The following is a 69439-nucleotide window of genomic DNA, read 5'->3' as shown; positions in this document are numbered from 1 at the left end:
GTTTTCGTTCATTCATTCACGTCACAAAACACGATGAATGTTCAACAGTGTGGCCACACCCACTTAGGACATGGGAAACCCAAGCTGAATCCTTGGTCTGCTTGGATCAGTGTCCAACACCATGTGTGACCTCGTGGACTATAGGTGTTGTGATCCATGGTGATGGGTTTCAGGATCCCTGTCTCACTCAGAATTGGGATTTATGCCCCTTGTAGCCACGCCATAGACATAAAATGCTTTCAAAGACTGAACCAGCAGCATCGGTACCATTTTACACATGGCCAACTCTATCCCTAGAGAGGCAAGAGGCTGGTGCAAGCTCTACAGCTCACTAATAGCAGAATTTAGAGAAAACACCTTTCCCTTGGCTCTGACTGGGCCAGAGGAAGCAGTGGGGACGCCTGGGTGATAAAGCACGTTAATTCCTTGACGTGCCGCAAACCAGCATTTACACCATCAAGTGCCCCTTGAGGTACCTTAAAGACAACCTACAGAGAATGATGGAATGTACCTAACCTCTTTGTGGGAAGTTTGGATTTCTGCTGGGAAACTGCTGCTAAGTTTGGCCTCCTGAAGCACTCACCAGGAACTGGTATATGTGGAAGTTGTAAGGCTTGCGGAAATACTTCTCGTCGTCTCCGTAGTACAGGCGCTCGCAGGCGACGTCGTACTGCAGCTCCCGCCACTCCCCGTTGTACACGTACTCACAGAGCCCTCCAAAAAATCCAGGGTCATATATGTTCTGCCTCCCCTCCTGTGTTAGGATGTTGTATCTTGGAAAGAAGTAGCGTTCAGGAAGTTATCCATAGCTCCGGGTTTGTTTCCTCAGTCTCTGTCACAGGTTCTGCTGACACTACAGGTTATCTATCCTCAGGCCTCCTGAGGATCTGGAATAGAACTTAGAGTTGGGTGGGCTTTGTTATCTTGTTGTTATCTCCTTCCCAAAGATACCAGGAGACAAACACCCATTTTATTTCCAAGACATTAGTTTGGACTCAGATGTGAGAAATGGAAGAAATCAGTGAAGTTGCCCAGCCCCTCCCTGCAAGCACAGCTATGAAAGTCCCAAAGTCCTGGAATTCCTCCAGGTTCCTCTTGAACCTAATGCATCTCATTGTCACAAAGTGCTTCCTGGCATTCTCTGCAATTATTTTCTCTCTTAATTTCATCTCTTTCTTTTTAATAATGGTCCCGTTTCTCAGGGTAGTTAACACCCTCCCTAGACATGAAGCCTGTGCTTTGCCAAGTCTGTCACTTATTATTTCCTTATTCCTCCTTCTTCCTGCTCTCCAGCCCTCACAGCTGCTGCCCTCTGAAATCCCTCCTATTACTTAGTATTCCATGTAATTCCGTGGCCCAAAGTGAAAGCATTATTCAAACTAGGCAGCAGCACTGCTCTACTCAACAGGGAACCATCTTTAGGATTAAGATAGCAAATGCCATTGCTTTTGTGTGTTCTGCAGGAGAAACACCTCAGAGAGAAGAATTAAGCAGGGTTCTCAGTGAAAATTAATGCATGCCTTGTAAAACTTTGGAGGGACCATCGCAGGCCCTGGGCCAGAGAGACATTTATCTCATGGACTCCAGAGAGTGTCCCATCGAGCTGATGGGAAAGTTATCCAACAGCTGGCTCCATTCTCATCCTGTAGCCCATGTTCATAAAATAATAGAATGGTTTGGGCTGGGAGGGACCTTAAAGATCATCTTGTTCCACCCCCTGTCACAGGCAGGGCCATGTTCTCCAAGTGAAGCAGTAGCTTGGTTAAAACACAAGATTTACAACAAGAATGTCACAGTGCACTATTTGCCTTTCAAGTTCTTCTGGATTTCTCTTTTGCCTGCATTACCTGATCAAAATTTGAAACTGAACAGGGGAACACTTTTTGTGAATAGGAGTATTTACATATACTCGTGTGGAGCTCAGGCTCTCTGCCTTGAATCTGTGCTCTGAAGTCCTAAATCCTGGAGGTAAATCTCCTTAAGGATGAATGCCAGCAGGGTGCTGCATCTCCAAAGTCTGCTGTTTGCTTTAGTCTACTAGTTTTAACAACTGAAGAAAGCTGTGAGGTAACTGGGATATATTTTTACAGGAGTATGAAGAGGGCATCGCAGGTACAGTGTGGCTGGGAGAGGCCAAGGTCAGGTAACAGATCTGAGACAGAATTTGAAATAAAAGCTGGAATGAACCCTTGTTGCTACCCATGGTCACATGGGACAGCACCTCCCCTTTGGGTTCTGTACAGCCCCCTATCAATTCATGGATCACAGTTATTACTAAGGAAGAGCAATATAAGAAACATAATCCTGGTTTGATTGCGAGAGGAGCAGCTATTGATTAATTACTCACCCTTGGACTGCTTTTTCCGCCCCTGGGATTGGGAACAGATGTTCACAAGGGCTTTCAATATCTTCATCCTCACAGTTATCCTCATCAGACCCATCTCTGCAGTCTCTGTCCCCGTTGCACACAAGATGTCGTTTGATGCAGCGCCCTAAAGTGCACAGATGCAGGCGGTGGCTTATCCGCCCTCCAGAAATCCTGGCTGGCAGCTTGCACTGATTGTGCTGCTTTTCACCCACATCTCAGGGCCACAAGGAATCATGCTGGGTGTTAAACACAGAGCTATTCCACCGGGAATTTGCTTTTCCAAGCTCCTGGGGGAAGGTCTTTGTGACCTAAACACAGCACGGAGTCCAAGCTGGCCACTCCCATGGGCTTCCTCCAGGTGGGAATCAAGGTGAGGTCACCTCGCTGTTCTGACTTAATTTTCTAAAATTATGGTCTTGGAAAGCTGCTATAGGAATAGCTTCTCCACTTGGCTTAAGGAAGTCAACTCCATCTTATTAAAGTGCAATTTTTCCTCTTCCCATTGCAGGAAGCATTTGGGGAGTTTATTGCAATAATTAGAGTGCAAGAATGGATATTTGCAGGAGAGGCAACGTGAAAGGGCTTTTGCTTCTGGGAGTGTGGAGAAAGCCTTGAGGATGGAGCTGGCACTGCTTAATTTACCCCAGTGGAATGATGATAACCTGCTCCAGCTGGTGAGCTGGTCACAGAGCCGACCTTTGGTTCCAAATTTCAACAGAATTTTCGTTAAACGCTCAGGATGGAAGTTGGAGACATTTGTATAGGAACAAAAATCTGTCAAGGCTAGTCAAAGTTTCAGAGAACAGCCGTTTTATATCCTAATCCTCAGAGCTGGAGATGGCTAAAAATAACTAAATCACCCCAACAGATTGCTGGTTGGATTGATGATTGAACTCTGTCTCTAGCAGGGGAGAAAGCGACGCGTTGCGGGAGCGTTGTGCCCGCGGAGGGGTGCGTGAGCGCGCAGCACGGTAGTTGGAGCAGAATATTCCTTCTCTCTTTGTTCCACTGAAAAATTCACATTTTCCATGTCACACAGCTTCCTTTTCTACCCAAATCCGAGTGCGACATGGATGGATTTCTGTATAACTGGGGGGGAAAACACTAAAGGGGGGAAAAACACTAAAGAGGGGAACTTTCCTGCTTTCTCTTGTACTGGTTCACCCTCCTACTGCCCAGGGCAGGGGACTGATACCCCCAGGACCAAAACCTCTCTGGCAGGGGTTTGTGCTGGGTTCACTCACCTGTTTCCTCGCACTGGAAGTCCTGCCCACACCGTGGTGGCCCTGTGCACGTTGTCTCAGCTCGACAGGCTTGCTCATCCCAGAGGTGCCCTGCGCAGCGTCGCCCTCCAAACTCTGCTGCCTGCACCAGCCGCCGGTACCGGTGCTGCACAGAGACACAGCCACTTGTATCCCCCAGAGGCATCACCTCCCCAAGCCATAAAGCAATCAAAACTATCATTTTTATCTATATTCTTGGGGTTTTTTGTGTGTGTGTTGCTTAAAGACTTTGTGCACGATAAATGGAGGAGAGTCAGCAGAGAGTTTGGAGCTCAGGTTGGCTGGAGTTCATACACATGAACATAGAGGGGAGTTTAATGGAATGGCAGTTTAAAAAATATCTCTGCTTTATACCTTGGAAAAATATGGCATTTTTCCAGCTGCATATGCTTTGTCCTGCAATGGACACAGACACTAATTACAACACTGATCCTGCAACATTTCTGATGGATTATTAATGAGAATTGCTGCTCTTTAAACTAGGAAGGGAAAAGAAAGTAGGGAAAGGGAGAAGAGCCATAGAGCCATATTATTTACTGATAATATACTGCCTATAAGCACAGGAACAAAAAATGCAGGGATAACATAAACTCAGTAGAAAGCAGAATTATGTCAGGTATTTGAAAATAAATTCTCGAGCTATGAAGACATATGTGAAATGATATAAAAATATGAGAACAGGAGCTGATGCATGAAGGCTGCTCCTAATCTCTTCTCACTGGACTATTTGCATTAAGAATCAGGGGATACTTAATTAAATCTGAGATAGAAAAGGAAGAAAGTCTTGGGCAAATATTCTGGCCTGATTCTTCCACCATTTGGCTTGATTTTGCTTTTCCTGTTCAGCTGCCTCGAATGAATTTATTCCCCAGTTTACACCAGGGTAAGTAAGAGCCTCTCTAGCAGAGGAGCATTTCCATCATATTTGGATGAGTTTACTGGATGCTTCAGAATGATGAATATGTATAATATATATAATTAATGTGTGTACATCCTCATCACAGACACATCTGAAGATAAATGAATACATTACAGTGGATCCTTACTTTTTTCTCTTGGCAAGGGAAGCAATCAGTCCATCCTGACCACTGGCTCAGCTGACAGTCGACAGGAGCTGGAGAATTAACATCTCTGCTGCTTCTTCTAGGGAGGGGAAGAGAGAGTGGTCTAAGGTCTTTGAAGCAGTGTTTTGAGAGGGGATGGAGGCTGGAAGAGGGAAAATTATGTGTGTGTGTGTGTGTTTTTCCACCAGGAAGCTGTTTTGTAGGAAATGGGAAGCATCCCAAGGTGCCCCATCCAAGTATTCACCATCAGAATTGATCTGCTGCCGCAGGTGCAGTACCTGGGGATTTTGTCTTGGGTTTCATGCTCTGCCAAGAGATCCTCACCCATTCCAATAGGTAGATTGCAATTAAAAATATGTATACAAAATATATACATAACACCAAACATCCTGAGTAAAGAGAAGGAATGTTGTGTAGAGACAGGTTTTAAAGAAAAGCTAATTTTTTGCCTTTCTTTTCAGAAGCACATCACAATCTCCAGGAGCAGGGATGCTTATCACTACTGAGCCTGTTTTGACATCACTTTCTTTACACCAATGTGAGCTCATGATTGGGATTTTTCCTGGCAAGTATGAAAGGAGATCCTGGTTTCTGTGGGCTTTGTGGAATTCTGGGAATGGCTACACCAACAGTGCTGGGAGAGTGAGGTACAAAGGATGCTGACTAAGAATTTGTTGGTTGAGTACTTCTGAAGCAAAATACATAAACTCTGAGAGGAAGAAAATAATTAAAGGGATATTATAAAAGGAGAAAATGGAAAATACTTCTCCTGTCTCCCAGCCCAGTCATTACAATCTCTAGTTCTGTCCCTACTCCTAAACCATTTGTATGAGCCATTTCTTTGTCTTGAGGAGCAATCTGTGGCATGCAAATACAACCCTGCATTTGCCACAGCCTTCAAGGCATTTTGAGGGTTTGTTCGGAGTCAGAACATTATTATTTTTATTATTATTTTGGTGATTAACTAATGAGCAGTCTGTTTTACTTACAAGACTGCAGTCCAAAGAGAAATATTGATAATTAGCGGAGGTACGGAGCTCATGGGGGATTCATCAGAGGCTGGGGAAGAGAGATTTACTAAAGGAAAGCCACAGCATCTCAGTAAGGGAGCCTGTGGGTGCAGATCCACGTGTGAGATGGAAACCCAGGAGCCTGCAGAGGAGCCCAGAGCTGGAGGACACACAGGTATTGATGCCTTTTTGCTCTGACAGGAGGATTTGTGGGCTGCCTCCTTCAGCACTTCGCAAAGTACTTAATTGGCTCACCTTCGATTGGATTTTACATTTACCTCTTCATTATTCTGCCTTGTTTGATAAGTTCATCAAACATCAAAAATCTCGTCTTTGTTCATTTTCAAAAGGGATTATCAGAATAAGCCTTCATAATTAAGTGTATCACTGCCACAGTTTTTTTTCCCTTTCTGCCTTCTCCTTGTCTCCATGTTCCAATTATCACTGATACCTTTTTTTGATCCTTCTAAATCATATTTGCCTTTACAACAAGCCTGAAATTAATAGCTGTGGAAAAAAAAAATCTACCCATTTCCCTATCATGACACTGTAGCTTTAGAAAAAATGTAACTTGTTTATTCCTTTCCTTCAAAGCCCAAGTGACACTCGGATAGGTTAATAATACTGTTCATGGAAAAAAACTGAGGTATGAGGATCTGGCTTGGACTGAAACTGGGTTGCTCACATGCACTTGTTAGCTTCATGTTGTCAAATGTAAAATACTTATAATGCAAAAGAATATGAAAAATATTAACTCATAAATCATCCTGTATAGAGAATTCATTTCAAGGGCCCAAACCCAGCATGGTAATTTTGGTAAGGAAGTTTAAGAAGGCTTAATAGTCATCTGTAAAAGAAAAACCATTGTGCAAACAGTTCCTTTAAGAAGGAATTATGATGCCTGGCTTGGGCTTTGGACAACTGCCAATTTTTTGTTTTTTTTCCCTGGTAGCTTTGTGCACATGCCTCAAGTTGGGACAAAAGTGATGGGCTGACTGACGTGCTGGTAATTCCTGTATGGAAATCTGGGAAGGGGAGCAGACTTACCTTTGGGAAGGCAGTGCCTGAAGCTCCCTGCACGCCGTGGCCTGGCCTGGTGATAAAACCAGTGAGCACATAGACAGGATCAAGGGACAGAGCTGACCCAGGCTCCTCCACATTGCTTTGCCATATGTAAATGTTTGCTATAGATCAGCTGCAAACCAAAGCTTTTAAGTTTTCAGGACTGCTGGAAGGAGCACAGAGCCCACCGGGCTCCGAAATGCTGCAGTAAATCATTGACAGCAGCACAGATCGAATCACAAAGAATCAGGACACATCCCAGAGGCCTTTGCCCTTTTGGAAACAAATTCCCTGTTTTCTGGCAAGGAAATATATTAAACTGTGCAACTGTTTCCACATTAAAGTCAATCAAGTCCTATTGCAGCAGTGTGTTTCTTGTCCAGCCTGCACCCTCCTTTTAATTTGAAGGAGGAGGAAACTCGTGTTATTTCCCGCAGTGACTTCCCTGTAATTTTGATATGTCTGCTTGCTGACCAGGGAAAAGCTTCCCAGTACAGCAAATTGAAGATTAACACAAAATTGTGTTATGAGGAACATGTACCTTCCAGATACGTGAAGGAAATGTCAGTTCAGCTTCCTCCCCTTGCCAGCCCCATGAGGCAGTTTCCCACCTCTAAAGCTGATGTGAGTTATCACCTGGCTTTTGGATGGCCCTACACAGCCACTGCAACGTGAAAATCGAATTCCTTGTTCTCGAAAGTGATTTGGGGGGAGAAGGATGTCCCCTACATCTGAAATTGTTGTAGCCATACCCCGTGCAAACCCAACCTGCTTGTGGTGGCTCTAATGCTTTTAGCTGGGTGGCATCTTAGTGGATGTGCACAAGTGTAGGAAAGCAATACCACAGCAATCAAGAACACCACAGGTTATTTATTTTTAAATGATAGCCACAAGATGACAATATTTAGTTCTGTTGTGTTAGAAGAAAATAAAAATGGCCATGGGAAGGGTACTTGGCCACAGCCCAAGTTGCCTCATAGCTATTTCCTCAAGCTTTCACAGCCTCCAAAATGCCCCTAAGGGCCCTGGGCAGGCACAAAAAAGCACAAGGAAACTGTACCTTCATTAGGTATCAGTTAAAAAAAAAGAGTAAGAGATCTATGGAGACTTGTGTGTTCCAACAAGTGCCTGTTTCTCCCCGCTTTTTCTTCTGCATAAGTGGGCTGAGATGCTTCATGCATAAATGAAGTGTTCCCAGCAGACAACTGGAAGTTTGAACCTCAATAAATTAAAGAGAAAGTGTAATTATTGTAGGAAAGTCTGGTCTTTGGCTATTAGAGCTGTTAAGCAGACAGTGAATTGTCCTGTGTCCACAAAAGGCTGGGCTGGAAGCGTCATTTCGTGTATTTCCCAAATCAATTGCAAAGCTCTTTTCAATAGCTGGTATTGTAAATTACCAAAATGAAAGGACCTCTTAGCAGGTTATTTTCATGTAATTAAAATTCAGAGTGACCCTGGGGCTTGTCTTTGCTAAACACTGGGAAGTGTAGCACGGGGGTAAACTCAGTATTGAAATGAAATGAGAAGTGCCCTTCTGTGACCTTCGGGAGTACGTTAATGCAATCCTTTACCTGCTAATGCACTGCAGATGGGCTCAGAAAGCCCTTCTCCTCTCTTTGCCTGTGCAGGAAGAACTCCAATAAGGGGTTTAATATTTTTTTAATATACTATTAAACCTAAATTGCTTTTGCCTGGGAGAAAAAGTAGGGAAATGTGACCGGCCTGAGGCGATCCCCCTCATCACCTCCCCATTACGCATCACAGCCTCTCTGCAGGTGGCTGTTAAGACAGAACGACATAAAAAGGTTCTAGCTGTGCTTATAAAGGTCTGGTAGGGATGCACCCCACTGCCTTCCATCCCAACCTGGCCTGTCCTGTGATACAAATGGCTGCTTTGAACAGCCAAGTGCCTCCTCAGCATTCTAAGCGAGGCTGTCGAAGCATTATATCTTCTCTTTTCTGATAGCAGCATCAGAAACACCCCCTATATATAATGGAAGTTATTTGTGGTGCATCTCGCAGGTAAAAGGCTGGGCTGGTTTGTGCAATCAGGCACAACACCAATTTCTCACTGATAGTTGAGGCTGTCTGGGGGGGAGGTGTGCAGGACAGATTTAAGCAGCCAGCAAGGCACTCCACGTTAGAGGTGAAATTAAAGAACCTTTCTCAGATGTGTTATGTTCCAAAAGTGGTGTGTATATAAATATATATAAAAGCTATGGTTCCATTTAGAACGTTGTGAGTTGAATGTGTCTAAAATGTTTGTGTTGGATCCTTGACTCCAAACCTGAATTAAGTCTCTGGACCTCTGGCTTGCAGTGCTGGCCATGCTGGCCATGGTGATGCAGTCACCTTCAGGAGGATGAGCCATGAAGTCTTCAGGAGCATGGAAAAAGGGCTGTGAACTAGCAGTGGTGGGCAGTGAGCTCGCATCATCACTTTGTGGCTATTGCCACCACAGAGCTCTTTCCCTGACACTGAAGAACTCTTTAATTAAAAGACACACAACTCCTCTCTCACAACCCTTACATACCTAAAATCAGGGGCAGATTATCTCAGTGTAAACAAACTCTGTGATAGCAACACAGGATTTTGTTCCTCTTCAAAAAAGTCTCCACTTCAAATGTGTTTGGCCCAACAAAGGGAATTAATTTCTGCCTGAAGAATGTATTGATCTTTTATCACCTGAGCAGCCTGTGGGTAACGTGGCTGGCTGCACAAGCCTAGCCCCAGGGTGAAGTTGAAATGTATAGAACATAATGTTATTGTCATCCAGCAATTTGCATTTGTTCCTTCCCCATATCTGGATTTTTATTTTTAGTATATTCATGTAGCTTTTGCTGCAAGGGATACAGTTATATAAAAAAATTTATCCTTTTTTTATGCCAATATTCCATTTATATTCTTTGTAGTACATTATTCATGCAATACTGTAAATCTGAATTTTGTTCCTGGCTTGAAGACCATGAACATCTAAAGGCAGCTCTTTTTTGTTCTATTCCATCCATCCTACCCACAAAGTTGTGACGTGACTGACACCTGCCACGTGCTGTTTGCTCTCTCGTGGCTCACCAGGGAAAAGGGCAGAGCAGACAGCCTTTCCTTCAGGGGTGGTGGGGATTTTTTAAACAATGTAGAGGTTGTTGCAATGTGCAGAGGTTATAGAGAGCTGTGCACAGCGCTATGGCGAGATCAAGAAGCCGTGCCTCGCAGTTGGAGCTCTGCCTTTGGAATGTTTGCTGTTCCACACGTGCTTTTGCAGCCCACATGGGCTTTTCTCAGCTCATCCTCCCTTTCTCTACACAGCAGCTTGGTAAAAGCACTTCTGTTTTGCCAAGGAAGCCAAGCTGACTACCAAGGTCTTCATCTCTGAACTTCAAAAATCAGAATCCCAGTGCAGATGTCATCAGGAGAAGGATTTAGATTCAGAGATGGCTTTATATTGTAGATCAAGTAGGACACCTGAGCAGAAGCATGAAGAAGGGCAAGGTGTTTGCTATAGCTCACCCTGCAGAGCAGATGCTGAGTGCTGGATGATGTTTCTGCAGTCTGGAGGGCCCTGTGTCCACGTGTGCTGCATTACAGCAAGGAAAGGCTGCTGCAGGCTGTGCCTGACCCTGCTCGTCACTGGCATCAGAGAGGGGACAGCAAACACTGCTCATCAGCCTCTGAGCACCATCCTTTTCCTCTGTGCACCACTTCTGCATCTCATTTCCTCAGGTACATCTGGTTTTCATCCCCACCTTAAATTCTCCATGCAGTATTGTACTTGTCTCTCATTTACTGAGACTGGCTGTGGAAAGAGGTGGAAAAGGTCCACCTGAGGACCAGAAGACGACCACAACCCTAGTGCTGGACCTGCCAGTCCCCATTTGGTGCCACTGAACCCAGAACAGCTCTGATAATGCATCTTCCACCAGAGTAAAGACTTAGCTTTAAACACACAAGGGGTTATGTTGGCCATATTGTTGAAAAAAAGTGTGCACTTAATTGTGGGATCAGGGCCATAGTGCAGAGGCAGCCGCGTGGCTTGGACAGATAAAATACCTGACACTTTGCAAGGCTTCTAAATTAATTTTCTTGAGTCCTACAGTGCTTTGATGGGGCTGATCTTAAAACTTCTGATGGAGCTATGTGGGTACCTACACGGGCTCCTAAACAATGCTTGTCCTGGCCAGTCACAGCAAGTGTTGGCTTTTGGAATGCAGGGATCAATAATACTGCATTTTCCTAAATCCCTCGTTCCTGCCAGTAATGCAAGACAGAGCACGCGGCTCGGTGGTGGAACAAGTGATCCTATTTCCCCCTCTGCTGGAAAGCCACGATATGACCGCCTGGCAGGAAAAGGATGAGATTCCAGCCTTGCTCGTCCCTGCCCATGGCGAGGGGTTGGAATTCGAGGATCTTTAGCGTCCCTTCCAACCCAAACCATTCAAGAATTCTACGAGATGTGCAAGGTTGGGGAGAGCGTCTTGGCCTTCCTGGAAACAGGATAAGGCGTTAAAACAGAGCCAAAACCTTCCCTAGCACAAGGCTTTCCATTTCCCCCATTTTTGGAGGGTTTTCAGGTTGTTTTTTTTTTTGAGATATGTGCCCTATTGCCTTTTCCCAGTGTTGTCCCACATGTGGGGCCAGTAGCTGTGACAAAGAAAAACAACTTGTCAGACTATCCCCAAACTAAAATATCTTGACACTGCGCTAATGTTATCACCAATTATGTCTAAATCTTGTTATGGTCCAAAAAAGGCTGGATTGCCCCAAAATTCCCTTGTGCAGTGCTTGATGTTCACAACACCGTGGCTGCCCTGTGCTCCCCATGCAGTTGTTGTAGCCCAGTGTGATTTATGGCAGCCCTGGCGAGGCTAGTGGGGTCCCACAGGGCTGGCACTCACAAAATGCATGTTTTAAAGACATTTTGGCATTTTACTTTAATTTTTAGAGTGCACATAGAGGAATCTGCCCTGTCCTTTTCCTCAGGACTGCGGCTCTGAAGTCAGAACTTCCTGATCCTCCAACAGTGCTGTAATTCACGGTCTGTGTTCATACCACTGGGCGGGTCATAAATCCTCCCCAGCTACCTGTACACAAAGCTGGCATTGATTCCCATCACACTTCGACTCCAGCACTGGCTTGGGAGACTTCCCTGCCAGCTCCCAGCTCGGCAGGACCCCCCTTTCTTCTCCAAGACCTCCAGGCAGCAGCAGGGCTTTTCATGTGGTGAGGAGCCAGACTCATGCTTTGAGCCAGGTCTCTGACAAATAAGCCTTTTTCTTTTCCTCCGTTTCTCTTCCTGTTATTTTTCAGCTCCCCTCAACTTTGGCTCTGGAAAGCAGGGGGAGTTTAGGCTGTGAGAGCATCAGTCCCACTCCTGAAGGTATTAAGGATGCTTGGGGCAAGATTTTGCTTGATGCCTGTGTGCAGAGGGGGTTAGGACAGAGGGGAATGGCTTCAAACTGAAAGAAAACAGGGTTAGGTGGGATATTAGGAAAAAAAATCTTCCCTGTGAGGGTGGTGAGGCCCTGTCATAGGTTGCCCAGAGAAGCCGTGGCTGCCCCATCCCTGGAAGTGTCCAAGGCCAGGTTGGATGGGGCTTGGAGCAATCTGGGATAGTGGAAGGTGTCCCTGCCCACAGCAGGGGGTGGAATTGGATGACTTTTAAGGTCTCTTTGTGGTTTCTTTTCCAGGCATCTTATTGGGAATGACCTATAGGAGAGGGGCTGAGTCTGGTTGTATGGGATTAGGGTCAGCTCATGGGTATTGCTCAGGCTGCCCGTGGCTTCCTGCCTGCCCAAGCCCCATCAGCAGCCACCTCTGAGTGCCACCAGCACCCCAGCTCTGTGCAGCAGCTGCCTCTGCTCCAAGGAAAACACCAAGCCCTCCTGAAGAGAGAGATGAAATAATATTTGATCAGTTATGGAGGGAAAAAGGAAGTCCTGGGGCTCTCATCTCTCTTCTTGCCAAGCTAACCAGCCTTGCTTTTCCTGGGAGACATGCTCTGTAAAAACATGGGCTCAGTGTTTGGACAGATCCTTTCAGTCTGTTCTCCAGGGCAGAAATACCCAGTGATAGAGAAGTCTTGTTTGCCCTAATTTCACTGGCCTGTCCTTAGGACCCTGAGGCACAGCTCACCATGGAAAGGAGCTGCTTCAGCAGGGAGTATGTGTGAGCTGCAGCAAGGATGCGATGGTTTTGCTGGGCTCTGCTGTCCAGAGATGAAGGAAACACTTTGTTCCTCTGGGGAAATATCTGGTTTAAGCACTCTGAGGTCTCTGGCTTCCCTGTGGGGAAGAGCCTGGTGCAGGCTGGGCTGCTGCAGAAGGGTGGGTGTCACCTATGGGGAGACCTAAAAACTGGGGCAAGAATTACTGCTGGACACGGTGGGGCTCCTCATCTCTCCTCGGTTTTGCTGGCCCCAGCTGTGAGCAGGGACCTGAGAACACAGTGGGGGGGTTGGAGCTGGATGATCTTTACAGTCTCTTCTTACCCAAACCACTCAAAGGTTCTATAAACTTCCATGGATATGGACATCATATGGACACATGGGTGCTGTGGGGGCACCCGTGCTGAGGGCAAGTGCCATTCTTTCGCTCACAAAGCAATCTAATCCTGATCTCTCCCTTTCCCACCCCAAGCCTGCCGTGGTGCTGACATTTGTGGTTCAGGGAACCGTGGGTCAGGTCAAGGGCTGCTGGGCAGGCTCAGCCCTGCCCAGGTGAGGCTCTCCCCGCCCCGGGGGCAGACCCAGCCTCAGCCCAGGTGTGTTCAGGGCTCGCTCCGCCTCGCCTGGCGTGGCTGCAGGACGGGCACCGGAGCGAGAGCGGCTGTGGGGGACAGGGCAAGGAACATGCTGGGCTGAACTGCTGGAACCGGCCTGGAGCAGCGAGGGATGGAGCTGGTAACTACTGGGGCTCTGTCTCCTCTGCACCTGGCCTGGGGGAAGGATTTCTGCTTGGTTTTCTGCTGCAGATTCATAGCTTGGGGCTGTTCTCTCCGTGGAGTGCCAGGAGCAGTTCATCCTGGGAGTGAGGTGCACACTCTCATCACCGCTCCTGCTCTGTGTGGAGACCACACAGATGCTGCTTTGCTGCCCCAAAGCAGGGGCTCCCAGTGCCTGCTTTCTTCTCCTCTCACTCTGACATGAGCTGCAGTTGTGCCTCTTAGTGTAACAAAAAGGAGAGTTGGGGTTTATTTATTTATTTTGGTTCTGGGAGAAGCCGGCGGGTTAATGAGTCGATGATATCTGCAGTGCACTCTCGTCAGCCTGCCCGGGGTGCCTGGGCTTGGCTCCAGCAGTCCCACGCCAGGGCAGAGGGCAGCACAGGTTAAATATTTACCCACCAGAGCTCCCTTGGGAATCGAGATAAAGAATGGAGTAAGCCAGAAAAATTCCAGGAGGGGAACAGGCAGTGCTTCCTCTCAGCTGTCCGGCCTGCCACATCTTGAATGGGGTTTATCTTCTTGTGTTGATTCATTTTAGAGAAGCGACTTCAGGAAACTAAAGAGAATTAGTTCAATTTAGTTAGTTAATGGAAAAGAGAAGCTCTGGGATGACCTTATTGCAGCATTTCAGTACCTGAAGGGGCTACACAGGAGCTGGAAAGAGGCGTTTGACAAAGCCATGGAAGGACAGGATAAGACTTCAGACTGAAAGGGGGCAGGGTTAGATCAGATATTAGGGAGAAATTCTTCACTTAGAGGGTGGGGAGTCCCTGGTTGCCCAGAGAAGCTGTGGCTGCCCCATCCCAGGAGGTGTCCAAGGCCAGGTTCATGGGACTCTGAGCAACCTGGTCAGGGGTTGGAATGAGCTGATCTCTAAGGTGCCTTGCAATCCAAGCCATTCTGAGATTCTATGATTCAGATTCCTTTTCCTTAGTCCAAGGTATCAACACAAACCTCCTGCTGATGCTCCTTCTGAAAGGCACCTTTATCATAGGCTTAAGCTGAGCTTTATTCTGCTTCCTACACTGATCTTGATGTTGAAGAGCATTTTATTTATAGGGAGAAAATATGGAAAGTTTTGCTGCCCCCTGACTCTGTAATGCTTCTGTCCCCTGACTCCTTAATGCTCACAGCTTTCCGGCCAGTGGAAGTTTGTTTCCTTTTTGCTCTCTTCCCCTCTCATCCTTGCGTGGGCTTTTGCCAAGTGTTTTATTATTCACAGTCAATTATTTGGCCAGATGTAGCTGTAATACACATTGTGAGCTTTTGGCAGCCCTTTAAATTTATTAGTGTATTCTCCCTGTGTGTCAGCTGATCTGATTTTCAGGGGACCTGAGCCCTCGCTGGGCTCCTGGGACACCGGGACTCCACGTGTGTCCTGCCTGTGACCTGCCCAGCACTCTGTTTAGGCTGAGCATCTCCCTGAGCCAGCTGAAGGTGTGTGAGTTGAACAGGAGAGCTGCTTGGATGGGTTTGTGGTTTTGAAACAGTCCCAGCTCTGATGGAAAATTATCCCTGCAGAGACGGGGAGAACTCATTGCACATTGGAGGGTCTGGCTAAGCTCGGCTGTGTGCAAGGAAACAGCATTTGCAGGAGCTTTCTGGGGAGGGATGGATTGCCCAGCTGGGCGTGGGTGTGCAGGAGGTGGCCATGGGGTGCGATTTAACCCCATCCACCCCAGCAGTTCCTTGCAGCTGGCTGGGGGCCAGACTTGTCCCTCCTTCCCATGAGCATCCCATCAGGCTGCACTCTGGGGGAACGCTATCCTAGTGAGGGGCACTGAGAGTGCATCGAGCAAGATAATCTCCCACTTAATTAGGCAAATCAGTTGAAGCTGGCATTTCAAGGCAAGAGGAATAGCCATTTGAGGGAGAGAAAGGGAAGCTTGTATCCATCCCTCTGTCATTAACCTTAGTGCCCAGCTCGAGACTGTCGAAGCCCATTTCTCCCACGTGCCAGGGAGAGGCCTGGCCAAAAACCCCCTTGTCTGCCTCGCCTGGGGCACACTGAGACGAGCAGGTGCTTTTTCCTTTCTCTTTTCTTTGTCTCTGAGGGCGCTGATGAGGAACTCTTTGCTACAATAAGGAAAATCAGCAAGGGGAGGGAAACAGCGCTGAACTCTTCAACTGCTGCTGCGGCATGTGCAGCAGCTCCCTGCAATTGCATTAGGGCACCTCACTGCTTTGTTTCCTGTCTGGCATCGCTGGAGGGATCGGGTGCATGTGGCTTTTTTTTTCTGATTCATCCTCCGTGTGCCTCTGGAAGCTCCCATTCCCGTGGCTCGCCGCTAGATTAGCCTGTCTGGGCAGCTCACACGGCATCAGGCTGCTGACCACTAATATGAAATATAATTGGAGCAATTCAAACCTCTCCCCCAAGGGCTGGTTCTTTACATCATGTACTACCCTGTGAAAGTAATAAAGTCAGTGAAAGGGGTTATTCAAGAGAAATTGTCAGTGTTTAATAAATCGTGCAATTAAATGCAATAAAACCTCAGTATGCTATTCATCTGTTCTGTCTTAACACTTAAGGCTGGGGCTTTTTTCAGAATAACGAAGTTCTGTCCTAGATAATTTTTTCCAATTTCCTCATTAGACAGGTTCTCGTGAAGCCTTGCACTGAACTAAGCTGCCAGAGCAGAGCACCTAATGTAATCATGGCATATAAAAAGTTATAGAGCAGTTCAAGGACTTAAGTAGCTCATAAATTTTTCTTCATGCTTTCTCCCTAGTTCAGTTCAGGGCTGAATTTAAGCCACGGCACTGCAGGCAAAAATTGTGGTCCCTTCTCTCCAGCATGGGATGGTGGGACTCAGGGGAGTGAGGGACTGAAACAAAATGTTCTTTAAGTGCCCTTTTAAGCTGCACTGTCACTGATTAGCTCCCTTTCTTCAAGAACCTGGAGTGTGCTAACTGTGTGGGGAATTGAGTGTCATAGCCAGTATCCATCACCTGCATTGGGAGGTGCTCTTGTTGTCTCTGTGTGCTACGTTTGGGTTGCGTGTCCTCTGCTTCCTGGGGTGGGATTAAAGGCATGGGGAGAAGCATCCAAAGAGCCCTGGGGTCCCTGAGCTGAACCAGCACCATGGAGGAAGAGCATTTGGTCCCCGGGGTCCTTAGGAATGCACCATTGAGGAGGATATTTAGTGCATCTCTTCCCATGGTGGAGTTTTCTCAAGGAGGGTGGAGATGGACTGGACATCTCTGGAGCAGCACTGGCCTCTCCCCTGTTTGGTGCTTTTGTACTGAAAATAAAGTGCAGCTTTCATAGCCAGCAGGTGCATCAACAGCATTGCAGCACCTCTGCCAGGAAGCTCTAACACTGAATTCAGTGTTTGCCAGATCCTCCTGAGGGAAATTCTCCATCACTGGGTGACAGTGGGGAGAAGGAGGCATTTCGCCTGGCCACACTGGTTCTGCTTGGTTTCCATGCTTTGCTCCTGCATTTCCCCTGTTTTCAGCGCTTTTGTCTTCACCAGAAGTGATTTGTGAGCCTTTGGAGGATCCTTTGAAAGAGCAAATTCTCCTCCACTGCTTTTAAATTTTCACCAGGATCGGCACATCCTTGGTGACCAGGGTTGAGTGTGCAGCCCCTTTCTCTCTGAAAACAGTGTGATTGTTTAAATTGCCCCTTGCCACCCCTGTAAGCAGCTGTTCTGTGCTCTGCTCTCTCCCCTCACCCAGGAAGAAGCGACTGATTTCAAAGCCCTCCGAGCGAAATTTCAGAATGGCTCCAACTTGGCCCACAAGCTGGGGCAGCCCCACCAGAAACCTCCCACGGAGATCGCCCCCAAGCCCGGCTCTGCAGGGAGCACCCCGTCCAGCCCTCTGCCCCTGACTAAGAGAGAGCTGAAAGTATCAAAACCTGCCCACCCCACCTCCCAACCCTCTGTGCCCACCCAGCACAACCCCTTGGCACGGCCTCAAGCCGGGCTGGGTTACAGGCAGCGGATGGGGCACAGCAAAGAGCACAAGGGCAGCCCCTCGGAGAAAGGGCTGAGTTCTCCCAAGAGCAGCTCAGAAAAGCCTCTGCTGTTCTGTGGTGCTGACCAGCAAGGATCAAGCCAAACAACTCCAGAGGACCCTTGGCTCCCAGATTCTTTCCAGCACGTCTTACAGATCTGGGAAGAGACTTTATCCCGCAATGAGAAAACAAGTCCAAAGCTCCCAACCCAGCGGGCAGCAAACTCAGCTCCTGCTGCATCAGGCAGTGACAGGATGCAATCCTCTGGAAGGTCCCCTGTGCTGGACCGGTGTGCCCAGAGGAAGGATGCTCTGCATGGCAGTGGGATAGCTCTTCCTCAGGGTCCTGGGGGACACAGGAGCACTGATGGAGCAGGTGCTGAGGGTGTGGTGGCATCTGCATTCTGCCAGTCGGGTTATTGTGCACCAAGAGAGCCACCTCGGCACCAGACAGGTATGGTAAGGTGTATTCTTAACACTGAATATATAAATATATGAGTATATAGGTGCTCTGGAAGTGCAGGAGAGAAAAGCTCCTAAGAGTTGGGACCCTCATACAAGAGGCCAAACTGGCCCATTGGAATGCTCTGTTCTTTCTCTGAGGGTCCTGGAGATAAGAAATGGGTCTCAAACTGCTGCTCAGCTTGGGTAAGGGGAGGATTCCCCATATCCAACAACTTTTTAAAACTCACTCTAAGTAATTGTCTACATTTTGAGAGTAGGATGAAGACAGGACAGGAGACTATCTTAGTTTTGGTGTGCTTTGGTTGTTTGCAATCTCAAGGTAAATGTGACTGCACACAGATGTGAAAGGCTTGACTGGTCTGCAAAGACAGTTTAATTCTAATTAAAATAGCTTAAACCTGAATCCCCCCACTCTGCACCCTCCCAGCTTTGCAAAAGGTCATATTTAAGATCTGAGAATATATTTCTTAGAGAAACTGGTGCTAGGAAACTCAAAGGCTGTGAAGGTCCCCTTGCTGACGTCACACTGGGTGATGGGGCCCTGAAAGCCTTAAGTCTGTGTTTACCCTGGAAAGCCACCTCGCCTGGGCTGAGCACTGCAAACAGCCATGGCCCTAAATCCTGGCGGATTAAACTGTTATCAGCACAGAAAATTGGGCTGGTATTTTATAATCCAGAGGAAGGGAGCTGTCGAGAGCTGAGAGCCCAACATGGTTCACGTGCTACAAATCTGTAAAAATGGACATTTCCATTTGTTCTGCCATTCTGGTAATGTGGTGAAAGACCCCCTGTGTGATGGGGATGCTGAAACTGGGAGGAGGCAGAGCTGGTTAGAAATGTCAGTGTAACAACTAATGATCCTGCATGGATTTTTGCTTAAATCAGGGCTAATTGCTGCCTGTCCTTGTGCTTCTCTGGAGCAGAACTGGAGCCTCCCTTCTGCCAGCCTGGAGCAGGAAAATGGTCTTACAGCCCTGGGAGCAAGTGGCCAAGAATTAAACCTCTCCCTTCAGCTGAATCCCTGGGTCCTGCCCCTGGGAAGCCTCCAAGACCCCCAAAGTTTGATCTCAGTGCTTTCCAAAGCACCATGCCTTTGGTCCACAGAGGAAATGAAACAAGTAAGAGATACTCAGTCTTTTTTCCCCAGATCTGTTCTGTAGAAAATGAATTAAAATGTGCACTTTATTGACATCTGTGAGGCTGCGATTTCAAGTGCACAGAAAAAAGATGTTGTTACTTGTTTATAGCTTCTTCCTCAAACATTAATAAGAGCCCAGCAGTTCCAGTGGGGCTGATTTTCGCTCTTAATCTGGAAAAGGGGTCTGGTTTTCCAGGCTGGACGCCATCCCATGCTCAGAAACCCGCTTCCCTCCCAACTGCAGCGTGTTGAGAGCAGTTTACAGCTGGCTGTAAAGCAGCAGCAGCTGGCTATGAGCTGAGCTGGTCTTTATCACTCCTCTTCAATGGGAAATGCCTTGACTCTGGAGCACACAACTGTGGGAAGGCACAATAAAATTGTTAGAAAATAGTCTGCTAATCCCCCCCACTTCTGTTTTAAATACAACAGAGGACAATGTCATTAAGTGTTCCGGCATCAAGAAATGCAAAAGTTCAGTTTCCCATAATAAAACTCTATTGATGTTGCATAATAGAATATTCTGGACCACTTATTAAGCTGCTAAGTGGTGTTTCTTTATAGATACAGGCTTAATTATAGCCAGATCTTTAGGCACAACTTTTGATGAATTCAAAGGGAGCTGCTTTTCTAAGAAGGGCTCTGCTAAAGTCTCTTTGGCTTTACACTGCCAGTGCTTATTGGTGTGCCCTGGCTTTGATAAGAACGAGAGGGAAGAAGGGTTTTTCACTGAAACTCTTCTAGCCTAGTTGCCTTTTCTAAATATGTTAATTGAAGGAGGGAACTAGTTATATTTATATGCCGTCATCTCCATGCCCTCCCAATATTGCTGGGTTATCTGTCTCTAGAAACCTGGGGTTGTTGCCTGGAAACATGAAATAATGACATATCGACAGAGCCACGTCCCCAGTTTCTGCTGGCAGTCCTGTGTCACACCTGCCTTTGTGTGCCACGAGGAAGGGCTGTCCCTGTCACACCTCCCACGTGCTCTGTGGGAGCCTGGGCTTGCCTTCCAACACTAACCCTCTGTGTGTTTGTGTGCAGCTGCTGGAGAAGAGGATTACCTGACCCCTGAAAGGTGAGCCTGGGGAGAGGCAAGGTGTGGCTCACAGGTGGCAGGAACATCTCCATCCCAGTTCCCATTCAGCCTCGAGGGAACATCCCGCTCCTGGAGGCAGCAACTTGGCTCTGGGGGTTGTTCAAGGAAGTGGAAGTGTGCAAGGCCAGGTTGGATGGGGCCCTGAGCAACCTGGTCAAGTGAAAAGTGTCCCTGCTTGTGGGAGAGGGAGGGTTTGGAACTGGATCATCTTTAAGGTTCCTTCCAGCCCAACCCATGCTGGGATTCTGTGACTGTGTGGACCTAGATGGGAAGCTCAAAGCTGGTTGGGATGGCCCTCTCCTAATGGAGAAAGCTTCATCCCTGTTTTCTCCTGTGAGCTCTTAAAGCCTCATGGAGAGCCATATCCATGTGTCTTTAGGTCTGGTTTAGCTGGTGGGAAGGAGAACACTGGCAGTGCTTTAATTGCACAGTCATCACCCCCCGTGTGGTTTTTGCTTCCTGTTTGCTGTGTACTCAAGGTTTGTGTTTTTAGAAAAGAGATGCTTTTGAGAACTGTTGTTGAAACAAAGCTGTGGCATAACCAGCAGGTGTTGGGGGTTTCTTTGCCAGCAGCAAAGGAATTTGTACTCCAGCATGATTCTGTGATCCTGTGTTTGTGCAGCCAACACAACCAGGGCACAGGAGTCACTGCCCTCACCATCCCAGCCCTTCAGCTGTCTCCACATGCTGAAGTGAGGTTTTTATTGAGTGGTGGTCCAAAATCACTCGAGTTTGTCTGAAAGAGCTCAAAAATCTTGCAGACACAATTCTTTGGTATCCTGACTTTTTCTGGTCTCTGACTTGGCATGAGTGGTTGTGCAGCAGCCCGGGTTTTGTACAACAAGAACAGCAAAAGTGGAGGAAAATACTCATATGCATGTTTTGTTCTACTTGTGTAAAGGGGAAATGGAACAGCTGAACCAAAGCAAAGAGAGGGGAATTCTTAAAATACTTTCTGTGCCCAAACAACTCCTCCAGCTATCGACAGCAAGTTGTTCTTGACATCATGAGGTGCTCCTGACAGTGTGGGCTGGTGTTAACTTTTAACCTGTACTTGTCAGAAGAGAACGGGTCAAAAAATAACCTCCTCCAAGCTGTTCTGCACTGCAAGAAGCTGTTCTAGCAATGCAATGCAGCAGGATTAGCTGTCTTGCTCCAACCCTTGTGATATGGTCTTTACAATAAGTCACTTGTTAAATATTAACCCTGTGATAACGGGGAAAATGAATTAATTAACTCTGGCATAAAAGCAGAATAACAGCAGTTTGGGGATGGAAATTCCCCTCCTCGAAGCCTCACCTGGAATGAGGTCTGGTCTCTTAGAGACCTTGACATAGTTTCATGTGCTGAGTAATCTTGAGCTCTGATTGCTTGTTTGGGGATAAACACTCTGTGGGACCAGCCAGGCAGTGTCCCCAGTGCTGGGGGGCTGCAGGGGGCTGGGACAGCCTCTGGTATCAGCACAGCCTCCTGCTTGACTTCAGGGTTGTTTCTTTCTCTGATTTCACTGCTGTCAAAGTGCACCTTGAGCTTCTTGTTCCTTGTGTGCTCGTTTGCCCTTAGTCCTTGCTCCATTGAGGCCAAGTTGTGACAGTGAGGTGATTCCAGGAAAAACAGACCCTCCCTGGGGTTTTTTACAGACTTCCAGTTAGAAGAAGGAAGTTCCCGCTAGAATTCCTCCTGGTGCTCTTTCCCCACCTTACCCCGTCCCCCCATGTGTGTTACAAGCTGTGTTTTGCACCTTTGCTGCTTCCTGGTACATTCCAAAAATGCCCAAAACTGCTGCTGTGGGTGGAGGGGAACACTCAGGGATTCGCCTGGGTAATTCAGGAATGCTGGGTTTTCCCCCTGCATCTCCTCCCAGATGACACTAACGGGAATTTCTGGAGGAGGAAAGGAAGAAGGAGAATGAGGAGATGGGAACTGGCCTGGGGAGCCCAACACTCGAGGCTGCGTGGTGCTGGAGCTGTGGCACTTTCCCTCCTCCTGTGGCTGGCATGTGCCACTCACAGGGTTGGCATGGAGTGGGTGGCTTGATAAGCCCAGGAGCAGGACCTTTAAACATCCCCTCTTCTATCTCTGCTTTCCCTTTTGTTCCCTTCCACGAGAAGCCACGTGCCAAACAGCGCAGCTGGGAATTGTTATCAAAGTACCTGAGTAGGCCTGAAAAACGCCGCACTCCGATTTCCTTGGATTTCTTTTTTTTTGTTCTGTACCTCCTTGAGGGATTGCTGTGGGCAGGAGACTCTGACCCTGATGTGCTTTGAGCCCTCTAAATGCAGCCTGGCCTCCCAAAGGACCAGCAGTGGGAGGGTGGAGTGGGGGGAAGGTTCAGCTGAGCCCTGCATCTGCCACAGGTCTCCTCTCCCTCTGAGGAATTCCTGATTTCACTTTGCTTTATTTGTAGCCTCACTATCAAAGTGCTTGATTTCCTTGTCCTTAAGATGATTTTTTTTTTTTCATACTACTAAAAGGGACAGGAAAAAGAAAATCTTTTCTCTCTTTTTCATCTTCTCAGTGCTCAACTTGAAGAGTGGAATAATTACAAAGAAACCCCGATGTACCTGAATCAGTCTGGGGACACCACAACCTTGTGTGTCATTGAAGGTACTTTGAAAGTCAGGACTATGAGGTGAATTACATGCTAGCTGGGAAAAAACTTTAAAACAGGAAATAATACAGCTTCTTCAAGTTGAGAAAAGCAGCTGCACAGTGGTCTGGGATAACAAACGTGATTCTCTGTCCTATCCTTCTGTGCAGTGTCAGGATTCTGGGGCACAGACAAAAAAACCATTTTGGGGGTGAAATGATGCTTATAGTAAAACTGCAGTGGGGAATATCACGAGACATCACCCATGTAGAAGAGAATAAAAAGAAGATAGTGAGGCAAACCTCAGCATCTTCTTGGGAGCAGAAGGACACAGAGCACAAGACTTTTCCACCTCCATCAATATTTTTTCCCAGTATGATTTTCTCTATGAAAGGTGCCACTGCTCTGCTTTTACATTTTCCAGCGTTGCCTCTTTTGGGGAGGTTATTTCTGCCATGTTGCACTGATTTTCTCTCCCACTGGGAAGGGAGCCAAGCAACTCCCTTGGGGGGAGCTGCCACAGCCCTCTGGGATTTCATAGATCCCTGAAAACTCTGGCCAGTCAGGCTTGGTGCTGCAGCTCCCTGCTTGTAAACCAATGCTCAAATAGCAAAGGGAGGGACCTGCAGGACATGGGGAATGTCCATGGTGAATGTGTGCCTGGATGCTGAGCATCCCAGCTGAAACTTGAGTTTTGCAACTAAAAATGTAGTGACTTTAACATGGACTAAAAATTAATATCTGTTCATAAATATCTTTCCTAGTACCTAAGGCAGAGCCTCAAAAACACAAGGTGAGTGTCTTGCAAACTTTTAATATCTGTATTTCTTTCCTGCCAAGAATTTCTCTGTGTGTTCTCTGTGAAGACTCTCAAAAAATAAATAAGAGATTGCAGAGGGGACACAAAGACTAATGAGATTCCCAAACACACCAGTGGGAAGAATCAGTTCCCTTGACTTCCACTGCAGAAATGTAAGGAAGTGATAACACCAGCTGGATGTTGGTAGTAGACCAAGTAAATGTTAAGCACAAATATCAAGAATGTGAACTTTTGAAGGAAAAATCCAACTAAATGTTCTGGAAATTCCTGGCAAGGGTGAGCTGGTGCTGGTAATCCCTCTAGGAAGATCTAATAGCAAAATTGAGCCAGGCTGTTTGGCATGGCAGCACCCTTGAAGTCCTGGCTCATAAGGGAGAACAAGTTTGGTGGGCACAACTGGAGGGGTTTCCATCCGCTGTTGCAGGGATATCTCTGCTGCAGATCACTCTTTTTGCTTCCCCCTGGCTGCAGAGGTGGCAGTTCCCCTCGGCACTGGGGATATCCTGCAGGGAAGGCAGGATCCTGCGTGGCACGGGGCAGGAATTGCTGAAGCTGTTCCTAGAGAAGCCCTGCTTGGCTGAGCTCAGGGGGCAGCTGGGCTGAGAGCACACATCACCTCGTGCCAGGAGATGTCCAGGTCCTGGCTATCAGTTCTGGCCCTGCTGAAACAGGGGAAACTACTCTTTGTAAAATGTCAAACTCCACTTTCAAGTCCTGGCTTGCAAAGCCATCAAACTGCCTGGGAAATAGCACAGCTTTCCAAACACATTTGTCTGTGTGTGATTTGCAGAGAGGTTCTCTGGCTTGGACAGAGTCTCATTTTATGGTAGGCTGGGAAATCTTTATTTAAATTTTAAAAACTTCCTCCTCCTCTGCGATCTCTCCAGTCTGAAATAGCTTCCTTGCTGACCAGTAGCTTCATTGGTCCAACCCTAGCACTGTTTCATTATCCCCATGTAGTTTGTCAATATGTGTATGCCCTGTCCTGCAAAGCAGATAAAATATCCTTGCCTGATGACTATTCCAAATACAAAATACTTCTGGGCTTTCTAAAGAAATATTTCTTTAAATGCTAGTTGACAGTTGAGGCCTTCTATGAAAGCTTGACTGCTGAGAAAACACAGTGGCTGAAGGCTTTCCTCTTCTTTATTCTAGAAACAGAAGATTTTCCCCTTTGCCAAATCCAGGTAATTTCCTCTCCTCTCTCTCAAACTTCTTCTCACCCCACAACTGACTCAGGTTAGGAATTGAATATTGCAACACTCAATAAATAGAAAGAAATATATTTCATATATTTCATGGCCAAGACAGCGTAGATGGTGCTTTTCTATGCCAGCACTCATGGTTGCTAAGATGGTTTTCATTCTAAAGCATATCTGGAGGGGAGATTGTAAAAAATTACACTGTCTGTTCCTACTGAAACCTGAACTCTTCCAGTGTAAGCAGGGAGAGTTATGAGCCTCTCAAGCTGGGGCACCTGGTTCTAGATCCAAGGCAAGGCAAAGTCCACACTGAATTTCACCCTACAAATGTCACACTCCAAGCTCCTTGTGGTGTGTATTCATGGTCACTGTCTGAAGGCTGGGGTTTTTTTGATGGGGATTGAAGAGTTATGTGATAAAATGGGGTAATTTTCGTGGGAAGTGTGATGATGGGAAAAAAGGTATCAAGTCCTGCACCCTGTTGCTGTATCTTCTTCCCTAAATCTTGATACAGTGTGGTGAGAGGCACACCGTGTGATCCAGGTGCCACTACAAATGGATCTAATTTGTCCATTCCTGCTATGAGGAAACAATCATATTCGTTTATCTCTCTTCCAAGAATGATTTGGATTATCCCTGAGTGACCACTGGCCTTTAGATTTGGATTTGCCCTTACTTTACTGGTGGTCACTTGGGCATCTCCCTCATCAGAGGGAGAATGAGCTGCCTCCTTGGGCACTGTCATATGGCAGTGTGTTTTTCTGTGGCTGAAGTGTCTGCCTGCTGAGATCTCTCTCATTTCTGAACATTTCAGTCCAGAAAGAGCTATAATAGAGGATGAAAAAGAGGGAGAGCCAAGTCATGGAAGAACGAAACTGGAAGTGAACAAAATTTTCCAGGTATTGTATCCTTGAGATTAATTTTAATAATTATTTTGGGATGTCTTTTCTCCTTCTGTCCTCCCTCTCTTTGGGAAACAGTTGAAGCTTGAGCCCTTAATCCCAGGGGGTTTTCTGCCTTCTCTTTTGCCTGTTCATCACTCAACTGCTTCAGCCTAAGAAGCTGATGGAGAAGGGTGTGAAACTCTTTTAAGTCCACAGATAACCTATATTCTTATGGATACATAGATGTATAATAGAATTATGTATTAGGAAGCCATTTCTAAGGACTGCATTGACCAAACCAAACGCTTGATCCCAGACAGGTGGAAATGAATACATGTCTCCCACCAGCCAAGCCAAGGGAGATGGCAGAGGTGGGCTGAAGGTTCTGCAAGGGAAGCAGGATGTGACCAATCCCCAAACTGCAACATATCCCACCCCACCAGGGCTGGCAAAAGGCAGAGCAGAGCTCCGTGAGTATCTCGCTGCGCTGCTGAGTGTTTCCTCCATCCCCAGCCCCATCTGCTGCCCAAATGTCTCTTCCATATGGGAAAAAAACGTTAAATTTGGATGCAACTCTTGAACCAATTTAGTTAAACCAGGGCAAAAGGTTGCATGAGCATTTGTATTCTGGTCTGAATCATTTATTTTGGCTGTGCAAATAGCTTCCTAAGTTGGTTAACCATCTGCGTAACTCCGGCCGAGGTGTTTGTTTTTCTAGCAGATTGCCCTTATCCGTGAGAGCTGAAATCCATCTCCTCTGCTCCTTATAATTTATGGAGTCTCAGGAAAGGGGTTGGCTGAGGCTTGGGGCAGAGCACACGTGAACAGGATGAGAGCCTGAAGTCTCCCTCTGTCCCTCCGTGAGATGGGTGATGGCTCCTTGCTCCATCTCCTTGTGGTGCCAGGCTGGCTTTGGGCTCCTTCTGCCAGGATACTCTGAGACAGTGACCAGAGCTGCTGATAGGCACCTCAGCTGCTCAATTAAACCAAATCACGTCCCCTCTGTAAGCACAGTTTTGCAGCTTCAGCTATAAATGTTCATGGGTCCTATTCTGCAAAGGCTCTGCAAGCCACTGGTGTGATATGGCAGCATTTCAAAGATGAGAGAGAGAAAAGGAGCTCTGTTAAGGGCTCTGTGGACAGAGCAGGAGTGTGAAGGAGAAAGTGTAAATTGACTGTGACCGTGGTTATTTTTATTGGTGTGGTTCTCAGGTATTATTTTTTTATTAATATTTTAAATCACCTCATAATAATTTTCTGGTTTGGTTGGTGTCTGTTTCTGTAAAAAATCCTGCTGGTTTGCTTGGCCCTTGAACAGCTGGAGGTAATTTCTGTTGGGACTTTTTTTTTCAAAGTGCTCCTGGTGACCCTCCTGCTTAAAACAGAGAGGCTGATTTGGAGAATTGTTGGGTCCCACCCCTGCCTGCTTTTCTTCTTGGTGGAATTTGAATGTTTTGCAGAAATTTTGGTCTTTAGCTGGACCATATTGAGGTGGCACCTGTGTCCAGCAAGACCTACTGCAGGAATCAGAATGGTTTGGGTTTTGGAGGGACCTAAAAGATCCTCTCATTCCACCCCTTGCCATGGGCAGGGACACCTTCCACGATTCCAGGTTTCTCCAAGCCTTGTCCAGCCTGGCCTTGGACACTTCCCATGTTCATTTACCAACACTATCTGCTTTTATTTGTGTGGCTGCATTTCTGTGTTGCTCCAACTCTCTTTAATCAGTTTTAAAGTTTTAACATTGCCACTTAAGAGTTCTCCAGTAATAATCTTTTTCTAACCCAACTCCCAGGCTTGATTCCAGCCCTCAGTGAAGTCCAACTCTGGGATACTCATCCTCCTTGGGTCCTTTCCAAGATGTTGATTTACAGGTGTATTCCAAAGGTTTGGTTCACTATTTGGATCTTAACATTTCCACCAACCATGCCAAGCTTTCCCTCCAGTCACTTCTCTGGAGATCCAAGAATAACCTCTCGGATGTTTTTAGGTGAGGAAGGTTTGGATCAGAGCTGCCAAAATTGAGAATACCGATGGACATTTTAATTTTTTTTAAACCTACAATATTTCTATGACTTTTAAAATTTTTAAAGCTAAAAACTTTGAAAATTGTTCACTTTTGTTTCTTGAAGTGTCTCAGAGCAGAGAATTTCCTGGACTCCTGGAATGGAAAATATATCTGCAGGCTCTTATTTGTTGTGTTACCCTTAACAGGTGTCCTTGCTCTGAGGGAAGTTCCTCAGAAAAGCTCCAAAAGCAAAGATCCTTTCTCATTTCCAGGGCACAGCGTGGGTGCTGGTGCTCCAAAGCCAGGGGTGGAAGGAATAGCCTTGGACCAAAACCCTTGGCAGTCTCTGCAGGCACCAGAGGACATCTATGACGACGTTGAGGAGTTGCAGGACAGACTGTGAGTGTGGGCCTGAGCTCTTGCAGTGCCTGTGACTATGAAATGTCATTTAAAATCTCTGCTGCAGCAAACCCCCATGTCACACTTGTGTCTTCCAGCAGCCACGGCTCAGATGCCTCAAGTTCCTTCACTTCAGACAGCAGTAAGTGGGGAAGCTCAAACAGGAGCTGCTTTTAATTTGGGCTGGTCCCTGGGAGATGCTGGGAATGGTTTCATTTCGCTGTCAGCATCTACAGTGTCTCCTTCTGGGCGGGTTGCTCTGAATTCCCATTAAAACCAGTGGGGAGCAGTATACATGTCTAGCATGGAATTCATCTGAGCAGCCCTGAAGCCTCTGTGAGAGTAAAATGTAAAAGGTCTGGGTGCAGTTTGTCCAGCAAACCTCACCTTATTGCTACTGAACGGGGCTTGTCTTAATGGCATGCCTCGGTTTTAAGTTTCAGGAAACAGCTACGAGGAAACATATGAAGATGTTGAGATTGGGGGTAATAATCCAGCAAAACCAGGGTAAGCTGCAATTTCTTAGCCTGTATTTTGAAATTCTGACCATGCAGCCTTGATCTCACATGCCAGGCACTGGCTGGAAGCCTTTTTTCTTCCGGATTCAACTGCAGAGTTGTTGCATGGGTGGGTTTCTTCCCTTCCTCCTCCCTCTTTCCCTTCTGGCTGACACTTAGGGAGAAAAAAATCACTACCAAAATTAAATCCTGAAGCAGTGAGGGGGATTTTTTTTCCTGTAACACCCTCCATCCTTTGGAAGTACTGCCCTTCCAGACCTCTCCCTGCATCAAACACACAGGACAGTCTCACTTGCCTTCTCTTGATTAAAAGTGTTGCTCGGCTGTAGCTGAGAATTGGCACCTTTTTTGTGTGTGCCAAAAGAAGTGATGCTCAGGGACAAATGGTCCCCATAAAACAGGACAAAGTGCTCACATTTGAGATCACAGAAGGCTGGAAAAGAACCTGATGTGCTGTAACTAACTTGCAACCTGCTCTTTTTTATATAGCCCCTCAAGATGTTTGCTTCCACGGGGTGTGTTATAAAACCAATGAGTTTTGCAGCCTAGGGTTTATACGTTGCCTGAGCTTCCCAAATGGATTAAGAGGTGAAACGTTGAAGTTTAGTTGGGTTTTGTGTGGTTCCCTACCCTCATGCAGTAAAAAGTTGCCTTTGTAAGGAACAGAGACAGCCCTTGGGGAAGGCATATGTGGCACACAATAGCTTGGAGTGCAGCTGGTGGCTCTCTCCTGAGGAGCAGTGTGGGAGGGATAACAAGGTGTTGCTGTACATCTGCTTTTCCCTTACGGATGGGGGGCTTGCACTGGCCTGCATCTGGATCCCAGTCCAGCTTCCATGTGGATGTAGAGCCCGTGTGTGTCAGAGAGGGAGGGAAAAGGGGAAAGCTGAAACCGTGGAGGTGACAGGATGGTTATTAAAAGAAGGAAGTGTCACTTCTCTGCAATTTGTCCGTGGGAGTTGTGTGGTGGGGGTGCCCCATCTTCTCCAACCCCGAGGGAAGCATGTTCCCAGATGGATCATGCACATCCCCACCCCCTGGGAAGCACATCCGTGCCTCTTCTTTGCCCCTCTGCACACGGGGGCAGAGCAGTGGCAGAAATTAAACTCTCCTGCTGATTCACAGGGGAGCAGTGCATCTTGCTGGGGCTGCAGAGGAATTTGAAGACCATTTGGGACCAAATTTACAGGTTTCAGAGGTCAGGGTCTTAATCCCCAAACCAGCCTTCTTGTGATCCTTCTATTGATCCCACGTGCAGGATTAAGTGTGCTGATACACATAAAGGGTTTTTAATAGTCCTTGTGCAGGGGTAACAACCCCCAGGGGAGGATCTGGGTTGCTTGCAGATACTTTACTAGAAAATTGCTGTGTAGATTTGCATCCCTTCTCAAACTTCAGGGGGAAGTGTGTGCCATGGACCATGCTCCTCAAGGACACACACAACAGAAGTGTGTGAGGGAGGGTGGCTCAGAAGGTGCCCCTGATGTCTCCTTTAATGGTTGCTGCAACACTTCTGGGTAATGCTGCCTTTTCCTCAGGAGTTTTCACTCCAAATAAACTTGGATCACACTCTAGCTGTTGGGTCAGAGGAGAACAAATTCAATTAACACAGAAAAGTTTGAAGCTAAGCAAGGATTTGATCTTTGACTTAATAATTAAGCACCTTTTGCTGTGCTGGTGCTTATCCCAGTGAGTCTGTCATCCATATGATGCTGCTAAGGCTTAAATTCCTCTTCTGAGCTGAGGTCCAGGGTCTGCTGACCTTCCTTTCCCTGCCTCAGGATCTCTGGGGCTGCTTCTGCACCTTGTATCTCTTTTAGTTTAAAACCTGTTTCTCTTTTGGACAGAACAGAAAAACAGAAGAGATTTGGAAACCTGTTTAAGATAGAAAAGTTGAAGCTGAACAATTTCAGGCTCAAGGACAACCTAAGGTAAGAAAATGTTGATGGTCTCACCCCCCTTCAAGCCTGAGAACTCTTTCTGGCAATAATTAGAGAGCAGGAGGTTCTAGGAGTAAGGAATAGAGCTTTTTTGGGGAAACTTAGGCCAAAAGTACTTCTGTCAACTCACTAGGAGCTGCTATGGCATGTGTGGCCAATGGTCCATCTGTGCAGCTTCTCCAGAATCTACAGGAGCTGGTCCTACAGCAGTTTCCAGGTTTCCATAGATTTTCTGCTGCCTCTGGTACCTTTCTGATGCCTCAGCATGACTCAAGGTGCACAAGGGAATGTAGGAATGTGATACCTGCTGCCTTGACCTGTGAGCCAGGATTAGGGTCGGCCTTGCTGATGTGGCACTTGAGGGTTGAGGGGTTTTATTCCAAGTCCCATTCAGAGCCAAGCTGGCAACAGCATCTGCTGAAGAAGTTTGCCAGTGAGTCTTTAGTCTAACAGGGTAGAGGATATTGTATAACTTCCTACAGTGCCTTTTTGGATACGCTAATATTCAAAACCCTGGATAAGTTTCCAGGGAAATTGCCTTTTCCTCAAGTGTGCAGTAGCTGCCTGCAGAACCCCTCTTCCACTGCTGCCAGTGAGTGCCTCACCCTGTGCACAGTGCCTGAACTCCAGGAAAATGCTGCCTTTTCTTACTTCTTTGGAAAATCCAGGTTAAACATTTCCTCTTTTATGTTAGGGAGGTTTGTTTTCCTTACAAACCTCTTCACAAGAGATGCTCTGCTGTGTCAGTGGCTCCTTTAGATAGAAATGTCACTATAGGGAGCCACCCACCAGGTTTTGTGCCATTCTCCTGTCTCAAAGAACCCTTAAAACTCCTGAAATCATCTTAGATATTGTCACATTTGAATTCCTGGCCAACCCCTGGCACTGCAGATTTACAGGAGGGGATTACTACTGACTACAATTCCCAACTGTCCAGCAGCACTCTTGCTGTTGGGAAGGGCAGCAGGAGTTTGGGCTGTTCTTTGGATGCAATGTAGATATTTTCTGCTTGATGACCACATGGCTGTTGCTTCTATCAGGATGGAAATGCCTATTTAGCAAGGGATATCATTTTGGCACATGCTGTTGGTACCATGGAGCCCATGCACCTCGACCTGTCTCCATCACTGGCAGCCTGTTGGGGCTTGTGGCTTTTTGGGCAATGCTGATGTGCAGATCTGTTTCTAAAAGCCTTTTTTCTATCCACAGATTGGTTTCCATTTCAGCACCAAATTTAGGTAAGCACAAACCTGTACCTGACTCTGGGGGATTTGTGTGTGTTTGAAAGGGCAAATGTTTTGTACAGTCGGCTTGGTGCATCCTGCCTTTCCAAAAATCATGTGATGTGGCAGCAGTAGCTTTGAAGACTTGATAGAAATTTGTGCTTCACTCAAGCATGAGGGTTTCGCTCATTTTTGGGTGGTTTTGCTTTAAAGGAGAGCATTCCTCCAGCAGATCTGGATATATTCAGGAAGGTAATGTGCGAAGCAGTCCGTGCTGAACCACTGCTCCCAGGCTGGAGGTGGTGTGTGAGCCCGTGGCCCTCTGGCAGCTCTCTGTAAGATCTTTATTCCTTCCTGCTGGAGAGTCGAGTTTATCCTTTACATAAATGGGGTGGATACAACCTCAACCCTGAGGATGTGCTGGAGTGAGCATGCCCATGTCCTTGGGATAGGAGCCCTGCCTGGGCTGGCTGCAGTGCAAAGCTGGGGCTTTGCTGCTGCTCCTGCTCCATCTGTGGAGCTGGATGGCCAAACCCACCCAGAAAACTGCCCATACACCCAACTAACCAGCCCAAGCATCATTCCTTGTGCTGGGCCTTTGCTGGCTGTTGGGAGTCCTGAGACTCCTTTTGCATTTCTTTGTCCCCTGTGGGTCAAGTGATGAGCACAGCCCAAATTTTCCTCTGCAATACATTATTTGGAGTACCAGGCTCAAAATGACATCTCCTAATGATTTTCTTTCCTGCATTTTGATTGACAGCAGCTGTCTCCCAGGAGGACAACGTGTACGATGATGCCGACGTGGGGCAGAGAGAGACCAGGTGAGGAGGGTGCCCTGTCCTGGGGTTGTGCTCAGCCCAAGGAGATTTTCCTCTTGGCACAAACCTATGCCTGGTACTGTAACCCACTGAGGGTCATGAGCTGCTTGGGATTCAGTCCTCTGGAGACAATCCAGGTGCCCTCCCTGTGTGTGTTTAATTTGGCAGGATGTTTCCTCGCTGTTACCCATTTAGTGCCAGAGACGTGAAAAGGAGGGAGCAGCTCCCTGAAACACATGAGAAATCAGATCTTTTTCCTAAGGAAGGAAAACTCAGGCTCCCAGACCCGATTATCAGCCCTGTCCTGGCAGGCTCCTTGTCAGAAAAATTACTTTTAATAGGAACAGCATGTCCTGGTGTCTTGCTGCCAGATGATTGCGGTGGCTGCGCGTGCTGGTGTAAATCACAGCAAGTGTTTGATTTCAGTGCAGGGTGTGGGGGAGACAGAGAAACAGCCTGGCTCTGTAGGTACATGGGTCTGGGGAGGGGACATGATCTGCTGGGAAAAACCTGAATTCCTGTGTGTCTGTTCCTCTCAGAGGGAAGGATGAGAAGTACAAAGTCCGGATACCAAAACTTCGGATGGTGAGAGAGTACAAGGACAAAAGGAAAAGCATCGATGATGTGGAAAGGTCTTGATTTCCATTCTGTGTTCCTGTTCTGTCTCCCTTCGTGCACGTCTCCTGAGTGGTTTCAGGAGTGGGATGTCCCTGATTGCACAGACATTTTGTGTTGGCTGCTAGTCCAGGGTTCTTTTCCTTTGAAGCCAGATTTCAGGAATCTTTGCAGAAAATATCTCAAGGGTGAAACAAACTCTTGGATCTGAACTGAGCACAAGGGGGGGATATCCAGAGGTCTTATCCTGAAGTCTTGTCATGACTTTCCACTGAGCTGAGACAAAAAGCTGTTACTTGCTGTATATTTGGCTCCTGTTTTGCTATTTTAGTAGGTTTAGATTAGATTTTAGGAAGGAATTCCTCCCTGAGGGGGAGGTGAGGCCCTGGCACAGCCTGCCCTAGAGAAGTTGTGGCTGCCCCATCCCTGGAAATGTCCAAGGCCAGGTTGGGCAGGGCTTGGAGCAACCTGGGCTAGTGGAAGGTGTCCCTGCCCATGGCAGGGGGTGAAACCATTATATGATTCTAAGATTCTGTGATTTTGGCAAGAGCCTTGTATTTTACAGTCTTGATTATTTGGGCTAAAGTCTTGATTATATTGGACTCTTGCTGTGCCATTTGTGCATAAAAGGAAATTTTGTTTGTTAGTTTGGGTTTTTTTTTGTTTGGTTGGTTTTTTGGGGGTTGTTGTTGTTTGGGGGTTTTTTGTTTTGTTTTTTGTTTTTTTTGTTACTGGTGCTGCAAAAATTCACCATGAAGTGGGAGATTTCCTTTCCCTTTCAGATCACAAAAACGTGCATCACAACAACCTTTTTCATGACCCAATACCTTCAAACAAATACAGAACAGAGACCCATTTTTCAGGTTCTCACCACAGAGTTCCTGCATGGGGTTGCTCAAACGCCACTGGTTGTGCTGTGCAAGGTCACAGGTATAACTTCACAGACATCAGGGACTCCACACAATTCCATCCCTTCCCCAGAGATCACAGGTCCTGCAGGCTGAGACTGCCGAGGAGGAATCCCTTCACACCTTAAAAGTCCCTAATTTCAGCTCTTGTTTCGCCTCCTCTTTAATTTTAAGTGCATCAAAATGAGCCAAGGATGAATAATTTATTACAAATGGGTGGGGGTTTTTGGCTTGGTGTTTGTTTCCTGTCTTGGTTTTAAAATGAGTGCTACAGCTGTAATTTCATGTACCAGAAAGAGTGGCATCCCCATATGCAGGGAATGCCCCATTCCCTTTAAGTGGGTTATAAGAACTTGTTTTCCACTTTACAGTGCCATATAAATGTCTGCTTGGGGCACTTTCTCCTCCATGTGCTAAAAAACCCAAAGAAAATCTGGAGAGCTGCGTCCAACCCCAGTTCCATAAGTGACTCAGGATGAGAGTTATCTGGGGACCCTTTATTTCTGAACATAAATAAAACCAGAAGGAGACAGACTGCTGGGGGAAAAGGGAATTGTTGACTTCCATAAAAACGGGGCTGATTTGAAACACTCAATAGAGAGTTTATTTGTTCCCACGCTGCTTACAGACCTAAAAACCCCAAAAATTATCCCAAATGGAGATACAAAATGGCTCAAGTTGTGCCTCACTAAGAAATTCGAGTTGTCTATTCACTCTTTTTTGAGAAATAGGGATGTGAACAGTTTGCTTTCCTCTTCCAAGGGTTCCTTGGAATTAAGCTCTGGGTTGCAACTTCAGATGTGCCAGGGGTTATTTACATGGAGCTCAGAAGTGTGTGTGTGTGTTTATCTCTTCTTGCAGAAATATCTTCAAATTCAAGAAGAGCAATGAAGAAAAGAGCAAGAAGATGGAAAAAGAAGAGAAGTTATTTAGAGAGACATTTATGGTGCGTGTCCTTCCGGCTGTGTCAGGGGAGGAAAGCAGCTCTGTGGCTTGTTCAAAAGACACATGGTGCAATGTTGTTGGTCCTCAGTAATTCTGGGAAAGTTGTCCCACCGCCCTGTTGCCTTCTCCCCTAATCTGGGATTTCCAGAGGAGAAAAGCAGCTCCATGGTTTGCTCAAAAGACAGCTGGTGGAACCTTCTTGGTCCTCAGCTATGCTGGGAAAGTTGTCCCCTGACCTGCTGCCTTCTCCCCTAATTTGGGATCTTCATCAGAGATGTTGCAGGGGTTTTTCGTCCCTCCTTCTCCCCAAAGCCTCACAACCCATCCTGAAATCTTTCCCTTCCTCCCTCCCCACTGCCCTTACAGAGGTTGCCCACAAACACAGAGCAATTGCTGGTTCCTCCCTGTCCTGCAGTACCACAAGGAGATCCGTGTCCTCGCCACGGCCACTGCGGCGCGCTCGGTGCCCAGCCAGAGGCGCGCTGACCTCCCGCTCACAGCTGGGGAACAGCTGGACGTGATCGATGCCGTGCAGGGCCACGCCCTGATCTGCCGCAACTCCCAGGGCAGATGTGAGTCTGCAGCCCAGCTTTGGGGGGGGGGAAATCACCTCCCAAAGCACAGCATGTCCTTCGTGCTCAGCCACTCTGGCTGCATTTGCTCGGTTTTAACTAATTCCCTTCCTTTTTGCTCTTGCCTCAGATGGGTATGTTCTAGTGGAGCACTTGAACTTCAGGTAAACTCCGATTTTTTTATTTATTATGATGCATATTTTCCTCTCTTTCCCGTGTGGAGATAGCAGGAGAAACCTACTTAAAACTTCTGAAGGCAGGGGGAGTTAATGTCAACAGCCAGTATTAAATATTAAATATTAAATAAGTATTTCCAGTCTTGCTCTGCTGCTGTACAAGTTTCCAGTCCAACTGCAGCTAAAAAAAGCCCCGTCCAGTCATGACTTGTAGAAATTGGAGATTCCTGACTTGCCTTCAGATATGCCATATTAATTCACATCTGCTGCAAACATGGGCCACTCAGTGTGCCTTGCCTTGCCAAAACACACCCTGAAATTCCCTGCTGCAGCGTTTCCTTGCATGCTCGTGCATAATTCACACAAATGAGCCTCCTCTTACCCAGGTGGCCCTTGCTGGAAAAATTTCTTTTTTTTTTCTTTGAGACAGACAGTACTAACTGCCCTGAGAGCTGCTCTCCCCTGGAGCATCCCTGAAGGTCTCTTTTGTGCTTCCTGCATCCATGACAGCCCACGTTGGTCAGCTGTGGAGTGGTGATGGGAATGTAAATAAAGCTGGGGTTTTTTACACCATTTAATGTGCAAGAGATGTTTCCTTCTCCTTTTTTCCCCCTGCCATTTAGAGCATGTCTTCAGTGATTATTAGTTATTTTCAGTATTTCTCACTTTTTGGAGTACCCTGTTGGTCAGCTCTGAAATAGCCATTACATTTCTGCATTTGCATGAGAAAAAAAAAAACCTGCAGTTCAGTTGCTCCATCTCATTGTTGTCAGAATTGCAAGTTTCCCAAAAAGATTTTCTCTTTAAAAAGCAAACCATATAAATTTGAACTGGTTTTGGTCTTAAAAGTGTTGGGAGAAGTACTACGTTATCACCACTCTTGCTGTGTTAAATATATAAAACAGTGGAAAAGTTGACTCATTCCTCTGAAAAAAAAAAAAAAAAGGAAGAAAAAAGAGTAAATAAAACACTCAGTCAAAATTTGCTTTATTTTTGTAAGCTAACTTAGGCATCCCACATATGTAAAGGCCGACTCCTGGCTCCCAGGGGCTCGCAGCTACAGGGAGCTACCCAACAGTTGCCCCTGTGTTCAGGCTCTTCCATCTCCACTGTGGGCCTGGAGGATGATTACTTCTTTTAAGAAAAATGCTCCTAAATGTAGGAAGAGAAATATAAATTGCTAATGGCTTCTCCTCTGTGTATTCTGTTGATACCTTTTCAAAAGCAAAAAAAAAAAATGGGGATAAAGTTTTTACATGGCTTTGAAAGAAAAGAAAGCCCTTAAAATCTGACTGTAGTGTACAGCTTTTACCCCTGCCTGGCACATTTTAAGAGCCCATATCAGTTTTCTCATAAATATCCTAAAAATGTAAGATGTTTTAATTAGAAATTATTAAATGTTCCACGCTTAAGAAAAATAAAAGTGCTGTTTGCCACAGGGCTATTTCAAAGCATAGGAGACATCAGTAAAAAAAACAGAGCAAATATTTAACATTTACTTTTAAGTCTATACAGGCATTCTTATTTATTTTACCATGTGGTCACTATTAAGTGCATTGGCCTGCATCCATCCTTGCAGCAAAAAAAAATAAAAATAAAGCACTCCCCTGTAAGCATGCGCAGCTTTGCAGCCCTGCCAGCCCAAATATTTGGATTTTTCTGGTGGGGATGGAGAGTTTGGGGAGCTGGAATGCGTGTTTGGCTTTGGCACAGGCTGAGACGTGCTCTGTGCCCTTCACCTCCATCCCTTTGCAGGGAATCAGCCCCAGGGAAGTGCTGGAGATGGTTTCTCCACGTTTGTTTTTTTCCATGGTGATGTTTAGGATTAATACCTTGAAGAAATCCCTTTCTCCACTCCTTCCTCATCCTCCTCCCCGGCCAGCGCTCGTTCACAAGTGGTGAAGTCTATTCATCACCCCCTGTGTAAGCACTACAGGCAAATCCTGTATTAGCCACACGTGCAAGCTCTTTTTTGCCTCACAAGGAAGTTACTTAACAAGTTTTTCTTATTTTAAACTAAGTTTTTTTAGGAATCTCCCCCTCTATCCTGTGACAGACGTGATCCGGCCCTGATCCCGCTGCGGTGACACACAGTCCTTGTGGGGGTTGTGCCCTAAATCCCTGTGAAACACAAACTTCTGCACTGCCAGTGGCAGCTGATTTAATGCAAGGATGCCTTGCAATACCCTTAGAAATGTTTTTTTTCCTCATGGACACATTCCAATGCATGCACAGAAGAAATGAGCTTGCTATGGGCTGACTCCAGACAATACAAAAATGCTGTAGATACAGCAACTTAGACTTCCTCAATTAAACCACAGGTTGGCTGTATTTAGGTCAAGAGATTGGTCAGGAAATTAAACTCATCCTTTTTTTTTCTTTTATATATAATCTCATTGGTACATCCTAACCACATCAAAACCTAAACCAATTCTCATCTGAGTGTTAAGCCCTGTTCCTCCACGTTTCCCCTCAAAGGGGAAATAATCATGATAACAGTTGTGAGGTGATGAGTCTGAGGGAGAACTGAAATTGTGTCAGGAGGGGAGAGGATGGGGACAAATGTGGAGCTCTCCCTGCAGCTGTGTGCTTTAACTGGATTTACATCCTCCTGCATCACAGGCACAGAGGAAACGGGTCCCCAGCTTTGTCCCCTGCTTCTGCAGTGAAAGGTTATTTTTGCAGGATGCCTTTAAAATGCTTCTCTCTCTTTACTCCTTGGTGTAAGGAGTGAAGATCTGAGTCAGCACATGTAAATACATGGCCCTGGCTCCTGGCATGGATTTTGGGTTGGGGAAGCTGTTTAAATTATCCACATAGAAATTTTACCTCCCCTTCCCACCCCTTTGCCCCCCACCAAGCCCTGAGGGCATCCGTGGTCCCACAGCTGGAATGTGCAAGGATCTCCAGAGGGAAATTCCACCAGCCAACCCCAGCCTGCAAAAAGGGGACTGTGCAATAAGGAAATTCGAAGGATTTGTTGTTTTTATCTCTTTTCATCTCTGAGTTTATTAAAGTGCAAATGTCAACCATGGAGACAGCTATCACATGCAGTGCAGTACACCGAGAAACACTTTCCACACCATAAATGGAAGGAAAAAGGCTTCGTTGTGATTATCTAATGCACAAAGGACAAAACTGAACCAGGGCTCTGTGCCCTTCCACAACAGAAAGTACTAAAGCCATGAATTGGAAAACAAAACCCTCTCCAGGCCCTCATTTGACAAAATAAGAAAATATCAAGAAGGATGGAGTGGTTATAGAGCTCAGGGGTTTGGTTTTTTTTCCTGAGCTTCATGTTATTGATACATTTGAAGGGATGCTTCTACTCAGGACTTTTAAAAGTTCAGTATCTTTTTTTTAAAAAAATCATAAATACATAATATTATAAATCATAAATACTCCTTAGAATATGAATTTAAAAATTGCAGTGGACAAGTCCAGTTCACCTCTCTCACAGAGCTGAGGTTTGTCTGCCCAAAGATGCTGGGCCATGGACACCACAGATATCCTGGGATGCAGTTTTCCTTTGTGCTCTAAAAGAAAAAAAAACCAAAACAAATGCATTGAAGTACAAACCACGTGGGTATAACGTGATACAGAACACATGAACATGCTTTCAGCAACAAGAATAAATATTACCATGGCTACAGGATCTACTTCACAGCTTTGTGAGATGAGGATAAATAAACTATTTCCAAACTTGAAAAAAAAAAAAATAACCAGAGATGAGTCTTACAAATAAACTTTGATTTTTAAATTAAGGCAGCTTCAGCAGGAACTTCAAGGCTTTTGTTGAAAACAGACTTGTTATAACACCAAAAGTGTACTCGTGCTTGCAGGTAGAGCTCTGATTCACAGTCCAGTTCTCCTAATTTTGACGATTAAAACGGGCAAAGATCTGTGCATCGAATACCAGGTGTGCTCTCTGCAAAAGTCAGTGTTCCATCAGTAGGTGTAACGTGGGAACTCTGAGGTCCAGTTTGTCTCTCAGGCATGGGAGTGAGGTACCTCTGGCTGAATCATTAACTCCATGGCCAGGAGGCAGACTGGGAGCTCAGAATTACAAGAAGCTGTTGGGTTTTTTTTTCATAAGTGAATGATGAAAAAGGGATATATAAGGGGAGGGCTAAGGAAGCCAAAGGAAAGCACTAAATGAAAAGTCCATACCAAAGTAAGACCTTAAGAAAGGTGACTCTAGTAAGGTACATCATATACCTGGAACAAAACCAGATCCTAAAACTTTCCAGGAAAGAAACAGCAGGAGCTCGAGCGGGGGTTGGTTTGGCTCATCCAGATGTGCGATTCTTCTTCCCTCTCTCCTCTCAGCTAATAAAAGGGTGAAGCCAAATAATTGCACAACAAATGGTACTTCAAGTATTTAGAAACATGGCCTGCATGTCTCAGCGGGGGGATTCTGCATGAGCTGGGGAAATTGTGCACCTCGTGAAACAGAGCTGCCACTTCCAGCAGGCCCGACGCACAGCGAAGGCACGAGTTCATGTCCTGCACACAGGTCCCTCTTCTCCTACAGGGGTGCACACTGACAGTAAAGAGCAGTGAAATGAAAAGGAGTAGACAGAAGGGTTATTTTGTTCAAACCTCACCTATTCCAACACGAACGCCGCTATAATCACACACAAAAACGCACACACAACACACACTAACCAGCCGGCTCACGTTTTTACAACACTGCCCGTATATTCCCCTGTGCTTGTACACACCTCATGAAATGCTAAACAGGACACACAGCTGAAGATGCATTTCTGACCTGTTAAAGGGAAAAAAATACCCTGCTGCCTTCACCAGCTCCAGCTCCTGAAAATAAACCTCCCCCAAACCCCATCGTCACCAGGGCTTTGGCCAGGACGGATGGAAGGGCAGAATTCTCACAGCTCCTGATGCCACTTCTCCTCCCATCCCTGGCCAAGGCCATGCTGAGCCTGATGGGGTCAGCTAAGCTACTCATGGGCTTTACCTAAAAGAGGGTGTAAAAATAGCATCCCCTTTGTCCAGCTCCTCTCAGAGGCTGGGATTAGAGTGCGGTGGCAGTGTCCAGGGCACACTCCTGCCCTGCTGGAAGAATAAAGCTGAGAGGCCAATGACAGGGGTGCCACCTACATTTTATATATATGCATGTATACATATATAATATTTACATATGTATAGCTTCCAACAAGAACAGCACAAGGTGTTTCTGAATTAACTCATCCAGGAGCTGGACGTTGCTGTTGGAGCCTATCTGAACTCTTTATCCTTTGCATTTTCTCTCTCCCCTCCCTCAGGCTGAGGCAACGTCTGGGTGAGTTTGTGGCTTGCAAAGCACAGCTGTCCAGTGGCTTCTGAAGAATTGCACTTGGAGTAATTCAAGTTTCTGTAGTTCAAATATTGTCTACCCTGCTTTTCCCGACGCTTGTGCATGTACCAGCGTAACTCAAAAAGAGCTGACCACAGTGTGAAAGTTAAACTCTTCCTCTGGCAAATGTAACTGGAGGTCAGCAGCTCCTCTGCAGCTGGGAAACAGAACACAGCCTATTTGAAGGTAAAATAAATAATAAAAAGAAGTGAAAGTCCTCAGAGTATTTCAAAGTGCAGCACGGATTTGGGTAAGGCTGTGATGGACTCTTCAATCTGCTGTGGTCACTGAGAAGGTGCTTCCACCAGTCCTGCTCCCTCCACTGCCTCTGCTGAGCCTGAGCAGGGAAGTTGCTTCATCTCTGTGTCTGCCCATATGGTAGACTGAGTAACTCTGATTGCCTTCCAGGCAGGACTGGTTTTGCAGATCCACATAGCAGTTAATGTTTGCACGGGTCTGAGAAGATGCCAAGTGCCACAAGGGGCTTATTCTACAGCCTAGAAATCCCACCCGCCTCCAGGAAGCAAATATTTCCTCCCACGGGTATTTGCTGCTGCTTAGTACTATTAGTTCTGCTGGGTAGGAAATCCCAGAGGACAAGAGTCAATTTTAAAAAAGACATCAGTACATCTACCTGCTCCTGAGCCCCAGATTGTAACACACCAGCCCCTTACCAAGGGGGCTACAGGGGCTTCCAGGATTTGGCAAGATGCTCAGCTGGGAGTGAAGATTTGAAGAGCCTTTAACATTTCAAATACATGTCACACATTGCTGTTTCCTGGATGGGAATTAATGCCTGTCCCTACAGCTGCTCCTGCTCCTTTCCAAAGAGGTTTTTCTCCATCGCCCAAAACCATTCAGGGCTCTTTGCTTGTGTCTCAGCCTTGATCCAAAAGCTGCTGAAGGGCTGGGTGCTGCTCACCTTTGACTCTGGGGTGGGGTTTGGGTTTTTTTTTTTTGTTTTGTTTTGTTTTTTTTTGCATGCAGGAGTTTGGATTCTCCATCCAAACTCACGCCACAGCACTGGGGACACAAATCACCTGGCAGCCACCAGGCACAGCACCAAAGCCATCCTCCACCCCAGAGTATTTATTTAAAAATCATAATATAATAAAAGGCTCATTACAAAACCTAGGAGCACTACAAATATTTCCAGTATTTCTTTTAAAAACAAAGCTGTTCTGCTGTGGGTTTATAGTCCATCCACTGCTGTGTTGGATTTAGTGTTCAAGAGCTTAACAACAAAACTGATTTTTTTCTTTTTTTTTTCTATTTTTTTGGAAGCTTTCTACTTTGTGCAGCTTCTGGAAAAACTGGAGCTGTAAATTCACGTTAGTGAGGATCCAAGCACAATCTGTAACAAAAGTAAGGCAATTCTGTGGTTCTTTTTTTAAAAAAAAGGGACTTCAAGCTGAAAAGGTCCATTTAACTGCCAGTAGATGGCAAAAATATCCCGTGTTTGTCTTACCTTAAATGATCAGTAAAAAAGGCTTAATGTGTTGTTCTCTTCCTTGCTTCTCATAGAAACTTGCAGAAAGTATAAATTAAAGTGCAACTGTACCAAAAAAACAAAACAAAACCCTAGGAAAAAACCTCAAGGGGTCATAAGAAGCTATCAAAAAGACAGATTACATTTTTTTTCAAGTTGAATGACTGCATACCTGGGACCAGCAAAAGTTCTTTGCTTTGTTTCTTAAAACAGAACACAAAGGGAAAAAAAAAAAACCAAAACAAACCCCCCCACTCAGGATTTTTTTGGCAAGGTTTTCATAAAGCATTTGTTCCTTGATTAGACTATTACTCCTTAAGCAAGTAAATGGAATTAAACACCATGTCAAACCCAAGCAAGATGCCAATGCTGCCCATTAGATTAATCCTGTGTAATAAAAAATAATAACTCTTTTAAACAAAGAAGTCACACATGCAGTAGGGTTTACCCTCAGGTAACAAGAATTTAACATTAAAAATCCCCGCAGTTTGTCTTAAAAAATAAAATCCCATCCTTCAGATAGCCAGTAGCAAAGGAACAGTAAAATTCTGGGTTGGGAAATCCCTGCCTGGTCAGAGGAGCGGCGAGGGTCACAGTCCAGTGGGCAGCAGCAGGACAGGAGAGCCCTTGGGCACGGGAAGTGAGTCTCCAGCAGCAGGGAAGGCAGATTTGGCAGTGATTTGAGGGAGGTGACAACAGGCAGAGCTTCCTAGGGGAAAGGTGAGAGGTGAGCACTCCGGAGCTGTGCGGTGCTGATGGCTCTTGATGGCTCAGTGATGATCCCAACCCTCGGGTGAAGCGCTGGGTTTTCAGGGGGGTGATCTGCATCCTGTCCCCTGCTCACCTGAACCCTGCTTGGGATTCAGCCCCTGGAGCCCGTGGTGAGGCAGGGGAGGGGGAGCAGGTTGGAGGAAGGTGGCGATTAAGGGCTGGAAAAAAGGCAATCTGCCTTCAGCTCCGAACGTGGCGAGCAGGTCAGTGCTGTCCGGAGCTCTTGGGAGGAAGTAAAGCACCTTAGGGACACTCCTCTGCAAAGACTGGACATGGGGAGGCCTCCCCACGGCAGGTTTGCAACAGGACCTTTGCACATCCCACCTTCCCTCCCCATCTCCAGCAGAGGGAAAAAGAGAGGGGAGGGAGGTCATATTGCACTCGAGCAGAAGCATCTAAGCAGCTGCTGCTTTGAGGACAAAAGTGTTAGAGAGGCCAGGACCTGGGTGTGAACTCTGCAGAGCTGCTTCATCACCTTCCACTCCATTTCATGGAGCTCCTGGTCAACACCTTCCACCTGGCTCAGCCCATCCTGCCCCTGCTCTGCACAGCAATGGGGAGACATCAACCTCCCTGCAGGAAGCTTGGCTATGCCTCCATTAACTCAGGATGAACCAGGGGAAGGTGCTTTCCAAAAACCTGGTGATACATTTGTTACTTTACAGCCTCGACATTTCCCATGGGGTTCACTAGGTAAAAAAAAGGGTATTGGATACATTTCACCAGGCACAAGGAGAGAAACCAAGTTAATCTCTGTTGCCTTGTCAGAGGGGAGGATGTTTTGGGTCTGGGCTTGGCTCTGTGCCACGGGCTGTGGGGTGGTCAGGAGAGGAGGAGGAAGAACAACGAAGCAAAAGGAGCAAGGGGCGGACGAGCCGGCGCAGATCCTCACAGTGCACGGCGGGGCCGGTGACATCAGCGGGCCAGGGCCATGATGAGGCTGGCACACATCTCAAAGAAGTCCATGGTGTGGCTGCCCAGGCGTGGGGGCACCGAGGGGATGCTGCCAACGAAGGAGCCGCTCAGGGAGCCCATCAGCGACGGGCACTCGGTGGCCGCGGCCGCGTCGATGCTCAGGCGCGGCCGGTGCAAGCCCGCGGCCGAGCAGGAGCGCTGGGGCGTGGAGGAGCCAGACCTCTGCTCCATCACCTCATCTTGAAAAGCCAAACGACAAAAAAAAAAGGAAAAAGAAAGAAAAGAGAAAAAGTGGGATTAGTTTGGCAGCTGCAATGCGGGTATGGTAAGGAAATGGGAACAGTGGCAAAGGTGATTGGCTTGAAAGGACTTTTACCAACTTGACACAGCCGCACAAGCGCTTCAAAATGCAGAGGATGGTTCTTAAGCCTCCAGCCTTGTCCTTCTACGTGTTCTCCATGTCCTACTCACCGTCGATGCTTTTGAAGTCCAGCAGATAGCTGCGGTTGTCCACCTGGTAGAGCTGCAGGCTCATCTTCACGTAGTTGCCGGTCACGGGGTTCTTGCGGCGCACCCGCAGGTGGTAGGCGTTCACCACCTGCAATGGGAAGCCTGCCCTCAGCAGGGAGATTCCAGGCAGCAACAGGAATACTTCCTTCCTTATTTTTTTTTTTTAAATATGAGCAAGACATCTTCTGGGAAAAACAGCTTCTCAAAAGGACAATGCCTGTAAGCTTGAGCAAATGGCTTCATTTCCTCCTATCTTTAAATATTCTTCTTAAGGCTCTGATTCACCAGCTGCTGGCAGAGGAAGCTGCAGTGACCCATCTGCCAGGCACAAAACTGATGTTTGCTCCTCCCTCACCAGCAGCCATGGCCATATGAGCCAAAAAATCCACTTGTGGACCCACATAGAAGGACAGCGTCCATGAAACCAGGGCAAGCTGGGCAGAGCAACCTCTTCCATCAGCACAGTAAACCCAGTGTTTGTGGCCCAGCCTCGAGCTGTGTATTTCCCCTTGCTGCCTCCCACCTGACAATCTGCTGCATCTCATTTACCATGAGATCTTTTCTCTGCACTATATTTATGAAGCAACTGCGTGGATGGGAGAGTTAATTCTGATGAAGAGTCACATCTGAAGTTATTCTTAGGGTGGGAAAGACTATTGTGAAACCTCCTCGTACGAAATAAGCTCCACTGCCCACACAAAGACGTTGGGTTGAGTTGGTTTGTGAGGCTGTACCAGAAGTACAGCAGATTTGTTCACTCTCTGCAAAACCATGCAGCTAACAAATGTCTGGCTGGTGTGGGCAAATGCACCTGGCCACGGTCCATCTCTGCCTGATGCAGGGAAATTAGGTTTCTGGAAGCTACTTGGCTTTCAAGACATAATATTATCAAAAATAAGGCGGAGCCAGGAGGTTTTTAAAAAGCAGCACAGTGAAATTCACACAGTACAACGTTTGGGACCTGGAGGGAGGAGAGGAACTCCTTGGTGATGAAGATCTGGGCTGAAATTCTCCTTACCTCACTCCCAATGCTCACACGATGCTGCTGCCGCAAGTCAGGAGGCCACAAGTTAGGAGGGCTCACCTCAGGGCCTGCACCAGGATTTAGGGAGTCAGGCACAGCAGCAGAGATCCAGGGCTAACTTAGGGATTTATTATTCCAACTTCGAAAAAGACTGTGACTAAATGTTGCACAGCCCTGGAGAAATACCTGCAGTGAGTACTGTCAACTAAAGCATCTGGGTTTAAATCAAGAAGCTGAGCCCTAAACTGAGGAAGCAATAAGTGTCTGAAAACACATCTGATCCACAAGCACTGCAGCATCTCCATCAAGGAGAAGGCCACCACACCCATGATACAAATCCTGCTCTCAAGGCCCCCTGCCCCTCATCCGTGCATCCTTCAGGACAATGCATACTGTGCCATTTCAGCATTTCAGTCCTGACAGGACCAGGCAGAAATAATGAGAGTTCCTCTGCTCAGGAGCACTCGAGATGACCTCGCAAGGAATTAGCCACTAAAATTAGAAATGTGAACAGCTCCTCTTAACCCTGCAGCTAAACGAGGCAGAATCATCTTTCCAGCCAAAGGCTCGGAGCACTCAGAAAGAAACCCCTTATTTCACACCATAAACAAACACCACAGACACCGAAGCACAGCTGGCACCTTAATTCAGAGTTTGCATTAACAAGGAATAGCAAGAGATGATGGCAAGGTGGGGGCACTTATCTGGAAACAGGTGAGGCTGAAACCACGCTTACAAACCTCCCTGAGCTTACAGGGAAAAGGATGCTGGAAACCCACCCCAGAGCACCAGCACTCCCTACCTTCCACTCGAAGTCCAGCTGCTTCATAGCCCGGTACACCTCGGCCATAATGTCATAGGGTTTGCTCTGGCTGCGGATCCCCAGGTGCCACTTGGCCTTTTTGACAGTCAGGGGCTTTGGCTTGGTGGTGTTGAGGGCGTCCAAGGGACAGCGGGCTTTGGGGCTGTCCGCGATGAGCGGCGGCATCCGCTCGGGGTGCGGCTTCACGCCCGGAGGGATGTGCAGGGTGCTGTCGTCCATGAAGGAGCCGGTGGGGGGGCTGGAGGCCAGGTAGAACTCGCTGGCCTGGTTCATGATGCGGCGGTTGTCGATGACCAGGTGATAGGCCACGGCCAGCTGGTCCTGCGGGTCGCCGCTGTACAGGCTGTTCATCACCTCCGACTCCGTGCACTCGAACTTCTCGCACACCTCCCGCACCGCGTCGTCGTCGATGACCGTGGCGTCGTAGGAAGGGTCCTCTGGGAACAGGTAACTGGGCAGCTCCTCCTTGAACCACTCGTGTTCCCTGGGCGAGGCAGAGGGGAGCACCGTGAGCTCTGTGCGGGGCAAGGTGGGGAAACCACGAGCGGCCAAGAATAAAGCCCGGCTGATGAACTGGGAGCAAAACCCAGCCCGGTACTGGGACAGTGATGACACTCTGCACACCGGGCTTGGAAGTAAGACCTCAGCACTTCCAAGATTTTCACACTTTGGGATTCCCGTGGGCCTGATGGAGATAAGAACATCCAAGCTACCCAGGTACCCAATTCCCACCGAATTACAATGAGGTGAATCGTAATTAAGTGTCTAAAACTCATACAGTGCCTTGTCTATAGGTTCTGTGTATTGACTGGAATCTCACCACATGTGCTGCTGCTCTAACATGTAATTAAATCCTCTAATCCTAAGGAATTAGGAAATTAAAAAAGAAGTTTGCATGGGTTTACTTGAAGGGTAAAGTTAAGGCTGTCCATTGAAAATGCATTAAAAACCTGAGAAGTCCTGAAAGTCCTAGTAATATTTATGTTTATGCACACACCAGCTAGATGGAATACATCCAATATTTACATATTAAATTAGAAATTCTTGGGTGTCTCCTCCTTTTCTATTGGATATACAGTAAGTACCATGATTACCCTCTTTATCTGGTACCCAGAGGGACGTGGTCTTGAAATAAAGTAATGAAAAAGGGCTGGTGGATATTAAATTCTTAGGATTATTGGATGATATAGCTGGTTTTGCTAAGTGCTGTTAAGAGATTTTTGAGGCTATTTTATAATGGAATAAAATAGATTTTTAAATAGGTATAAAATACATATAAAATCCTCATCCTGTTCATCATCACCATCATCATCCAGCCAGCACAGAAGGGTGCAGGGCTGCTCCTTGAATCACTTGGGACAAAAACCATCTGGATTAGCCGACTACTCCTGAAAACCACCCTGCCCACCTGCCAGCAGGTGACCCTCAGGACAGTCACCAGGACACCAGAGACCCCCACAGGCAGCCAGCCCACTCCAGCCCACCTGATGTCCTTGATGGTGGCTCGCTTGAGGGGGTCCACCTGCAGCATGTGCATGAGCAGCGTGGCCACGGAGCGGTTGAGGTATTCTGGGATGTAAAACACCCCGCCACGGATCTTCTTGAACAGGGTGGGGACGTGCTCGTCGTCAAAAGGCAGAGTGCCGCACAGGAGGGCGTAGAGGATGACACCACAGCTCCAGATGTCCACCTCTGGGCCAGCATAGAGCCTGCACGAGGGCAAGGACAGGAGAAATGTGTCACCATCATCCTCTCCTCTCTCAGGGTGCAGGTGGGGGGACCCCCCTGCCAGCTCCACCAGGGGCAGAGCTCCAGCCCACAACAGGGATGCTCATGTGGTTCCCCTCAAACCAAATCTGCCTCAGCCAAAACTGCTCAGGGAAATGAATGGCAGAGCCAGCACTGGCTGCCCACACTCCTGTGTACAGCCCTGCCTCCACCAAACTCTCCAACAGGCCAAACCCAACATTTCCAAGAGCCCTGTGAGGCTGTTTGCTCCTCTGCCCCGAGGGCTCAGCCAGAAATTTCTGTTCACTGAATGAGGCAGATCAAACAGCAGCAGATACTCTGTCTCTGAGTGTTTATTTTTGGTCTGCTGGTATCTAAGTGCTCCTGCTTCTGACAAGCTGCTAAATGTGCTCTCTGCCATCACCAACCCAGGACACCCCAAATATACAGTTCTGCTGCTCCTTGTTTGGTGTGCTTATCTCTTTTTGCTACAAGTGATGCTTCCCCAGAGATTTTGGGAGGCAACACCTCCCTTTGGGCTGTGAGGCCCTGCCACAATACAGAGGTTGAAATGCAAACACAAAAGTCTCTTGGTGGAACTTCAGCATCCTGCACATGCTCCCCCTGAAAAGCATCACTGCAGACACATCAGTGTAGAAACCATGCTGGTCATGCACGTGGCCATTGTCTGAACACCCCCAAAACACTTGGTCTGCTTGTCCAGGGGTGAGGCTCTCCCTGCTGAGGCCAGGGACAGCAGGAAAGTCATTTTGGAAAGGCAGAGGATCAGCTGGATGCCCCCTGAGCCCTGCCTCCATGCCCAGCTCCTACAGAGCAGAAGCCTGATTCTTTTGCTGATAACTGCACTGCCTGAGCAGTTTTTTGGACTTTTAAGTCCAAATGAGATGCACTTTCATGGCTCTGAAGCCTGAGCTGTCACACTCTACTGCTTTTGTGCTCTAGCAGGGAAGGCAGCAGGAGCCAGGAGTCAGCTCCCCCCTGCCCCACACACCCACCACCAAGGCAGGGAGGGTGGATTGTGCCTGCCCCCCTCAAATGCAGCTCTCACACACTGCTGCAGTTCTGAGAAGAGGCCAGCTTGGCACATGGAGCAGGGGCATGAAACACAGGCAGCCCTGAGACTGTAAGTGGGAGTGATGAGGGAGGGATGCAGCTGCAGCCAGTGAAAATGGGTAACATGGGGGCTCAGTTTTGGTTTTCCTGCTTACTTTTGTTGCTACTAAGCTGCACTGCCTGTACCCTTGGAACACTCAGGGACTAAATCCTTCTTGCTGGTCTGCAATGTGCCTTGTCTCCTACACAAACTGAAAAACATGTGTCTGGCCTTTACTGAAATGGAAATACTATGACTATTTTCTTGGAATCCCAGTAGTTTCTGGCTTTGTCCCCTTCTTGTCAATGAGGATTTACTTCATTTCACACGCAGAGCTGTAGTCACAACAGGGTTTTTGGATGTTAGTCTAATTCCTAGGATGCTCTGCCAACACTTGCTCTGGTGTAAACAAGGATAAAATAACCATAATCACAGCAAACACATTCTGAACAAAATGTTCTATTTAAAAGCTACACTTATAGGCAAAAAGACATTGGATTAGGAAAAATAAAGGGAGATTCAAAAAAAAGGGGGCAGATAATGAGATGGGAAGTTTGAAGGACCATACAGAGGACCGAAAATTTGAAAACCTATATTTGCAATCCTTGCTAAGCTATTACAGAGAGAATTAGGGAAAAATGTACTTTCTATGTAATTTCTGTTCCTGACAGTAAAATATAGGAGGCAACACTTCTGTATCAACACGTGGAAGTCCAATCCAACCTTGTGGAGTGTGTTCAACACTCCATGTGCTGTACAGATGTTTCATGCTGAGAGATGCAACCACACAGGAGGTTTGTCAATTCAACAAATCAGTTCAAAATAAAGCTCTGAATGTTGAACCTACTGCCACAGCCAAAACCCCAAGCCTAAGGAACCAGAAGACAAGTATTTTCAGTACAAGTGTTGTGAAGTGATTAAAGATCTTCCTGGTCCTTTTGTTAGTGAATGGTTTTCCTCATTAACACTGTGTTTTATATTACAGGTGGGCAGGAGAGGAGGGGGGGTGGCCTGGAAAAGCCTTTCCACCTGGAACCTCACTATTTGCATCCAAAGAGTCATTTTCACCCTCTTTAATTAGCAATATAAACAGTCAACATCTGGTATTAATAATTCCTCCAATGTAAACACCTGTAGCAAAACACGGTTTGCTATTACAGCTACTGAGAAGTAAAATAACCAAGAAAACCTTCAGCTCTTTGCCAACAGATTCACCCAAACATAAAATCCAGGTTGGAAGGATGCAGTTGCTTTTACTAGATGTGCAAAGCTGTTTCCAATAGTAAGAACAAATTTAAAGCCCATGTGCTCACATAGAGTCTGATTAGAAATGGAATGTGTTACCTTCCAGAGATGACTTCAGGGGCTGCATAATTTGGGGAACCACAGCTGGTGCGTAGAAATTCACCATCTGACATCATGTTGGACAGTCCTACAAAGAAAATGTTTATTACATACTGATTTTTGATTTGAAAGTCCAGCCATGGACTCTTCTGTGTCACAGAGAGGAGAGGCAGGCAAGTGGAGTGGGATATTTGGAAGAGAACTGTTTATATAATTTAGATAGACCCCTCTGAGCTGATTTGAAAATTATTATTGTTGTTGTTATTATTATTGTTGTTGGGTTTTTTGTTGTTGTTTTTATTATTATTTTTGTTGTTGGGTTTTTTGTTGTTTGGTTGGTTTTTTTTCATACCCAACCAAGAAATATTCACTCCTGGCTAATTTTGCTCCTCCGAGTTGCAAATCCCAGAGCATGGAAGAAAAGAAACTTAATTCATCCCAGAGCACTTACTTCACATGGGAATTGGGTGGGGCTGTGACATGAGTAAGTCTTCAGAAGGATTTACATTGCTAGAAAGGACTCACCAGGACAGAGTTGGTAGGCCGGGTATTTTAATGGATTTCAATCCATAATGCCACTTAAAGACTCCTGTTACTGCTTGTTGTAAAATGAACTGAGGCCAAGAGCACATGGCCAAACAGAGGGAGAACATGCACCAAAATAAACACACACAGCCAGCTCACCCCAAATTAGCTGCACCGAGTCTGCCTCAAAAATAAATGAGGTAAATTTTACGTCGGGTGATCACACTAAAACACAGCAGAGATTTACAAATTACTTGGCTGCTCCATTCTCAGTGCCAGCACAGAAGCAGCCTGCAACAAGTAATCCCTGCTGCTGCAGGAAGGGCAATGTCTGTAAGTGAGGGCTTTCCAGCTGGTGGTGGCTGGGGCAGCAGGCTCTGGGTTTCGTAGGGCAGCTCCACGGCCACGCTCCAGCGGCGCTGGCTGCGCCTCTGGAATGCTGCTGGGGTCACATACCAAAATCAGCTATCTTTGCATTCATGTGTGCATCCAGCAGCACGTTCTCTGGCTTCAGGTCCCTGTGCACAACCATGTGCCTGTGGCAGTAATCCACTGCAGAGAGGATCTGCTGGAAAAGGCGTCGAGCTTCTGCCTCCTCCACCTGTGGGAACAGCAAAGAGAACAGCCCTGCAGGGTGGTGTGCATGCAGAGCTGGAGAGGGAAGGTTTGACTTAGCAAGGAGCTAAAAGCTTGCAGGCTGCAGAGAGAAAATCCCAGTGTGCCTGCGACCAGAAGCAGCAAATAAAGCAGATTTCTCACCCTTGCATTTAAAATGTGCCAGTGTTTGCAAATGATGCAGCCCAGAGATGAAAGGTGAGACCTCAATTCAGCTGAGCTGTCGACAAGTATTTAAAGGTGGCACCTATCAGACAATGGCCTGCTGTCCCAATGGGACTGGTACAGATCCAGGATGGACAAAACACCACAGAGGATGCTGCTGGGAGCAATTCCTCATGGACTTCCTCTGGAAGCAACAGGTGAAGCTGGAATACTGTGGAGATTTTAATTACCTGTATAGCTGTAAGGTTGTATGAGCCATATTAGAGAAACTATATTTAAAATTACTATTTTTAGTGACGAATTCCAAAAGACTCTCTTCATGAAAAGCTGAGTTTATGAATGCAGAGGGTCAGAAAGGATCCAAATTAGTCTCTGAAAAGATCTAGATGGGTAAAATGTGTGAGAAATCAGAACTGTTCATAGAAAAGAAAATTGAGTCAGCTCCATCGACCATGGCACTACTCTAACCCAATTTACTGTAAATGTATTGATTTTGTAGCACAGAGAGGGAACATGTGATGGGCTGATCCTTCACCTGAACCCTTATTCTGGATGTCCACTTTGGCCCATTTTTACCTCCTTGCCCTGCAACTCATCCATGGGGCAGACATCAGTGATTTTCTTTGTAACCAAAATCTCCCATTTCACGGGCTCAACCCACACCTCAGGTGATTTATACCCAGAGGGACTGCTGGCATTTGACAATGTTGCTCAGATAAGCCACATCCTTGAAAAGTCTTCAAAAAACCTGGTGTGGAGCCAAGGGGGGATCTGGGAGAGGTGAATGACTGGGGCAGAGCCCACACTGAGTGGTCTTCCCCTCCCATGCCATAAATCTGCTGCTGAAACATGGGGCTTTTGACAGGCCACCCATCACTAAAAATCACAAAAATAAGCCAGTCTTCCAAATATTTGCCCTAAGCAACACATTACCTTGGATATTTTGGGTTGGGGATACGCCTGAGAACGTTGCGAAAAATCACACACAAGTTTCCTGCGAGCCAGGACCGGACACCCCAGATGGGGTTGCTGTGAAGCAACTTCTATTTTGGGCCTTAACCTTAACTGTGCTCCCTTGAGCAGTCATTTTGCTCCTGAACACCATCCTCTTCCCACACAAGTGTCTGGGCTGACTTGGGACTGGCACTTACACGTCCGTGCTTACAGATGTAATCAAACAGTTCCCCGCCGGACACGTACTCCATGACCATGAAGAAGTCTGTTGGTGTGCTGATGACCTGGTACCTTCAAAAAACACAAGCAGATTTAGAAAAAATACCTAATTAAGAACAGGGAAAGGCTTTTAAACAGATTGTTAATTCCACGTCAGTGCTACAAATAAGAATTTGTTTGGATCTTGCATTTGTAACTGCTTTCCACTTCTGAAAAGCTTTCTCTTGTTTCCAGTATAATCTTTCACTTGTCTGTGAAAGGACCTCTCTTCCAGACCTATGATCTTCCTTCAGCCTATAAAATAATCCTCTGAAATATCTGCCAGGCAATCTTATCACATTTAGGACTGCCCTGACTTTCAAATTTCCATTTTGGGTAAAATCTGCAACAACAGCTTTAGAAATGAGTGCTTGGTTAGCTGGGGGCAAGGAGAGGATCCATCTGGTTTCCCTCAGATCAAGAAAAAAGAAGATGAAGAACTCTAGGCACTAGAGAGAGCTTCTTCTGGATAGGTACAGAAACAAAAAGGATGCCACTCCCTCCAAAATTATTTTTCAAATATTAAATCCCTCTGTGTTCTAGAATGGGGGGGGAAAAAAACCAGAGTATCACCTTCAACTTGCAGATTTATTCTCCATTTTCTTTCAAAATGATCCCTGACTGCTGCAAAGGCATTTCAGTGTCCCAGCTGGAATAAACTGCCAGTGATCAGCTGAGGTCAATGCAGCCCCAGGAACTCACAGCAGCACCAGCTGGGACCTCCCTCTCTTTTATTACAGATTAATTGTTTTGTTGTTGTTTGCTTCTTCTTTTTTTTTTTTTTCCTTTCTTTTGCAGATGAATTTCTTGAATTTTTACAGCTGGGTTGTAATTTGAAACAAAGAGATTTCAGCAATTTTCAGAGGTTGGCAAGGGAACATGGGATAGTCCCATAAAGACCAATAGCATCAACCTCAATTTTCTGAAGAGCTTTGAACCCAGACATCTAAGTTACAGTTAATTGCCCCAATATTTCTTTTACATACATTTAAAAACTTATTGAAAGAGGTTTGTGTGCCCCAGTCTTCTCACATCTTTATCACAGTATTTCATGAGTGCAGCATGTACCATAGGACACAGGTATTGTCAAACTGGATTTAATTTTAATTGCTTTGACAAATGTGTGAACAGGATTTGACTTGCAGGATGCTGGGCACACAGCTGAGGAGCCTTGCTGGTGCTTTTTTCATGAAATAATACCAATCTGTTCTCCAATAAATCCATGGAACTGTGAAGTTACTCTAAAGTCAACAGCTGCTGCATGGTTAGTTATTTAACTGTAGAGAGAATTTGTTTTCCCTTGCCTCTAAGTCCCAGGTATTTGCTATATCTCATGCCAGCTTTAAGGCTGACCTAAATGTCAACTTACCCTTGCAGTTACCATTCAACAGCTTTCTTTTATAGGAATGCCAAAGATATTATCGAGTGCCTCATTAATGTGGGCTGGCTGCACAAACTGGGGATTGAGCAGGAATCCCAGAGGCTGCAGTGCAGGTGCTGATTTACGACCCAAACTCAGGTTCATCAAAGTGGCGACTTTGAAAACTTATGTCTGAATAATAAATTTCAAAAAAAAAGTGTTCTTTTAAGCTCTGGATAATCAGTGCATTAAAACATAAATCCTATTGACTGGAGGCCAAGGTTTTGCTCTCAGAGCCTGACCATGCTGCAATTCATGGAATCACAGAATGGTTTGGGTGGGATGGGACATTAAAGCCCATCCAGTTCCACCCCCTGCCACGAGCAGGGACACCTTCCACTATCCCAGGGTGCTCCAAGCCCCATCCACCCTGGCCTGGGACACTTCCAAGGATGGGGAAGCCACAGCTTCTCTGGGCACCCTGTGCCAGTGGATGTTCCAACACACAAAATCTTGGCCAAACTCATTTTTTACTGCTCTAATCCATCTCCTGCAACCCAGTTAAGTGTGTATGAGAGGTCTTTGTGCACAGAGGAGCAGCTGAACACGTGGCAGGGAGGGTACTCACAGTTTGATAATGTGAGGGTGCCGGAAGAGTTTCAGGTTTTGAATTTCTCGTTTGATCTTCCCCACCACATCCAGGCTGCGGATTTTCTGCCTGTTCAGTATTTTTACTGCTACTTTGTGCCCTGTCAGCTGGTGTTCACCAACTATTAGGGAGACAGAGGGAGAGAGAGAGAGAGAGCATTGCAAAGTCACTAAACAGTGCAGCAGGATTCACTCAAGCAGTTTAGGACACTATAAGCAAAAAGCCACTTCTGAAGGGAAAAAAGCAAAAGATGGGGGTGTGAAATATTTTTAAATATTTTTTCTCTTCACTGTTTTCCCAGAGGAGTCATAGAAAGCAGAAGAGAGGGGACTTATCTGCCAAAACCACTCCACTAAATAAAACAAAGTGAGTTGCTGGAGGAGGTCATAGCCCAAGCTAATTTGCAAGGATTTATAGCATGTAAAAACTAGATTAATCAGAAACAGATATATTTAAATGGCAGAGGAGAATCTCCACCATAACACACTGGTTGACAAAATTCCCCATAAATCCAGTCTCAAAACTGGACCATCACACTGCTTTTTTTAAAAAATGGTATAAGGATCTTCCCTGCCCAAAATAGGACTGCAGGATTTGCATTACTAAAATGAATGTCTATTTATACTCCCTCCAGTGTGCTTCTTGCTTTGACGACAAGCTGCAGGAACACTGCTGGACTGCAGGAGCAAATTCTGCTTTTAGGAAAGATACAAACTTCAATACGAGTTGTTTTTTTTTTTTTTTTTAAATGCATTGGTGCATTGAGATGCTGATGTTTGTCTCCTGTGTTCAGGGAAAAACCCATAACCACAAACTGGGAGCAGCCCCACTGCCACTGGGGGAATTGCACTTAATGATGTGAAACTAATCCAGCGTGGGGATCCATTTGTTATCAATAAACAGACCACGCAAAAAATAAAAAGCTCCCAGGAAGCAAGATTTGTATTGAAGTTGAGAGCAGAAACTGCTTGAAAATGGGGTGTTTATATCCAAAAATGGTTCTCAGACCATGAGCTGCCCCTTCTCAGTGTTTCCTAATGTGATATTCAACAGGGTGACACACAGATGGGTTCCTAAAGCCTGCACAGGAAAACCTGCTTGCATTAAATATTTGTGCTCTCTAATTAGGAACGTCACCCTTCCAGTACTAACACACGGTGCACGGAGTTAATTACTGCGAGCAAACCCTGTTATTACATTATTAGAGCCTGTAATTTGGGCAGCCCTAATGAGCTGATCAGAAGCACCCAGGGTAAGCAGGAGGCGTGAGAAGGGCAGGGCAGCAGCACTCAGGGCACGCCAGGTCACTATTATTAGCCACCAGATAAGACCTGCCAGAGATTCTTTCCTCAATAAGAGCATCCTAAAAATAAAACACTTTACTGCCCTTGAAAATTAAAGCACCACTTTGCATGTCCATTTTATTCCTCGTAATACTTAAAACTACTGGATGATGGAATGAAAATAAACTCAGCTTTGCAGCAGAGATGCAATTTAGGGATTAGCTGAGGGCAGGAGGAGGCAGATAATTCCCCTTGTGCAGTGCAAGGAGAGTGCTGTAAATCATCCAGGGAGGCATTTTCCCTGGTGAATCCTTGGGGAGAGGAGAGCAGGGCAGTGCTGCAGGGAGGTAAAGCGAAGTTTTTTCATTGAACCAGGAGTGATTTCTGCCACCCTTTGTTTCAGGACAACACTTTCTGGCCTTGCCTCAGCATATGCTTTGAAAAATTTTTATTATACACTTGGGGGGAAAAAAAAAAGGCCATGCCCAGAATGAATAATTATTGTTTTTAATACTGTTGCCAAAGAGTTCATCCCCTTTCCCATCCGTGACAAACAATGTGTAACTCTGCAAAGGTTTCCTAGCACAAACACATTAATAATTAAAAATAAACAGCCTATTTTGTAATCCATCTTCTGCTTACAGTAAGCATTAGATACAGAGATATTATTGTTTCTGTCCCCAGTGACTTGTTAAGCCTCCTTGAACTCGGTGAGAGAGAGACAAAGAGGGAACAAAATTTTATATGTGGTGGGAAACTTTTAAGCCTTTGAGGGCTCCCTGTAGCTGCAGGCATTTTGACATGGGCAGTAAGGACAACCCTCCCTCTGCTCACAGAGGCACCCTCTCTGACCCCCCAGGATCATCCCAGAAGTGAGGGGCAGGTCCCATGTCTCCCACAGGTATGGACGAGGATCCTCACCCCAAGGGTGGGCAGTGGTGGCCTTGCCTGGTGGTGAGGACACCTCCTCCTTCCTTCTCAGGTTAAAAAAGTAGAAAGGAGACACTTCTCATTTACTTACTTTTATAAAAGGAAAAAAAAAAAGGAGGAAGAATAATGATTATAGCACCCTGAGCACAGAAAACAATTAAAAGCCCTTGACAGCATGGGTTTTTTACCTCACTTTCTTTATCCTACCAGCTCAGGCAGCACAAGCAGTTAACACTTTTGCAAATGCTTCAGGGCAATGTGGAAGCTTACGGAGGGGTGAGGAAACTCCTTTCCTATCAGCTCTGCTGGCCCTTATCTCAGCCCAAAGTTAAAAATGAAATCCATCCAAAGCACATATTTAGCAATGCTGTAGTAATGCTGCCCCAGTGGCACTGGCCTGTGTGTTGTATCAGCCTTTCCCTCTCTTTCACCTGCTCAGTCTCCTTTGGTTCCTCCTCCCTCTGACACAAAGTTTGCCTTTCAGCAGCAATGCCACAGTGCCTGGGAAAAATGGGATCTGATCCCGACTGGAGCCCGTGGAGGTGCCACCACAACTGACATAAACACAACCCAAGCACTGAGGGACCACAGATGGGTCACTTTGGTGGGAAAGAAGCCACCAAGGCCCCCAGGGATGCCGTGGGTGGCATCACATGGAAAAAAAATATTGGGGTTACTCTGCTGGATTTTGACTGAAGCTCTCCAGGCTGCACCCACTGTGAACCTCGCTGTGTGAGGGCTGTGGTCACAGGAGAGCTTTTGGGGACCCCCAGGGTGGGATGTGCCCATGGCAAACACAATCTGTCTAATCTGTTCTTACCAACCCTCAGGGAAGAACATGCCACCTCCTTCCTCCAAGGCTCTGCTAAACTCCAAATCCAAGATCTTCTCCACAGTTCTATTTCTGCAAATTATTCTTACCTTTGGCCTGGGGGACAGGGAAAATAACTATATTTGGTAAAAATGCTGTGTGGTAACTTCAAGCCTTGACATGTCACCTTCTATCCATCCACCACATCAGCTCCTGCACCTTCCTCTCTTCCAACAGATGCTGTGTCCTCATCACCATTTCCAGATGGGATTTCAGCATTATCACCAAAATCCTGCCCTCATCTGCCAACCTATTTGCTCCCCTCTGTGCCTTGTGTGTACTTTCTGCAAATGAGATCAAGAAACTGAATGGGCTTAGAACAAAACAGTTTCTTGCAGTGTTCAGCCACTTTTTAGGAAGATCAGTTCTCTGATGACCCAGCGAGTCAGGGACTTTTTCTGTCATGTCCCTGGCTTCTGATGGCTCAAAATGACTACTCAGCTCCAGCCATGAGTTCAAGCTCTGCTTCGTACCCCATGTCACTAAATCCTCCCTTTCATTGCCATTTTCTCATTTCCTTAATAACAATAATCCTGAGCAACTGTAAATTACGACTTCTTAACTTTGAGGAGTAAGGCAGGAAAAAGTGCCAAAACCAAAGCCTTGTGCAAGGCAGAGTTTGAAGAAAACACATCAGCAACAAGAAATGTCACTGATGGCACCTGACTTCTCCCTGAAAAAGCAATTATTGTACCCAACACACCATGCTTGAATCAACTGACAAAAACCTCTTTACTTTTCTCATGTGAATACAAGTTTTTCTAAAGCTCAATTCGATTAAAATGCTGTAACTCTTTATAAATGGGAGATTCCATTTCTTCATTCCAGGTCCCAGTCTCAAGAACAAACTTCACCTGTCAGTTGTAGGCAAAATATTAAGGGAAAAAAAAAAAAACAACCAAACATATAAAGGGTACTAGTCATCTATAAAGGATTTTGAGCTAGGAAACCTCTTTTATGTTATTTGAAATATTTCTTTGGAAAATGTCCATTTTTACCAAAGTCAGGTCATAGGTGGGGCAGGGGGTATTTGTGCTAGTTAAGGAAAAAAACACTATTGTTGGAAGGTTTAAATTGGTCTGCAAGGAAAAAAGACCCTGCCTTTAGAGCAGTTTTTGAGGCCTGCTAGTATACATGAGTGATTTAAATGGTCCTTACTGTTAGAAGTATTTATTCTGATAATTCTTTAGACAGTAAATTTGTGGTTTGTGATTAAACACAGCAATATATTTTTAGGGGCGTGATTAATGGTCACAGGTGGACTTAGCTGCAGTGGTTGTGGTGGTTTCCTTCATCTGTCAATTTGGGTTTATTTTAAAACTCCAGGTGCTGAGGCCAGGCACAGCACCCCTTTGCCCGGCCACATCCCAGTGGGGTGGGGCAGCTGCTCCCCCAGCTCAAGCTAAACCTATTTCCTACTGGTAAACACAGCTAACACAATGAATTTTGTTGGGTTTTTTGGTTTTTTAGCATCTTGTTTAAAAAATGAAATTTCCACGTAATGGCAGAATTCACAGGGAAAAGAAATACAAATATTTGCAAACCTCACAGCCAGGTAAAGCAAAGCTGGTGCCTTCAGGATGTGAGTTGGCTGCTCTGGCATGACTGGCCAAGGAATCCCTTGTGTGGAGCCCCAACCTGACACAATCTCCCCCATGCTGCAACCCTGGAACAGTTTGGGTTGGAGGAGACCTTAAAGCTCATCCCATTCCACCCCCTGCCACGGACAGGGACACTTTCCACTATCCCAGCTTGCTCCAAGCTCCATCCAACCTGGCCACGGACACTTCCAGGGATGGGGCAGCCACAGCTTCTCTGGGCAACCTGTGCCAGGGCCTCCCCACCCTCCCAGGGAAGGATTTTCTTCCCAATATCCCATCTAACCCTGCCCTGTGTCAGTGTGAAGCCATTCCCCCCGTCCCACCACTCCACACCCTGCCAAAAGTCTCTCTCCAGCTCTCTTGCAGCCCCTTTAGGCACTGGAAGGTGCTCTAATGCCGCTTTGGAGCCCTCCCTTCCCCAGGTGAAGCCGCAGCTCGCTCCTCCCTGCCCGCCCCGGCCCCTCCATGCCCGCGGGAGCCGCTGCGGGGCTGCGGGGCGCGCTCGGCTCCGCGGGGCGATGCTCGGAGGGGCGGCAGCGCGACCCCCCTTCGCTCCCGGCTCCAGGAGCCGCCCGGAGCACCTGCCGCCCCTCGGGAAGGGAAGGAGCGAGGAGCGCAGCCCCGGACCGAGGGGCAGGATGCGGTGCGCGCCTCAGCCTCCCCATCGCCTCCCTGCGAGCGCGGGAGCAAAGTTTTGGTGGGTCCTGCTCGCGGCACGGACTCCGGGGACTGTGACAGCCCGGACCACCGAGGGGCAAGCGCCGCATCTCCCACCAGCCGCCCGCCACCGCCGCATCCCCGCAGCGGCCGCCTCCCCGCCCCGTGTGCCCCGGACACGGCTCCGCCAGCCGCTCTCATCCCCCGGGGATGCTGAGAGGAGCCGCCGAGGGAGCGGCAGCGGAGGGAAGGGAGGGGATGCCGGCGCGGAGGCCGCGGGAGCGGGAGGAGGGAGGCGGCGGCGAGGGGCGCACCCGGCCCGGCCCGGCCCCGCCCGCGGCCGCGGTACTCAGCTCTTGACTTTGCCGAAGGTGCCGACCCCCAGCGTGTCCCCCAGCACGTAGTGGCCGATCTTCACCCGCCCATCGTGCTTCTGCTTCTCGGCCATGTTCGCCCCCCGCCGCCGGACCACAATGCACAGGGCCGGGCCGGCGGGGCGGGGAGCGGAGGGAGCGGAGGGAGCGGAGGGAGCGGAGGGAGCGGAGGGAGCGGGCCCGGCCGCCGAGGGGCGGGGAGCGGGAGCGGCGCCCGCCGCCGCCAGGTGGGGACCGGCGGGCTGCGGACACCGCTCCGGCGCGGGTACACCTGCGGGGCACACCCCTGGGGGCGGCACCTGCCGGGGTGACATCCTCCCCCAGTGACACTGTTCGGGGTGTATTCTCTATTGCCATGCACCTGCCGGGGTGACATCCTCCCCCAGTGACACTGTTCGGGGTGTATTCTCTATTGCCATGCACCTGCCGGGGTGACATCCTCCCCCAGTGACACTGTTCGGGGTGTATTCTCTATTGCCATGCACCTGCCGGGGTGACATCCTCCCCCAGTGACACTGTTCGGGGTGTATTCTCTATTGCCATGCACCTGCCGGGGTGACATCCTCCCCCAGTGACACTGTTCGGGGTGTATTCTCTATTGCCATGCACCTGCCGGGGTGACATCCTCCCCCAGTGACACTGTTCGGGGCGTATTCTCTATTGCCATGCACCTGCCGGGGTGACGCCCTCCCCCAGTGACACTGTTCGGGGGTGTATTCTCTATTGCCATGCACCTGCCGGGGTGACGCCCTCCCCCAGTGACACTGTTCGGGGATGTATTCTCTATTGCCATGCACCTGCCGGGGTGACGCCCTCCCCCAGTGACACTGTTTGGAGCGTACATTCTCTGTTGCCATGCACCTGCCGGGGGGTGACACCCCTTCGGAGCAGCATCTGCCACAAGGGACATGGTCCTCCGGTGGCACTTTCCGCCGGGTTGCCCCTCGATTGCCATGCATCCTCCTCTGGTGGCACTGTCCTCGGGGTACACCCTCCCTACCTGCAGTGACATCCTTCTTGGGGTGTTGCCACCCTTAGGCTCCGCCCTCCTTCGGGGTACACCTGTCTGATGTGGGGACACGGTCCTTAGAGCACGTCCTCCTTTTGGGGCACCCTCCTTGTGGTGTGCCTGGCTTGGGGTGGCACAAGTCAGAGGGGTGCTGGTGGCACCCTCCTTGGAGTGACACCCACCCGAGGCTCACACTGTCCTTGAAGCGTACCCTGCTCTGCCTGTGAGGGATGTCACACCTGCCCGGGGATGCACCCGTCAGAGGGTGGCACTGTCCTTGGGGTATGCCCTGCTTTTGATGCTGCTTCCTTGGGTTGGTCCCTCCTTTGGGTGACACTGTTCACCAGCCAGGGGAGTTGCTTTTGGCACAAAGAGCACATCCCCACAGGAGGGATGCTGGGCATGAGAGGCAGGGCCCCAAATGTACCCCCTGAGGCCCAGCTGCGCCTCAGGCTGGGAGACAAGGTGCACTCAGTGAACAGTTTCAGCCAGAATTCCAAAAGATTTCATAGTAAAAGCAGGATGTTCTCCCTCATCTAAGTAGAACATAAACTTTGTCTGGACCTCATGAATTGTTCACATAAAAAAAAAAAAAAAGAATGGATGCTCATCCCAAAGAAGGAGCACAGCTGAGCACCAAAATTGGCATCTAGCACATCTGAAAAGTGGTCCTGCCACGTTTTAGTAGCATTAATTTGTAGCTCTTTGTTTCTCATTCAGCTGCACGAAGTAGCAGAAGGCGGTCACAAATGCAATCTGTGCTCCAAGGTAATAAAGAGCTGTTTGGGAAGCTGGAACAGTGTGCATAAACACAAGGTCCCTGATAAAATAATGACCAGCCTATGCAACTGTGCTATCATAAATAATAAAGTGGCAACTTAATTCAAGAAATCCAATAACATAAATAACTAGAATAACAAGCTGGGGGTAGAACAGGAACGTTGCTGCAACACAAAACCGTTTGTAGTGTAATGAAACCAACTCTGTTCAACCAGAACTACTGATGTACGTGAAGGAATAAGAGAAACAGCCCTTACAAACAGTAAACTTTGGATAAGACAGCAAAGCTACAATCTCCTGGAACGCCTGAGAAAGCTCTGCCTTCTTCAGGCAGCTGCAAAGTTGTCAGCCCATGCAAGCCTTTACCCTGCAAGCTCTGGGCAGCTCTGCTCTGTCTTTGGGGTTTGTTTGATCTCCACTTCCAGTCCTGGCAAGCCCCGGCTCTGCCTGAATGAAACACAAAGAGGTGTGAACTCGAGTGGTGTTTGTTTAATGGTTAAACTAATATGTTTAACAAGAGCTGCTGTATGGAGATGCACCCTTTTGCTGTCGTGCTCGTTTCCTGAAATCCGGTCACTAAATCTCTGAGCAAGCTGATGTCATGAGTGTTTCCACTGCCTGTTGACACAGAGGAGCTGTCTACTAGAAACATCAAATTAATATTGATCAGGTTTTTAACTTACAGGGTATATTTTGGGGGCCTAAGGCTTACAGGAGACTCACGGAAAGCCCTTTTCTTGGCGGCAGGGATGTCCCCGGGTGGGTGAGTGCCTTCCACCCTCCCCACTGTTGGTGAGAGCTGAGAGCAGAGTCTGGGATGCTCCTGGAAAGCAGTGCCAGGGCTCAGGCTTGAGAATGTTTACTTAATTTCCCTCTGGCTTTTAAGAATATGCATATATGTGTGTGTATCTCTATCATGGGTGCCTCATTTGCAGACACGGGGGAAGGGAGCTGTGCTGGCAGGCAGGAGCTGAAGGGTCTCGAGGAAAAGGCTGGGTGGGGCGTGTTGCTAGGAGATGGAGACTCCGGTGTCTGGCAAAGTGGCTTTTTTATTTTTGGTGCAGATCACACAAAATGGCATTTGATTGTGAAGCAGGGTAGAAATCTCTTCTCCCTGCTTACATTCATGTCTGAATGATCTGTTTTTGTAGTAGCATTGCAGCTTATTTAAAACACAAATCAAGTGTAGACTGTGTGTTGTTCAGTCCAGCTGGAGGCTGGGTGTTTGCAATCTCCAAGAATTTTTTCTCTTTCTATTTCTTTTTCCCTGCTCATTGAGAAATGCCCTGTCTGAGCAGCAGGATATATGTCTCTCTTTAGGGGAGGGCATCCTCACGTGCCTCAGGTTCCTCTGTGGCCATTTGTCCCTTGTTTTTTCAGACACTGCGAATTAGCAGTCAGTTTTTCTGGGTTTGAGCTTATTAAATACATCCTGCCAGGACTTGTTCTCTCTTGATTTGCTGCCTGTGCCTCTTTTACACCCCAGTGCCAGCCAGGACCCCGCCATCCGAGCTGGCTGCACGTCCACCCTCCTCATGGGCAGGGACTGTGCGATGGCACGGGGAAAGCTGTCATGGAATACCTTCACCCTCCCTGGTGTGCTTCCAGGGCTGGATTTACAGGAGAAATTCAGTCTGGGTGCTAAAATCGTGTGGAATATTTTTGCACCCTTTTGTGGGATGCAGGAGTCCTGGGCAGAAACACGGGTCCCTTGCAGCTCCCACAGAGGCTTTGCCACATGCTCACATTTTGCTGGTGCTCCTCTCAGGCACCAAGCTGCTTTCTCTGGATATTCAATGGGATTTTTTTTTTTTGGAAAAGCAGCAGGATGCTGAAGGGCTGGGAGGGCAGCAAAGAAAAGCTGGGTGCTGCCTGTTGCCACGCTGGCTTCAATCACCATCATGAACCTACAGAAGGGTTTGCAGCTGAACATCTCAAGTTGTGTCCAGCCTCCCACCTCAGCATCCTGCCCCTTTCACCACATTTGGGTGCTGTATTTTTCCAGGTCAAAGTGACCAAAAAAATGCCAGAGATGCTGTGCATCTGTTAACACAAAAGCTCAACTTCTGGGGCGTGCTATCCAGCCCTTGTAAGTGCCCTAAATCTGTGGATTTCCAGCAGGATTTGCATTCTGTTTGTTTTGGGAGGCGATAGTTAATGAGATAATGCAGCAGCGGGTAAACCATGACATGTGAAATGGGTTTTTTTGAATGCTGGAGAAACTGCATGCATCAGAGGCAGCTTTTGCACATTAGATTTGTAACCAAGCAATTCCCATTTATATTATGTAAGTGATGTCATTTATCAAACTCCATGTAGCGGCCAAGAGCAGATGTTGAACCATTTGTGCTACAGAGCTGGAAATTAACTTTTCTGGGGGTTATTAAAATTATTAGTTATTCAAATACAATCTTGTGAGTGTAATGTAATGGAACAACAAGAATTGTAATTGCAAAAATGTAATGGGTGTGGGTGCAGAGGCTGTTACGGCCTCTTGTTGGTATTGGGTGAAAACCTGTGTGGCAATATGTGATGCTTAGGTGGGGATGTGAGCTGAAAACTCTGAATGAGAGTGGGGAAGGAGTGTGGTATTTCTTGCACTACAAATAGAACATTTTAAGCATGCACATGATAAACATCCATTTCATGAGGAGGCTGCTGAGGAGAGACCGCCTGCCTGTGCCAGCACTGTGTGCACAGCCCTACCCAGCACCTAGAGAAGAACATTATTTCTGAGAGGATTACTCCTACACGAGAATGAGACTTCTGGATAAGATTTTATTAAGGGCACAAATGAGTAATTGGATTCCTCAAGCCATTAGAATGTAACAGTAATGAATTCCTGCTATCTTTTTATTTGCTCTGTGATTAGCGTGATGGTTTGGTTGGGGGGTTATTTTTAAAGCAGAGAGTTGTGGTTGGACTCTATGATCCTTGAGGTCTTTTCCAACCTTAACAATTCTATGATTCTCCACACACTAGTCCTTTTTGTGCAGTCACAGAATCAATCTTTTAGGCTTTGTCCATATATGAAGCCAAATATGGGTGTGAGGTGAGCTAAATGGAAAGGTCAGGGGGTGGTTTTTTATTTTCATGCAGTCTTACCCTCCTTTTCTTTACAAGTTGTGCTCACTGCAGTTCCTACAGAAACTTTGTAGCCTCAGCAGCAAATCCTGGAAGATAACTTGTAGCAGGGTGAAGGCAAAATCAGTGACTCTGTGAGCTGCTTGTAGCATTTTTTCCAGTGGCTTGCCGAGTATGTTTTCTTTTAGGGCATAATCTGTGAGATAATCCACTGGGAAAGCACTTGCTGCTGAGGAGGAGTTTGAAGTTTATCCTCACCCTTCGCGTTGCACCCATGAGCGTCTATTCCAGGGACAGACTGAGGAAGAGTTTAGGCTTTGGTCTGCTGCCTGTGCATAGATCCAGCCTTTTTTGCCCTTGATATGAAATGCTGTTTAAAGATCCGTGACCTTGCAGCCTCAGTCCTCTCTTCCCTTGCCTCGTCTGAAGCGTTTCCTGCACCAGAGCACTGCAGCAAACAGGGAGGAACGGCATGTTCTCCACATCCACGCTGGCCAGGGCAAGAATAGGGCTAAAATTAAACCACACACAGATGGCATGAGACGGAGAAATACTTGAAGTGAGGCTTACTGAAGTGTCAGAATCTGTTATTTGGATGAGGCTGTGGAGTGCAGATGTTCCTGCCTGGGGTGGAGGGATGCTGCAGCTCAGTCCCTGCACGTCCAGTGCCTGCTTCATGTCTCAGCCAGGACCTCAGGATTTCAGTTCAGCCCCTGTGGGATGCTGGGCAAGCTGTCAAGGGTTCCGTGGAGTTAAGGGTTGGAGTGCCCGAAGCAGGAGAGATGGAGCTGAGCTAGAGCTGAAAAATCCCCATCCAAACCACTTGGCTGCTGCCAAGCCCTAACGTTTAAGTGGCTTTTATTTTATTTTTGCTTTCAAGCTCCCCACCTGGGAATCTGCCAAAAGTTAGACCTCTCTCATTAACCCAAACTGCTCCGCTTTTAACAGGGCTGAGCTGTGAGGTCACTAAGTCCAGAACAACCTTTGGAGCTGATATTCCTCTGCATCTTAGGAGCATCTTTAGTGCCTTGTGGTAGCTGCGGTTCAGGACAAAGATTTACCTGGGGGAAATCAGGAGTTCTAGTTCCCATTTCCAGTTATGTCAACATATCACCTTCAATCACCATTTTTTAAGTAAACCTAGGTATTATATTATTTTTATTTAGCCCTCAATCTGTCTATGTTTCAGCTCCCCATCCTCGTAACTCATTCCTCCTCCCCGCCTCTGTCTGAGAGGGCATTTTAGGCTGGAAACTCTCAGACCTGTTCTGAAAAATGTCTGTATTTATGGCAGGGCATTACACTCGGTGGCAGGCTGTGAGTATGATGGGTTGGCTGTACCTTTGACAGATTTGTCCCCGCTGTTGTCCCTGGGCCGGGCCGCAGCACATAGTCCTGTTTGTGTGTGTGTTTTTAATAACCATGTTGTTTCAACTGAAATGCCTCTCTCTCCCTGGCCCTGGCACTCTCAGGGAATCGCTCTCGCCCTCTCTCATCACAGTGGCAAACTGAGAAAGGTTTCCTTTAGTCAGCTGGGGGAGAGGAGGAGGATTTATGAATCGGAGAAACACATTCCTGATGCGGAATAGGCGCATTCCCCCTCCCCCCCCCATTGCCCCCCGCTCAATAAAAGCACCATTTGTGTGGCAAATAGCCAAAGGTTTTATGAATACAGCACTTACTTTCTCCAGCTGCTAGAAACCTTTCTCAAATATGAATTAAAATTAAAAGCCTTGCTAGACACTTTTAGCACTCATAATTCTGCTATTTTTGGTCTGCGGTGGGGAGTTCTTGCATCAGAAATCTTGGTTGGAGAGGCTTGAGTGGCTTCTTTCAAATATTATTAAATTGAAAAAAAAAAAATCTGGAAGATGTATGACTTTAAATAATCTCCCACATTATAAGGCTCATCAGGAACTCGATGTGATTATGTCCCTAGAGTTGATGCTTCCCTCGCTGTTATGGCTGTGAAATTCTGTCTCTGATATTTTATGGAGGCTTCCCGTTCCTTCAGAAGCCATTGGGGTGAGTTCTTGAGGAACTTGAGTTCTTGGTCCAGTTGAGATTAAGTATTTTTAATAAATCAACTACTGGGGAAAAAAGATTGAGATGATTCCATGCATAGGAATATCTTACAGGTTTTGAGAAAAGCATTTTAGGTTCCATCATGGGAATGAGTTCTGGTAGGAGATATGGGAAACCACAGCAGCATTAGCAAGATGGTTGATTAAAAATCAAATTAAAAATCCATTTCTGACTGCTAGCAGAGTTTTTCCCCCTCCCCCTCACCCCCTGAATATACTTTTGAGAGAACAGCCTGAATAACTTTGGATATCCACAGTCAGTGACAGAGGGATCACCTTCCAGGAGGGAACGGGCTCACACTGTGGCCATGGGCTCATCAGGGCCTTCCCAAACATTTTGTGCAGCTGTATTCCAGCCATGGGACAGCCAGCAAGGCAAGGAAAAATGTCTGGACAAATGAAAAATCTCACTCACTCAGATTTTGAACATGAATCAAGAAAATGTGTCCGGGAGTGGAATCTAGCTGTGTGTAGGCTGCAGTGGCATGAAGATGGAGTGGGTGTAAGTTGCAGACATTCATTCAATGGTCTCTCATATATTTCTAGACCTGTGCACAGCACGGAGAGGTGGAACTGAGAGCAAATCTTGCCTTATGAATTAGGATGGCGTGGCAACAGGATGGCTCGATTTATTTGCAAGTTTATTTGCAGGAGAAGTAGAGATTTTCCACTTCTGCCGCATCAGCCTGAATCCCAACCAGATCAGAGATAAATTGCAGAGCCTCCTAGAGATGGAAAATTAGCCAAAAGGGCCATCAATGCCTTTGCATCGGGACATACACTCAGAAATTCCGATTTTTGTTGACTGCCAGGAAAAGTGTGTGTTTCCCTCATTGCACATCAATCCTGGTAGGATCATCTTTGAGGGTGAGAAGTTCCACGTCTGTAACGGCCGTGCAAAGGCTGCCACTAAACAGATTTTGATTCCATGACTGGCATTCCAGGGTGGCTGTGAGCTGGAGGCTCATCCAAGGCTGCAGCAGCGTTGTCTATGTGGGTCACCGAGCTCGGCACGGCCGCGGTGGGGAATGTGTGAGAGCTGCCGCGCTCATTTGGAGAGGAGCCTTAATTATCCAGAAGCTCTGATGAGAAATAATTGCTAAAGGCCTCAGCACAAGTTGCCATTGTCCAAGAAGTTGTTGTCCCTCGGCTGCTCCCCA

The 69439-nt window shown here is 47.0% G+C and overlaps 3 protein-coding genes across 16 annotated transcripts in view; 1 reads left to right on the top strand and 2 right to left on the bottom strand.

Moving 5' to 3' along the window:
* Nucleotides 1–6997, bottom strand: part of C8A (complement C8 alpha chain) — a 19249-nt gene extending 12252 nt beyond the window's left edge. Inside the window, exons 1-5 of the mRNA XM_069023506.1 lie at nt 6773–6997; nt 4698–4794; nt 3613–3757; nt 2348–2492; nt 584–773 (exon numbers count right to left, since the gene is read on the bottom strand). Coding sequence (XP_068879607.1) covers nt 584–773; nt 2348–2492; nt 3613–3757; nt 4698–4794; nt 6773–6885 — 690 coding nt within the window. The 5' untranslated portion in view covers nt 6886–6997. The remainder of the gene's footprint in view (nt 1–583; nt 774–2347; nt 2493–3612; nt 3758–4697; nt 4795–6772) is intronic.
* A 6543-nt stretch (nt 6998–13540) lies between these two features.
* On the top strand, nt 13541–36579 carry FYB2 (FYN binding protein 2). Of its 10 annotated transcripts, none has more exons than XM_069023502.1 (20): nt 13544–13682; nt 17411–18143; nt 19078–19272; nt 20334–20367; nt 22907–22995; nt 23743–23771; nt 24954–24985; nt 25815–25899; nt 26201–26354; nt 28099–28291; nt 28390–28433; nt 28729–28798; nt 30657–30740; nt 31959–31987; nt 32733–32793; nt 33330–33422; nt 35175–35259; nt 35674–35830; nt 35961–35994; nt 36437–36579. In XM_069023502.1, exons 1-20 carry the CDS (start codon nt 13674–13676, stop codon nt 36444–36446), a joined length of 2220 nt encoding a protein of 739 aa, XP_068879603.1. In that variant the 5' UTR covers nt 13544–13673; the 3' UTR covers nt 36447–36579. The 10 variants fall into 10 exon arrangements, with proteins under 10 accessions (XP_068879602.1, XP_068879601.1, XP_068879606.1 ...); XM_069023504.1 differs by having other exon boundaries at nt 13546–13682; nt 28165–28291; nt 28393–28433; XM_069023503.1 differs by having other exon boundaries at nt 13546–13682; nt 28165–28291.
* A 6234-nt stretch (nt 36580–42813) lies between these two features.
* PRKAA2 (protein kinase AMP-activated catalytic subunit alpha 2) lies at nt 42814–61474 on the bottom strand. 5 transcript variants are annotated; one of them, XM_069023491.1, is made up of 10 exons: nt 61303–61474; nt 55586–55727; nt 53537–53630; nt 52062–52206; nt 51081–51168; nt 48379–48603; nt 46874–47378; nt 45009–45135; nt 44515–44776; nt 42814–43560 (listed from the first exon to the last, which is right to left on the bottom strand). In XM_069023491.1, the coding sequence occupies exons 1-9, from the start codon at nt 61394–61396 to the stop codon at nt 44538–44540; spliced, it is 1659 nt and encodes a 552-aa protein (XP_068879592.1). In that variant the 5' UTR covers nt 61397–61474; the 3' UTR covers nt 42814–43560; nt 44515–44537. The 5 variants fall into 5 exon arrangements, with proteins under 5 accessions (XP_068879592.1, XP_068879591.1, XP_068879594.1 ...); XM_069023490.1 differs by having other exon boundaries at nt 42814–44776; XM_069023493.1 differs by having other exon boundaries at nt 42814–44776; nt 61328–61474.
* Nucleotides 61475–69439: the final 7965 nt, after the last annotated feature.

The sequence above is a fragment of the Aphelocoma coerulescens genome, chromosome 8 (genome assembly GCF_041296385.1).
Source record: "Aphelocoma coerulescens isolate FSJ_1873_10779 chromosome 8, UR_Acoe_1.0, whole genome shotgun sequence".
NCBI classification, from domain to species: Eukaryota; Metazoa; Chordata; class Aves; order Passeriformes; family Corvidae; genus Aphelocoma; species Aphelocoma coerulescens.
The sequence above is the reverse complement of the archived record's forward strand: the minus strand, read 5'-3'. Positions and strand labels throughout refer to the sequence as shown.

Coding starts and splice junctions, on each gene's coding strand:
- PRKAA2 (XM_069023490.1), bottom strand. CDS start 61,396: ATGGCCGAGAAGCAGAAGCACGATGGGCGGGTGAAGATCGGCCACTAC. Junction 53,631..55,585: donor CACCCTCACATTATCAAACT/GTGAGTACCCTC, acceptor TGTTTTTTGAAG/GTACCAGGTCATCAGCACAC. Junction 47,379..48,378: donor GCCACCATCAAGGACATCAG/GTGGGCTGGAGT, acceptor TGCCTCGCCCAG/GGAACACGAGTGGTTCAAGG.
- FYB2 (XM_069023496.1), top strand. Junction 30,741..31,958: donor AGGCTCAAGGACAACCTAAG/GTAAGAAAATGT, acceptor TTCTATCCACAG/ATTGGTTTCCATTTCAGCAC. Junction 35,995..36,436: donor GTGGAGCACTTGAACTTCAG/GTAAACTCCGAT, acceptor TCTTTGAGACAG/ACAGTACTAACTGCCCTGAG.